This window comes from Rhipicephalus sanguineus, chromosome 1 (assembly GCF_013339695.2).
Source record: "Rhipicephalus sanguineus isolate Rsan-2018 chromosome 1, BIME_Rsan_1.4, whole genome shotgun sequence".
Lineage (NCBI taxonomy): Eukaryota > Metazoa > Arthropoda > Arachnida > Ixodida > Ixodidae > Rhipicephalus > Rhipicephalus sanguineus.
In genome coordinates this window covers 65,880,369-65,952,457 of record NC_051176.1, presented here as the reverse complement: position 1 = coordinate 65,952,457, position 72,089 = coordinate 65,880,369, and the positions used below count along the sequence as shown (strand labels likewise).

Genomic DNA, 72,089 nt, shown 5'->3' with positions numbered 1-72,089 from the left:
TGAAAACCGCAATATCGACCGCAAAGCGCAAGTAGCTGAGATATTCTCCGTTATTCCTTATTCCTATTTATTTCCTAATCTAGCTCTCTAAGTATTCATTGTGAACGTGCTGTGAACAACATTGAAGAGATTGCATCTCTTCGCCGGACCCAATCTCGATCAGGATTTTCCTGCTTTTCTTGAGGAGGAGTAGGGTGGCAGTGCAGTTTTTCAGATGCTGGTTATGGTATCTACGAATCTTTAAATGTTCTTTATGGCCAACTCGCCCAAATGCTCACGTTAATCCTCTCTGGCATAATTCTCCCAGAACTACTGGTGCAAATATCGAGTCGAAAGCCTTTTCGTGGTCTATGGAAGAGATGCAGAAAGGTTTGTTACATTCCCCCGAGTTTTTAAACGTCTGATTGATCCCAGGACGGTGATGAATCACCCTTACAGGACATGTTCAACGTTATATATATATATATATATATATATATATATATATATATATATATATATATATATATATATTATTGTGCGCTCGTTTCACAGAAATTTTGGTGCAGGCATCGGCATCCTTGGTTGTGAGCGAAAAATCAGCATTGTCGGTGAGTGACAAATCGAGGAAGATGCCAATCAAATAAATAATAAAATCTTCGGTTCGAATGACAATCAAACCCAGGCCTGCTGCGCGGCAAGTAGGTGTTCTGCCACATAACCCCGCCATTGCTTGAAGCTGCTTCGAAAAAAACACTACATGAATGTCATGTAGTGGGAGGAGCCTCCTTAACGCATGTAATATTGCGTGGCTGAAGCGCAGAATCGCACCAGGCGTCGAAACATGTGAATTGCGCAAAGAGTGGTCGTTTTAAAGGACCACCCATTGCAAAGCGCTCAGACATATTTAATCATCATCATCAGCAAACGCATCAGCAAAGTGAGCAGCTGCGTAGGTTCGCGTGTTGCCTTACACAGAGGTGTAGCGGGTCCTTCGCTGATTCGCGAAAGGAAGAATTATGGAGTAGTGGGCTCTTCGCAACTGTACTTGCAGTAGGCACTCTAGGATGATCTGAAACGGACAATGTTACGTGCACAGACGTTCATTTCCTTGCGGCACGGTTGATGCGTCCACCGAGAACCGAAGTCAGGCTAACAATAGAGAAGCCGATGCGCGCGGGGCCTGATTTCGCAATCGCGTTCTACTTTTGAAGGCGAAGCTCAAGCGTCCTTAAGTTTTTATCATTGTAAATATGTGTGAATATCCATGTGTGAATAAAGTGTTTATGACCTTGCAATTGCGTTGCTCCTTGATTACCCGCACGCATGCGTAGTTGGTGGAGCCGGATTTTCACGTTTTACAGCGAAAGCTGTTATGAGATCATTTCACCGGCCGTTTTTGGCGCCGTAGTTGTCCGCCGCTGCCGCCGCCGCCGGTGTCCGTAACCAGTATCGCTCGAAATAAGAAAAAAAAACAAAATAAGAAAAAAATTCCAGGATGGAACGAGGTTCGAACCCGGGCCCTCTGCGTGGGAGCCCAGTATTCAACCTCTGAGCCATGCCGGTGCTTGAAACTGCTTCGCAAAAAGGTCCTATACAGGCTTCATGTCGGGAAGGAACCACATTAACATATGCAATATAGCGTGGTAGAAGAGTAAAATAAGCACCAAGCGTCGCACAACGCGAATTCTGTAACCAGGCGTCATACAATGCGAATTGCGCAACGAGTAGGTTGTTGAATGCTTCCAACCCATTAGAAAGGGCTCTGCCATAATTCTTCATCGTCATCAGGCACAGCATCAACAAAGTGCGCATAATGCCTTACATACGTTTAGCAGGTACCAACGCTCTCCGTAGAATGACGAAAAATGGCACAGTGCCTGCTGCCCTACTTCTCAAAAATTACAATGATTTATCGCGTAGTGGGTTCCACTTCCTCGCAAATGCACTTGTATTGGTTGCCAAGGAAGCCCATAAGCGCATGATCCACTTCCTCGGGGTCTCAGTAAAGTTCTTCGCCCCCCCCCCGTCTCTCTCCCACGTCAACGTATGTTATACAGCATGGCGGGAGAGGGAAATAGCGACCGGGCGTCACCCAATGCAAATTACATAACTGGTGGGCCGTTTAAAGATTCCCACCCATTACAAAGGGCTGAGCCATAATTCTTCATCGTCATCAGTCGTCGCGTCAACAAAGTGCGCATAATGCCTTACAGACGTGTAGCTGGTGCCTCGCTTCTTCACAGAATGATGAATAATGGCTGAGTAGGGGCTTCCCAACTTCACAAAAATTGTGATTTATGGCGTAGTGGGTACCTTTCTAGTGTACTTGTATTGTAGTCCCAAGAGAGCTTAACGGGCTCTAGAAACGCCGCTCTTCCAGCTTTCGCTGTGACTGTGCTGCGGTTTCAGCGCAGGCCGGCCGTTTTTTTTTTATTTGCCTTGGAAACAACATTGACTTTTCTTCTCGGCGTCACACTGTTCCACAAAATTCTGGGTTTGAGTGACACACCCAGACTACAGTGTAGCGATCGTTCTCATTACGAAGTATTGTCGGTATACAGCGCCAATGGTTGCGAGTCGGTGAAAGCCGTTGGGCTGCCAATAGGGTCTTTTAGCACTGCTGGGTTATGGTGCAGTGACTACGGCAATGCACGCAGCGGTTTCTACTTCATAACACATGTATCAGCCATTCTAATCAAGTTGCTGTACGCATCGAGCATCTACCGCAGGTCTCGCAATCTAAGCGAGCAACGTGACGACTCCGATGGTACAGTATTACGGTACTTACCACACGGAATACCACCACTGCTAAAACACTATTATAATGGCTGCAGATGGTTACACCGGGGGTTTTTGGACGTCGGTGGGGCCGACACCACGCCAGCATCGGCTAGCTTAGATAGGCCTAATGGCGGCTTGCTAACATCGGCTGAATGACAGCAGGCTCATATCGGACTGATGCTGACAAGCCCACATCGGCCCAACGCCGGCTAGTCGATAACGGGCCGATATATATGGGTGAAAGCAGGGCGAGCGTGATTTGCTGACGTCTGGCCAATGTTACTGCCGACATTTGTCGACGTTAAGCCAAGATTGGTCCAATGTCAGTGTGCTGCCTGGGTACATACACATTACAGAATGATCCGAGGAATGGCTTGAAAACACTATTAATCATCTTTTGGAACCATGCTGCGCTGTTCTTCCATCCGAAAGGCAAACGGTCAAACGGAGTGACAAAGGCCGTGTACTTTTCACATTTCTGTTCGTGCAGAAGCTTCCGAAATATTTTGCAGAGGTCTATACGGCAAAATATTTTGCAGCCTCCGGTTTCTCTAATTATTTCGTCGATCACTGGCATTGAAAAAGTAAATATGCCCGTTTGCCTATTCAAGATCCGGTAATCAGTGCACAGTCGCAGAGATCCGTCTTTCGGAGCCAGAGTAATAGGCGAGGCGAACGGGGACACCGATGGCCATATTATTCCAGCATCTAACATATTTTGGATCTACGTTTTCAAACAACGTTTGTTTTCGCGGGATATACTGTAAAGCTTTTTTTCTGACCGGCGTAACATCTTTTAGATTAAAGGGAACAGTAAACTTTGCTGTAGCTGGTGGATAGTTCCCAAGATGCACTTAACAAGGTGGTCTGCGGCGTTCAAGGACGCGCGCGTATCTTGTGCCACGGTTACGTCTTTCCAATAAACGTTTAACTTTAGTTTATCGCATCCCTTCACGAAAAGGGTGTCGATATTAGTCCTACGGCCTTGATAAAAAATATTTCCTTTTGCGAATGCATCATATAGTTGTCTTGTCCCATCAAAACTCTGTACCTGCAGCGGTCTTCCTCTAATTATTTCGTCACTTTTAACCAGAGCCTCATTTATTACAGATACATATGGACGACAGTCAACCAATGCAGCAACATCATGACCATTGATATGGAGTTTTATATAAAAAAGGTTAAGGGTGGTTAGAAAAAACTCTCAGTTTTCGTCGTCAGGTGGGACTAGACACCCTCTTGTATTAGTATTAACAGCGAATCTGTTCTTAGTCGAGGCTTTCATGTCCGGGGACCGTGGTAACGCTGATCATAAACGAGTATCTGCTGCAGAGATTAGGTAAGTTCCTCTACTCACCACTGCTTCATTAAAAATGAAGAGCTCGTCATCAAATGGTTATGGACCACTGTGCGGCCTATCCGAAAACTATCATCATCATAAACGGGTATGTGCCACAGAAATTGGGTCAATTGCGCTACTCACCACTGGTCCACTAAAAATGAAGGCAACAGTTGAAGCTTTTTTGTAAACCTGTGCATAAGATTGGTACGGTCAACATGTAATAAAGCTATACTACGACCTGAAAGCTTAACAAAGAGCTTTAATAAAGAATAGGGACACAACATACCTGAAAGACTTGCAAAACATAGAAATGCGTTAGCCTGACGAAGGTCACCAGCTTTGCTGTTTCATCAGTGTCCGCGAAGTGGAGCTGGTTGAATCTTTTTTTTTTTGTTGCGCTTTCTCTGAATGTGAAGCAGCTTGTTCTGCGTCGTTGCTGCTAGCAGTGATAAGGTTGACGACTCGACTGCTGCCATGAGGATTTCCGAGCGTCTTTTCAGCGTTCTGGGCGATGAACTCACGAAGCGTGGGAGACGTGGTGCTTTCAGGGAAATCATACTTGACATCTTCATCCACTTTACAAGTTGAAAAATACGACTGATGGTTTGCGTCTCTGGATATGGTCCGCGTTATCAACGTAAAATTCTGCGGATCTCACGCCTTGTTAGAATTGGTTTCATGCAAAGCAGTCAGTGAGTATGTGTCCACACTGCATGTTTTGCCTTCGAGCCAAGCGTTACGAGGTGGATCGACCTGTTTACGTAAATGTAGTAGTTGTGTGCACATCGTGGGCTTACCAGGCACGTTGACTGCCCTGGCGTTCAAATGGCAATTTTTGGTCTGACGGAACGTCAGCACTCATGCTAGAGCACAGACGTCACTATTATCGAAACGAAGCGCACTTTACGGTGCGATGGGAATATCATACGTAAGTTTCTTTAACGTATTCCTCCGTGGTCGAGCAACGCTTGAATATAGTTTGCTGAATCATAGGCATACAAATGTAATGTTTGAGACAATGTTAATGAGAACTAAGAGACAATAATGCTAAGGAAAATATAGGGAATGTTATTTGTAGTAATTATGATATAAATGTGAAGAAAGTAATGTAGACGAACAGATAACCGAACCTGCGACCTTCGAATAACGCGTCCGATGCTCTACCACTGACCTAATAATAATATCTGGGGTTTAACGTCCCAAAACCACGATATGGTTATGACAGACGCCGTAGTGGAGGGCTCCGGAAATTTCGACCACCTGTGGTTTCTTTAACGTGCACCTTAATAAGTACACGGGCCTCAGACATTTTCGCCTACATCGAAAATGCAGCTGCCGCGGCCGGGATTCGATCCCGCGACCTTCGGGTCAGCAGTCGAGCACCATAACGACTAGACCACCGAGGCGGAGCTCCACCACTGAGCTACGGCGGCGGTCATCATCCCGCCCACTTTATGTGGCATATATGTGCATTTAAACCTCATGGGGGCGCTCGGCGGTTGCGAGCGCGTAGAAGACGACAACGATCGCGTGTGCGCTCGTGTCACGCGGCAGCCACTGGCAGCGAGCAGTTGCGGCCGAGGCTTGGACCAGTAAAGATGTGTCTCTTTGGGTCTTGGCCTCATCTCTAAAGGGTTCAGGGCTGGCTGTAGCCGCAAAACCCTACAACCTAGAAGAAGGCAATAGTTAGGCCAACAAACGGGTATGTGCCCCAGGAATTTGTGCGGCCTATCAGAAGACTATCATCGTCATAAACGGATATGTGCCACAGAAATTGGGTAAATTCCGCTACTCACCACTCGCCCACTAAAAAGGAAGAATGCAACAGAGCCCAACACTAGTGTGAGTGTGTGCCACAGTTTCAAGGAACTACACTTCTCTACTCTACGCTACTAGGGAACTGGAAAGGCAACGGCGGCTGCGAGCGAGAAGACCCCAAAGCGATTGAAGAACTACGCCAACGACGACCTGCCCGTAGATATATGAGAGGTGCGAACGCTTGCTTTCAGCGCGAGTTTCTGTCTGTGGAATTTGGACATCCGTGTCGTGTCTGTGACTGTCTGTGGCTTAACTCGAACCTCTCTGCGCTGACAATCAACGTAGAAACAGCCTAGCATCACCTAGATAAAGCTTAGAAACGACCTAGAAACAACCTAGAAAGAACGCTCATCGCCTAGCTAAGGCCTAGATGTAATATAGAAGAACCGTCCAGTTTCACAGTGTCAAGCCTTGCGCCGGCTTAGTGCAAGCTTCGGCAATTTTTAACACGAAAGTGCTTTATGCCGGGGTCCACCAAGACTTTCATGACGGATTTCCGTCACGGAAGTACGTCAGTACAATGAACGCCATCTGATGGCAAAGAAAAGACTATAAGGAAAAGTTCCGTTGACGGGAGTCGAACCCATGACCTCTCTGTCCACGACGATGGCTGGTGGGAGTTTAGCCCTTTGAGCTACCGCCAAAGACATTACGGAGGCTACATGAACGTGCCTTTTATGTTTCACACTTTCCTCTCAGAGAGCTCTTGGATGGATGGATGGATGGATGGATGGATGGATGGATGGATGGATGGATGGATGGATGGATGGATGGATGGATGCTATGAGCGTCCCCTTTCAAACTGGGTGGTGACATCTGTGCCACCAGGTTTGAAAAAAAAAAAAAACATGGCTGATCCCTCCGTCATAGGAATCGGTATAACACGAAAGTGAAACGTGTCTTCGCAGAAGTAGTGCTTATTGTGTAGTAATATATGAGAGCTTGTACAATGTCTATTCGTGCTTGGCAGCTATAGCACCGTTTGACGTGGATGCACCCATGTTGACAGCATGTCTCTATCGCGACGACTAACGCCCATGATCATGATTAAACTGTTGTGGTAGCTGACGGTGTGAACATATATTTGGACACAGCGAATCGTGAATCCCGCGTAAGGATGATATCAACAAGCTCGTAATCAACACTGGTACCCGGTATGCACTTCTTCAAAGCGTCGTCAATTAAGGAGAGAAACGGCACGGTGTGCGCTTTCTAGTAATGGGTAGCCGACGCCTGTGCTCATGCATACATAACACGCACTGCGCTTCAGCAGCACGGGAGGTAGAGGTTCGTAGCCTGAGCCGCAAACGCGTGGGTCCCGCTGGCCTCTGTCTCGCAGGCGCCGCTCTCGCTCCACCAAAGCACGACATTCGCCCGTCGAAATCGCGTCCTTTCTGCAACGCACACTGCAGCAGTTTTGTTAGTCGGTGCTCTCGCAATTGAAGCAGTCGGCGGCGGAGAAATCCCGTTGGTGCACGTGGAAGATGCACTACTCCGATGAGCCGACGCACGCTAACACGAAGCCAAAGGCAAAGAACGTAACTGCGTCAAGGGTGCCTCGGCGACGCCAGCGCGGCCACTCTCTGGTATCGAGACGCTTTAACCATGACCTCAGATATCGCGTGCAATCTCGGAGTAAGCGCTAGTAAGTGTCGAGCGTGAAGTATTACTTCTTTTCACCTCTCACAGACGGCGGCACCGCCCCGCTCCGCCCGCCGCGAAAGAGAATGTGTGAAAGATATAAGGCGCATTCGCGCCGTGCCTAGCATCTCCCGAGATGGCTTAGTGGGTAGCGCGTCGGGCGCTTGCCGTCGCGGCCGCAACGTCGTGGGTTCGATTCCCAGCGGGGTATCTTTTGGTTTTTTTCTTTCTCACCCATTGGTGTCCATTTTATCAACGTAATATCCGTGACGGATGTACTTGGTGGACCCCGGCATAAAACACTTTCGTGTTAAAAAAAAAAAACGCGCCGTTGCTACGACCGTCCCATTCGGCGCGTTTCCAATACAAGTTGAATTCTGTCAACGCTTTAACACACCGTGAGGTGGCGGTTTTAGCCCAAGCCTCGCTCACAGCATCCATCCATATCGAAAAATAGCTCTCCGACGCTCGCTTGGCTGTCGAACCGCGTTCCCAGCTCGCCCTGTGAGAATTAACGGCCAGGCTAGAGGGAACTCACGACGCGCGTAGTGTTTCTCTTTGCATTCCACGACGCTTTAAAGGAGTGCATATAGAGTATCAGTGTTTATTATGTGTTTGTTGATGCCATCTTTGCGCGGGATTCACCACATGAGGTGTCCACGTATATGTTTAGAACTTCAGCTACCGGAACGGTTAAATCATGATCGTGGGCGTTTGTCTTCGGTACGGAGATGTGCCACTAGGCGTCAACGTGAGTGCGATGCGTCCGCATATGTCAAACAACGGTAGACATTGTACTGTAATATATCTTATGTACCAATGCACTATAAACAATAAACTACTTATGTGACGACACGTTTCACTTTCGTGTGATACCAATTCCTATGATTGAGGGATCAGCCATCTTTTTTTGTGTTGTCTGGGTTTTTTATGCTATATGGTATAGAGACAGGGTATGAAACCAAAACTTTTATTTCCAAGAAAGGCTCCCAGGGCGCCCTAAAAATGTATATTTGAAGGTGGCGGTGCGGGTGTCCGGTTATCGCTTACTTCAAAATTTTGCGATTTCCCGGCCGAATTTAACGCGAACAGTAAACGTCGTGTCGAAACATTTATCTGCGCGTATTATTACGCATCACTGGGAATTACGTGAATGATTTCCTTACGCTTTCCACAAAAGGAAGAACTGAAAGAAATGGCAAGCACGGCCAAAATACCAAAAATAAAAAAAAAACTTTGCTAACGTTGATGAGCCTTGGCGCGTTTCCTATTTAACTTAGAAACTTAAAAAAAGTAGCATAGATATATCAAACATATCAAATATTTCTACAAAAGATTTTTTTCCTACATGGCGTGCAAAAGAAGAAAAGATCATTTATTTAACTATCTTTCTCTGCCTTTAAACTGCCTTTAGGAAAACAACCTTTCGCATAAATGTTGCAAAGGCTTTGCCTTATATTTGGCACTTTTTCGAAGCTTCTGTGTGAAATAGGAAACGCGCCAAGGCGCATATAAGTGAGCAAACATGTTTAATTTGGGCCGTCTTTGCTATTTTTTCCCGAATTTTTTTCTTTTCACACCCACATAAATGGGTGTGAAGGGTAGTGTGCTGTGTGACTAGACGGAAAAGGAACCGACAACTCTCCACACTTCGAATCATATTAATTGGTGAGTGCTCGTGCTTTGGCTAGTGTGAGAGAACTTGCTGCTGCTTGTGGAACTCCCATACATGCGCGCACGCTGCGTGCTTGTAGCAAGTGGACTTTGTGTAGAGATGTGTGCGATACTTTATGCGGTACTGGCACTGAGTGGTCAGTCTTGTGTCGGATAAGAGCGCAACGGACGTGTAGCAGGGGCGCCGATGTTTTACTACGCTATGTTCCCGCGATGCGACGAACATTTATGGTGCTGTTGATATGGTTTTTGAAATAAGATATATGTTGGATCCGCCTGATCTGGCGTTCTAGAGTAACATCAAGGAAGCGATGGTTACGGACGATTTCTATACTCTGACCGTTGTTACGTTTGGCCTAAAAATTCATCGAGGCCGACGCCATTGAGCGTACAGCTGTCTACCAGAATGCTGTTTTCTCCCCCCGTATCGGCGCTTAGACGGAGGCAGGAATGCCGATTCTTCCTGTAGGAGCTTTTGCCGGGCGGGCGGACATGTCGCTGTCGACGGATTTCCCAGAAAAAGGACGTCGGAATTCGGAGACCCCTTTTTGGCTTGTTGTTCTCTGCGTGAGAAAGCACCGCGGGAGAGTTTCTCACCCAGCCACATCTGCCTTCTACCCTACCGCAGCAGGGAAAATTAACCTGCGCCAGAGGGAGCGGTCTGCGTGTTTTCCGGAATTCGACACACCCGCTTTGTCGTGCGTTTTGGTCAGCGTGGGACTGCGCCGTTGAAGACGCTCCCATCAACCCAGGTGGGGCCTTCACCCGAGGCAGCCATCATTCAACACTTCTTCCAAGTATTACTGGCAGTGGAAACGGAGGTCATCGGCCCTTTCCCCTTTGGACTGAAACTCCTCGCCGACCTTCTCACCTACGAGTCTTCGGGGCGTGGTGAGTGTATTGTGTGACTCTTTGCCTCCTTTCGGGAGGCCGGACGCCAGGACGACAGGTCACCGGATTGGCGGGAGACGTTGACACCGGTTTGCCAGTGCTTATGCAGTGACAGTCTCGGGGCTATAAAAGCCGAAGACTTTTGCTGTTATTTCTCTTCTTTTCACCTCCTGACTTCATCATGTAAATAAACACGTTCCTTCTTGAAAGAACGCGTCTCTTCCCTGGGAGCCAGCTACCGTAACGAGACCCGCCGAACCCCACTCCTTACAACTGGTTGGCAGCGGTGAGATGGACCTTGCGACATGGTGCTGCGTTGTGGTGAGTGCTTGGTCTTTGCTATGACTTTCCAGGCTTCATTTTGTGTGTACACTTAAGTAGTGTAGAAGCTAGATTGTTTTTTGTGTGGGTTAGGTAGATCACCTCTTTATGAGTATTGAGTAAGTTATAGGGATCACCTAACTATTAGCGAGCAGGACCAAAGCAAAACAGCAGTCATGGAGCTAAAGACAATGCTAAAAGACGAACTTTTGTTTGTATGTGAGGATCTAGGCATTGAGGTTGTGGAAGGAATGGGCAGGTCTCAAATTGTGAAGCTGATTATGGAAAGTGCCAGTGAGGGGGAGATTGAAACCGCGTTAAACGCTTTCAAAAGGTTTGAGGAGCAAGAAAGAAAAAGAGAGGAAAGAGAGAAACAAGAGAAGGAAAGAGAGTTGCGGAGAATCGAACTTGAGAATGAAAGCAGACGTTTGGCTCAAACGAGTGGAGGGGCTCCTGAGAGAGTGAGCGAGATAGATTCATACCGCATGGACAAATATCTAAACCCTTTTCAAGTCGGGAAAGATATAGGAATATTCCTCGGGAGTTTTGAACGGACTTGCGAGAGGATGAACTTTGCTCCAAGTACATGGTCGCAGCGGTTGCTTTCGCTGTTACCGTATGAAGCGGCTGAAGTAATTACCAGACTCAGCGCGCAAGAGGCAGATGATTACGCGAAGGTTAAGGCTGCCTTATTAAAGAAGTACCGCCTTTCAGCCGAGGCATTTCGTCAAAGGTTTCGAAACACAGAAAAGAAGGATAGTGAGGGATATCCGGACTTTGCCTACGGCATGAAGAGAAACCTAATAGAGTGGTTGACGGAATCCTACGAGAGTAGAGACAGGGTCATCGAGACCATCTGTCTAGAGCAATTTTACAGGAGCATTCCACAGAACGTGAGGCTATGGGTGCAAGACAGAGATAACGTAAACACTGTGGAAAGGGCGGCCGAGTTAGCCGAAGATTACGCAATGCGTAGAAAACTGAGCATCGAGGGTGGAGGACCGGACGGGCGAAAGGGATCGCGGAAAGAGTTTTCGTTCAGAAAGGGCTCACAGGCGAAAAAGCTAGACAATCCGAGGGGAGAAACAAGTACGCCAGAGAACAAGGGTGAAAGCGCGAGTGGTGGACATTCCCAAAGAAAAGAGTTCGAGGCTTTCAGACCCATTCGCTGTTATAACTGTCAGAAGACCGGACATATCGCGGCAAACTGCAGAAGTCCTAAGGTGGTTTTTTCCTACGCGGACGAAAGTGACGAGAACATAGAGCTGTTACGCCCGTATCTCCATGACCTGGAGGTTAACGGCAAACCTTGCAAAGTGCTCAGGGACAGCGGCGCCACCATGGACATTGTCCACCCATCGTACATTACTGTAGATGACTTTACGGGAGAAGTGGCGTGGATCAAACAGGTTGTAGAGGAAAACAGCGTCTGCCTTCCTATGGCTAAAGTAACGATCACTGGGCCGTTTGGAGAAATTGTGACTGAGGCAGCGGTCTCGACATCTCTGTCGTTGCAGTACCCGTATATATTTTCAAATCGGTCAGACAGGATACTGCGCGAGCGGGGTCAGAAACTTGGAGAAGGAACTGTTCAAGCGCTGACTCGGTCCAAGGCGCGAGAGCTCGCCTCTGTGGCACCAGAAGAACCAATCGCAGCGTCAACAGAGACGGAGTTAGGTAACCCTACAGGCGCGCAGATAGAGCCAGCTGATAAGCAAAATGAGGCTTTATTGACGGAGTTAGATCATGACCTAGAGGGAGAGTCAACTGATCAGCAAAATGAGACTTTATCAACGGAACTAGATCAGGGAGAACTAGCTGACACTCGCACAAGCAAAATGGGGTCAGTACTGTCGCCGGCCTCGAAAAACTTTGATCGGCTTGTACGAGTAAACAGAGAGTCGCTGGCAGCCCAGCAAGAGAACGATCCTAGCTTAACTAGATTACAGTTTAACGCTAAAGAAGGGATCGCTAGGGGCAACGTGACGTTGCATAAGAAAGGAGGTTTGTTGTATCGGCACTACAGGGATAAAAGAGGCCGGACTCTAGATCAATTGGTCGTTCCTAGAGAATACCGGGAGGATCTTTTGAACCTCTGCCATGGAAACGGGTGGTCCGGCCACCTAGGAATAAAGAAATCCAAAGAGAGATTGCTAATGGAATACTATTGGCCTGGGTGCTTCAAAGATGTGGAGGAATTTGTAAGATCCTGTGACACGTGCCAACGCACGGGTAAGCCTGGGGAAAAGTGGAAAGCTCCGCTAAAATTGGTACCTATAATATCAGAACCATTTCGACGTCTGGTGATAGACATAGTGGGTCCCCTACCAGCAACTAAGTCGGGTTATAGGTATTTGTTCACCATGCTGTGCCCAGCCACGAAGTTTCCAGAGGCAATCCCTCTGAAGGAGCCCACTTCGACAGAAATAGTAGACGCGCTTCTGTCAGTTTTCACACGCGTCGGCTTTCCGGCAGAAATACAGGCTGATCAAGGGTCGGTTTTCACGAGCTCGTTAACTACAACTTTTTTACAGAAGTTTGGGATAAGGTTGATACACAGTTCTGTCTACCATCCTCAATCAAACGGCGTCGAGAGATGGCATTCAGTCTTGAAGCGAGTGTTGCGCGCTCTTTGTTATGAGCATAAGGAAGACTGGGAAAGCTGTCTTCCAGCTACTTTGTTCGCTTTGCGTACGGTCCCACATGAGGCCACGGGGTTCTCACCGGCAGAGTTAGTGTATGGCAGAACGCTGCGTTCCCCACTTAGAATGTTGAGAGAAATGTGGGAAGAAAGAGGGGATAGTCAAACAGTGGTAGAATACGTGCTAAATCTGCTAGAACGACTAAGTACGACACAAGGGCTTGTCGAAAAGAACATGGACAAGGCTCAAAGGAATGCCAAGCTTTATTACGACAGGAATGCCAGACTTCGAACATTTAGCATTGGGGATCAAGTAATGATTCTTAGACCATCGCGAAAGAACAAACTAGAAGTACATTGGGACGGGCCAGTCGAAGTGTTGCATAGGCTTTCTGACACTAACTACGCGTTGAAAGTGCCAGGTCGAAGGAAGGAAGTTAGAATCTACCACTGTAACCTGATGAAGCCTTACGTAGAACGACATGGGGTTGTGAATATCACCCTAAAGGAGCCCGAAGAAATTCAATCCGAGTTCGACGGATTCACCAAAACTTCCGACTCAGAAATTAGCCTTGAAGAGGTTGTAGCTTTCTCGGTAGGCGCGGAAGCGCTTAAGCCTGAACAGGTACAGGAACTAAAGGAGCTACTGAGGCAGTATCTCGATAGGTTCAGTCATCGGCCGGGTAGAACCGAACTGATAACCCACGAAATAGAACTCACATCAGCCGAACCGGTAAGGTCCAAACCTTACCGCGTGTCCCCACGACAGAAGGAGATTATGGAGGCCGAGATACGGCGCATGCTGGAGCTGGGGGTGATCGAGCCTGCTGAGAGTGACTACACGTCACCACTAATACTTGTGGAGGCCCCAAACAAGGACCCTCGTCCATGTGTAGACTACAGGAGGTTGAATGCCATCACTAGGGATCAGTTGTACCCGATCCCAAATATTGAGGAGCGAATCGAAAGGGTCAGCGCTGCTAAATACATTTCAACGCTAGATCTCGTGAGAGGATACTGGCAGGTTCCTCTTTCAGAAAGTGCCAGCCGCTATGCCGCATTCATTTCACCTGTAGGCACTTTTAGACCTTTGGTTCTAAGCTTCGGGCTAAAGAATGCGCCTTTCAGTTTCTCCACGTTGATGGACATCGTACTGAAAGACCTACAGGAGTTCGCACTCCCGTACCTTGACGATGTCGCGATATTTTCAGACAGCTGGGAAGATCACCTAAAGCATCTGAGGGAAGTATTTTCGAGGTTGAGAGGGGCGGGTTTGACAATGAAAGCGGAAAAATGTAGTTTTGGCTGCTCTCAAGTGACCTACCTAGGCCATGTTGTTGGGCAGGGAACGAGACAGCCGGCCGAACTGAAAACAGCTGCGATTGCCGGTTTTTCACAACCACGCACAAAGACCGACATTCGGTCATTCTTGGGACTTGTCGGCTACTACCAGCGTTACATTCCCAATTTTTCGCAACTGGCAAGTCCGCTTACAGACGCACTGAGAAAAGGGGAGCCCACTAACTTGCATTGGGATGGGGGTAAAGAAGCCGCCTTTCAGGGTTTAAAAGCATTGTTAGTTTCACGACCTGTGCTACGCGCACCGGACTATAGTAAAGAGTTTATAGTTCAGTGCGACGCAAGCGACAGAGGCATGGGCGTTGTGCTTACCCAAGTTGGTGATGATCATGAGGAACATCCCATTCTCTATGCCAGCCGCAAACTAACGGTCCGGGAGGAAGCCTATAGTGCTTCCGAAAAGGAATGTGCCTGTTTGGTTTGGGCAGCCCAGAAGTTGTCATGTTATTTGTACGGAGCGAGGTTCATCTTTGAGACAGATCACTGTCCTCTGACATGGCTCAATCAAATGTCACACAAAAATGGTCGCTTACTCCGATGGAGCCTCACCCTCCAGCAGTACAACTTCGAGGTTCGTTATAAAAAAGGGAAATTGCACGGCAATGCGGATGGTCTGAGCAGACTAATCTGAAAAGTCTTGTTGATGAATCAAGGGCCACATTATATTGTATCTTTTGTTGTTATCTTATGTGACCAAAACTGTTCTTTCTTTTTTTTTATTTCTCTTTGGCATGCCTTCTTCCATGAATGCTGTAGCTTTGGCGGCACGAAATTCCGTCAATATTTTAGAGTAGCGGGTTTTTCATTTATTTATGCCTTGAGAAGCCTGGAGAGTTTTTAGCGAGTCCAAGGCGCTTGATCACGGCATGGCATTGTGTTGTATGGTTCACTTTGCTGCTGTCGATCATTGTGAGGTGGTTTGGGAGTTTGTTGCGAGTTCGCAGTTGCGGTTCCAAGACAGGACGTCGGCCTCGTCACCAACCATTCTCTTCGTGCCCAGCGGTTGTGAGCGCTGGCCAGCCGAGATTTTCCGGGCGGCGGAGGAGCTGTTACGTTTGGCCTAAAAATTCATCGAGGCCGACGCCATTGAGCGTACAGCTGTCTACCGGAATGCTGTCTTCTCCCCCCGTATCGGCGCTTAGACGGAGGCAGGAATGCCGATTCTTCCTGTAGGAGCTTTTGCCGGGCGGGCGGACATGTCGCTGTCGACGGATTTCCCAGAAAAAGGACGTCGGAATTCGGAGACCCCTTTTTGGCTTGTTGTTCTCTGCGTGAGAAAGCACCGCGGGAGAGTTTCTCACCCAGCCACATCTTCCTTCTACCCTACCGCAGCAGGGAAAATTAACCTGCGCCGGAGGGAGCGGTCTGCGTGTTTTCCGGAATTCGACACACCCGCTTTGTCGTGCGTTTTGGTCAGCGTGGGACTGCGCCGTTGAAGACGCTCCCATCAACCCAGGTGGGGCCTTCACCCGAGGCAGCCATCATTCAACACTTCTTCCAAGTATTACTGGCAGTGGAAACGGAGGTCATCGGCCCTTTCCCCTTTGGACTGAAACTCCTCGCCGACCTTCTCACCTACGAGTCTTCGGGGCGTGGCGAGTGTATTGTGTGACTCTTTGCCTCCTTTCGGGAGGCCGGACGCCAGGACCACAGGTCACCGGATTGGCGGGAGACGTTGACACCGGTTTGCCAGTGCTTATGCAGTGACAGTCTCGGGGCTATAAAAGCCGAAGACTTTTGCTGTTATTTCTCTTCTTTTCACCTCCTGACTTCATCATGTAAATAAACACGTTCCTTCTTGAAAGAACGCGTCTCTTCCCTGGGAGCCAGCTACCGTAACGAGACCCGCCGAACCCCACTCCTTACACCGTCCACAAAAACATTCAAGTTCATCGCTTTCTTTCTTGTGAACGGCAGAACCACTAACTTGGCGTGAAAAATATCCGTGTCTCGCTGCTTGAGATAATCGCTTACTGTATTTAGTCATTGCTGAAGCCTATGTTTGGCTTCAGTGAGTTGGACATGGCGGAGGCTTTTTGCTAAAAGATAACTACAGCAACGGCGATCGCAACCATACCACGATTGGCACAGAATGTCTCTGCTGCTGTGACAGTAGACACTAATGTGACGGACGAGCCGCTCTCGTTCTAGGAACTGCTCGGCGCCCTGGCTTCAGTAAACAAAACATCATCTCCTGGACCTGACTCCATCAGCTATGCTGAGCTGTCGCACCTGGGTGACAAGGCGAAGATGCACCTTCTTGCTATCTTCAATGCCAGCTGGAAGAGGAGCCGCCTCGAATTTAGTTGGAAACGGGCTCGAATCATCCCTGTCCTCAAACCTGGCAAGACTCCAACAGATATAAACTCCTATCTTCCGATAGCTCTTCTCAGCTGTGTGGGGAAGATCATGGAGAAGATGGTGCTGATGCGTCTGGATTGGGTTCTGGTGAGAGGTAACGCCATCCCCCACAGATGTCGGGATTCAGAAAGGGCCGCAATAACATAGATAACGTCATCAGTGTTGCTAACTGCATTAGGCTTAACAAACTTGCACATAACATTACCATTGCTGTGTTCCTCGACATCAAGGGCGCATTTGATAACGTGACAAACGAGGCGATCTTACACACTCTGAGGTCTGCAGAAGTCAGTGGCTGTATGTACAGATGGATTTCTGACTATCTCACTGACCGGTCGGTGTACATGACTACGAAAGACGGCGACACCACTTTTCATACAGTGCCTCGTGGGGTCCCTCAGGGTGGTGTATTAAGCCCGACTTTATTTAATATTTCGCTCATTGGTCTGGAAAAATGTATCCCTGCATCGGTTGAGATATCCTTATATGCAGATGACATCTGCATATGGAGCAGTGGCCGCAACCGTCGAGTACTACGCGGAAGACTGCAGAAGGCCATTAAATCCATTGAGACTTTTTTACGAACACCTGGACTATCCATGTCACCGGACAAGTGTGCCGCCATTGCCTTTATCAAACGGGATATGTCGCACTACAAGTTAAAGATTGCGGGTTCTCACATCCGATACGTGTCAAGTCACAAATTCTTGGGAGTGATCTTCGATAGATCCATGACGTGGTCTCCTCACATTCGATCACTAAAAGAGAAGCTCGCATCATACGCGAACATCTTCCGCACGATGTCAAGTAAAGCTGAAGGCTGCTCCGTGAGTGCACTACTGCGAATGTATACAGCATTATGTGAAGGTCTCCTGCGGCACAGTCTTCCTGCACTATAGGGCCTCACCAAATCAAATATTCAGGTACTCACGAGCATGCAAGCCAAAGCCTTGAGGGTGTGCCTAGGTTTACCGAAAAATACATCGACAGTAGGGACCTTGACAGAAAGCAAACGTCTTTCGGCTGCCCTGCTAATGAAGCAAGAGTTCCTCCGAGTCTGTCTGCGTTTTGCGGCAAGGGTACAAGATCGCCTACTTGCTTCAGTCAGCATTTCTGAGGTGCGAATGTTACTCCCCCCGACGTATGAAAAGCCGTCGACATTGATGGGGCCTCCATGGCAGCTTCCTTCCTGGACGATAGTCACGACAGTGCCGGGGTTCAAGAGCAAGAGAAACACACCTGGGCCAGCGTTGACATACTTCGCTCTAGAACACATCAACACCAACTATAGAACCCGCCGTCACGTTTATGCAGATGGGTCTGTCACAGATGGATCATCTGCTATAGGCGTGTGGATACCGTCGGCGAATGTCACCATCACAGCCGCTCTCAGCCACCGTACATCCGCCGCTGCCACCGAGCTGGCTGCATTGCGGAGGGCGCTTGCATATATTAAAGATCAGAGACCCGACTCTTGGGTGATATTCTCCGACTCACGAGCCGCACTGCAGTCCCTGAAATCTCCACGTACGCAAGACCAACTAGTCCGAGACATCAGGCGCCTAGGCAATAATGCTCATGAACTACACCACGATGTAGTACTGCAGTGGCTGCCCGCTCACTGCGGCATCGAAGGGAATGTTCGAGCTGACTCCGCTGCCAGAGCTGCGCATGACACGGCGTCTGAGAAAATTGAAATTCCTTTTTCAAGAAAAGACGCAGCGATTCTAGTGCCTGCGTTCACGCGTAATCTGCAGAGAACAATATGGAGCGATGCCAACAACCAGTACGGACCGCTGCACAGAATAGACCCGACGTGTAGCTTTCATATGCCACAGGGATTAACCAGACAAGATGAAACTTGCATTCATCGGCTGAGACTCGACGTTGCCTACACGAAATACTTCAAGCACAAGATCAGGCAGTCGGACTCACCCACGTGCACCACATGTAACACTCGGGAAGACCTAAACCACGTGCTCTGCGACTGTTCCCATTACGACGCAAAACGACAGATTCTGATGGAGGAACTTCATCTGCAACGCGGCTCGAGCTTGGAGCTGCGGCACCTTCTCGGCCCGTGGCAAGACAGCAGTTGTGCGATGCGCAGCACAAAAGCGCTGTTGGCGTTTTTGAGGAACACTCAGCTTAACCAAAGCCTGTGAAGGACTCTTCTTATGTATATATGTGTGTTTGTGACTGTATGTACTATTTGTGTGTATATGGTGTATACGTGATCATTGTATATACCATAATCACCCGACACCTGGAGTAGCAAGCCAGGCGACAAACCAGGCTAACATCTCCGGGCATTTCATTAAAGAATCTTATCTCTCTCTCTCTCTCTATGTTTGGCGACTGCAAGAGATTTACGAGAACAACTTTATATACTGTGGGGTTCGCCGTCCATTCGAATGAAACATGCCGCTCATCGAAGTCGGGGTAATTCAAAAAACCATTTATTAATAAAACTTCAAAATCGTTAGGGCAACAAATTGTCAACAGATGAAAGGAAACTTCCCCGAACACTTCCGCGCCGGTCTCGCTAACCCTGGCCCCGGCGGACAGCACGCCGCGCACACATGCGCACCGCACGACAGTTCGCTGGCAACGCCTCCTTGACCGCTCGCTGTGCCTGGTTATGAAGCTTGTGTGCATCCGGGCGCATGCACAGTGGCCCTCGCTGCTGTGTCTTGTCACCGCCGGTGCTGACATGGGCGACGGTGTGTGTGTGTGTGTGTGTGTGTGTGTGTGTGTGTGTGTGTGTGTGTGTGTGTGTGTGTGTGTGTGTGTGTGCTGAAGGCATCAGACGTCACCTCTGGAAGCCCTGCCATTGCAGCTTTGAAAGCGAAAAATGGACTTAAAACGCTTCTTTGGGGTACATCTCAGCGAAGTTTGTATAAATCGGTTTTGCCATCATTGGTAGAAATGCAGATTTGTCTATCACGCTGGAAGTTGCGATCTATTTTGGAGTAGGACCATCAAAGCCATGTAGTGGAAGCCTATAACAGCACTCATATGTGACTGACGCCTTTCGTGCATATATGAACACTGTAACAGTGATGTTCCTGCAGGTCATCTCATATTCAACAAACATGACCATGTCAAAGATGCATCTGGGGTTTTGTGTCTCAAAACCACGATATGATTATGAGACGCCGTAGTGGAGGGCTCCGGAAACTTCGACCATCTGCTGTTCGTTAACGTGCACTGACATCGCACAGTACACGGGCCTCTAGCATTTTGCCTGCATCAAAATGCGACCGCCGCGGCCGGGATCGAACCCGCGACCTTCGGTCAGCAGCCGGGCACCGTAACCACTGTTCCACCGTGGCGGACAGGTCAGAGATGCAGTCCGATCACTCTTTAATACCGTGGCAGTATTTACTTGTGCAGCGTAGCTAAACATTATTTATTAACGCAATAACGTTAAAGAGTTGAAGGCTGAACTTGTCGGCTTGTTGGTTGAACATTTCGTAGGGGAGCAACACAAACGACACGAACGGAAAAAGCAGACATACAACAACACGTAACGCCGACTGGCAACCGAAGTTCATTGCTGCAAAGAACGTAAATCAATGCATATCTACGCATCAGACCTCGTCAATAACAGCAAAGGAAAACAAGGAAAGACGCCACAGAGCAACGCCACGCATAATGTTGCATGACAGACGCATAAAATCGTACCAGGCGTCACATGATGTGAACTGCGCAATAAGTTGGTGGTTTAAAGGCCCACCCATTACAAAGCGCTCAGGCACAATATATCATTGTCACTAGCAACAGAATCAACAAAAGCTTGCTGGTGCGTAGGTGCGCGTATTTCCTTACGGACGCGTAGTGTGGACTTCGCTAATTCGCAGAATGGCGAATTATGGCGTAGTGGGCACTTCGAAGATTTACATGCGGTAGGCATTTTAGGATCATGGCCTCCGAGACTGCGCACCGGCCGGTTTCTCTCCGGCCGTCCCAATCACCGCGCTCCCCAGCAAAAAAAATGTAAGGCGCCTCGCGCGCCCGGCTACCGCGAGAGGGCGCGTTTAGTGAGGATTCCTGCGGCAGCGGAGACCGCGGCAGAAAGCAGACCGCAAGGCATACCAGCGTGCACGTTGGCACTTCTTGGCGTGCAAGGAAGGATCAGCGGCCGGATCCATTGAAGGCAAGTATCTTTTTTTCTGCTACTGCATTTATTTTAGCCCCATTTACGGAAGAAAGCACTGCAACTGCTCGATTTTCCTCATATAGATCAATGTGGGATGCATCAATTCGTTTCGGGTAGTATTAAGGCGAAAGCCTTTAATGTCACATACTCGCGATGACCGTCCCTCCGTGCCCTGGAACGATGCCAGCTGTGGCCTCTCCGCCTCACACTCTCTCTGCAATCACGTGATGACACAGCGGCCACTAGCAAGGTGCGCGTTGCTCCTACTAACGCGCGTTGCTCAACTGTTGCGCAACGCGGCCGCGCCGTCCAGCGGCGGCGTCCGTCGGCGGCGTAAAAGTGTGGATTCCCCCGATACCATGGCATAGTCAGTCGAATGGCCACAGAGAAATTTGAGTGCACCTGTACATATGTTTTCATTTCGCTATATCTTGAGACAAAGAACGTTACTCCGAAGGGGAAATGCACAAACGAAGCAAGCACCGACACCTGCTTTTTGCGATACTGCTTCGAAACGGGCTCCTTTCGTCGCCGGCCTTAAATTTAGCTTGCAAAATGATGAACGTATATGTTGTGGGCTCAGCGCCAGTAGTTGACCGGAGCCCTCAGAGAGAACACGGAGGCGACAAGAAAACAGCTTTACTTTACGAAGGCCCGGCTGCGACTGATCTGTCCTCAGCGGCAGGTCGAGCGCGAGCCCAGAGCGCAATCGCGCCCAGTCCAATAATCGTTCACTTTTTAAATGCGAAGCATTTCTTAGCGAACTTCTGCGATTTTGAGCGTATCTATCTATCTATCTATCTATCTATCTATCTATCTATCTATCTATCTATCTATCTATCTATCTATCTATCTATCTATCTATCTATCTATCTATCTATCTATCTAGCCGCCTACGACTTTGTGCTCTCCTGGTCGCTTGGTTAATCGAATGCACACCAAACTTGGTATGGCGTAACATGACTGTATGACGAACATAAATGACAAGTCATAACATGAAAATCATGACACGCATGTCATGTACAGCATGATTAACATGCCACGCTCATGGTGCGCTGGCGGCCGTTTCGCTAGCTTGATATACACCAAAATTGGTATCTTGCGACGTGACTGTGTGACGAACATAAATAACACGAGTTAACATGAAAATCATGACACGCATGTCATGTACAGCATGACTTACGTGCCACGCTCATGGTGCGCTGGCGGCCGTTTCGCTAGCTTGATCCACCTCGGAATTGGTATTGCGCGACGTGACTGTGTGACGAACATAAAAACTCGAGTTCACATGAAAATCATGACACGCATGTCATGTACAGCATGACTTACGCGCCACGCTCATGGGTCGCTGACGGCCGTTTCGCTAGCTTGATCTACCCCGAAATTGGTATTGCGTGACGTGACTGTGTGACGAACATAAATAACACACGAGTTAACATGAAAATCATGACACGCATGTCATGTACAGCATGACTTACGTGCCACGCTCACGGTGCGCTGGTGGTCGCTTCGCTAGCTTTCTGTACACCAAAATTGGTATCTTGCGACGCGACTGTGTAACGAACGTAAATAACACGGGTTAACATGAAAATCATGACACGCATGTCATGTACAGCATGACTTACGCGCCACGCTCATGGGGCGCTGACGGCCGTTTCGCTAGCTTGATCTATCCCGAAATTGGTATCTTGTGACGTGACTGTGTGACGAACATAAATAACACGAGTTAACATAAAAATCATGACACGCATGTCATGTACAGCATGACTTACATGCCACGCTCATGGTGCGCTGGCGGCCTTTTCGCTAGCTTGATCTACCCCGAAGTTGGTATTGCGCGGCGTTACTGTGTGACGAACATAAATAATAGGAGTTAACATGAAAACCATGACACGCATTTTCCTTAGTGACCTACAAGACGATGTATGCAGCTCTTTGCTGGCTGCTTCGCATTACATCGATTCCCACAATGCGTGGGATCTGCCGGCTTTTTTTATCTCCTTCGCCAGCACCCCCATACAATGCAGCCCGCAAACTTCGTAGTGCGTTTCCAGCACACGCGGATCCCTTGCAGAGGCATCGCACTTCTACGTGCTTTAATATAGGAGGTGCATATATATCTACATAAAAAAAAAGCCGCATTCGAGAATAAAATGGGCCCCAGTAAGCCATTTGCCTCTCGTACACATTGACCTGACATTTCTAAATCAGCAGGAGGTTATTTAAAAGCGCAAAACTATTTTTTCGTCGCCTCCCACAAGCCGCGCCAACAGCGCGGCAGCCTTTTGCGACCCGCAGTGGCGAGCGCCGCAGTTCGGAGGAGGAGCGGGTGACGCCCACCTCTGAAATTACACTCTCTCCGCGCGATTAGAACGGCCGGAGAGAAACCCGTCGGCGCGCAATCTCGGAGGCCATGGTAGCGTAGTTCGAAACAGCCAATGTTGCGCGTAAAGACGTTGTTTCCTGGCGACATGGTTGAGGTGTACACTCAGAAGCAAAGTCTGTCTAGCGAATGAGAAGGAAATGCGAACGGGACCCAATTACGCCATCGCGTTCTACTCTTGAAGGCGCGGCCCAAACGTCCTCGAGGTTTTTAGTATTTCCTTACCAGTGACATGTGTGCCAGTGTAAATGCTCATATACGGTTATACGGTCAAATGCGACATGCCATTTGACTAGCATACGAATAGCAACAAGCTCGTCAGGGCATAGAAGAGGAAGTGCTGCGACTGTAGTGGCCAACTGCCTGGTGTGCAGCAATTATAGAATATGTGAGAAGATTAATACGATTAAAACTCCAATGATTTTCCTCGCATTGCACGCTAAATCATTTGCAAAAAAAAAGAGAATTTCTCGGCTTGTTTGCGTATACTGCGTTTAGACCGTATAAAACGAAATAATTTGAATTAGAACTCAGGCTGGCTATCTCTGGGTCGTTTATATGATCACCCCCTCTCTAAAAAAAGAGATCTTTGGATCTTGGCCGAAGCACTCGGAGTTGCGTAAGGTACAAAAGTCAACAGCATTTCTTGAAGGCGAATCTATGACAACCGGCGGCTGACAATAAGATGCTTCGCATCTAATAAACATCCTTCGGAGATCTTTCTCCGATCCTTTTGTTTTCCTTGCCTCTTTCTCTCTTTCTCTTCTTTTGCATTTACACGAACAAAAAGGGAAATGCCGACACCCAACATATATTGATGGCTACTCCTTCTCACAAGAGCGGAGGGGGATCCCGTGAGAAAAGGAAAATCTACCCCCCCCCCCCCCCCCCTGAGCGCTTGTTGTCGTCTAGTCTTGCTGGATCTGTCTTGATGCTGGCCGCGGCGGCCTCATTTTCGATGGAGGCAAAAATGCTTGAGGCCCGTGTACTTACGTTTAGCTGCATGAATAAAAAACCCAGGTGGTCGAAATTTCCGGAGCCCTCCACTGCGGCGTCACTCATACTCATATCGTGGTTTCGGGACGTTAAACCCTAACAATTATTATGCTGTCTCTCTATAGAATCAGCACTACGATGTTAACAGTAGAGACACACGTTTGGCCTGTTGGTTTATACGCCTCGTGGCCATAGGTTGGCAAACTTACTCATGAGCCGACTCACTAAAAATCACTCGGACTCATATCGGGCTGTGAATCCTAGTCTGAGTGAGTCTGGGTGACTAGTAATATAAGTGAGTTTGAGTGAGAGTGCGTCTGGTTGAGGAAAATATTGGTGAGTCTGAGTGCGAGTGAGCCCCAAGCGCAAAATATATATTCTGAGCGAGTCGGAGTGAGCTCTACCTTTCTTTGCTGACTTATGGTCCCATCTACTCACCTTCAGCATTACTGTTAGCGTTATATCGGCCTACGTGTATACTCAAGTCTATTCACACATATTTCAGCGCACGAGCGTTCATGCGCCACCTCAGTCTTTATTTATCAGAGGGGTGAGTTAGGGGGGTGGGTGCCATGACCTCTCCCCGCAAAATCTATCACGGGAAGGTCTTGATAAAAGTATCTCGTGTGAGTCGCGTATTTCATAAAATTCGACAGATCCCACGCCTTGTGGGAATCGGTGTTATGCGAAGCAATCAGCGAGTAGTTGTCTATGCTGCATGTTTGGCTTTGAGCGAAGCGCTAGGAGGTAGATCGACATGTTTTTGTAAGCGCAGTAGTTTGGTGCACATCGGGGCCTAACAAGGCACGTCGACTACACTGGCATTTAAAGGGTAACGTCTGGTCTGACGTAACGTCAGCACTCGCTTTAGGGCACAGACGTGAGTATTATCGAAATGCAGTGCACTTTACGATGCGACGATGTGAATATCATACGTAACTTTCGTTAGCGTATTTTCCGCGGTCGAGCAACGCTTGTATACAGCTTGCTGAAGCGTAGGAATGCCCGTGTAATGTTTATTAGACTTCTATGAAAGCGCAGCCAAGACAGGAACCACAACTGACCTTAACCCGGCATGAAGCATTTATCATAGGAGTAGATATGTAATTTTTACTGCTTTGGTATAAAATTAGGTAGCCAGCACTGCAAGAACGATTGACGCTACACCGATATTACGCCTGCATAGGGTCTTTTTGAAAAGCAGTCTGAAGACCTGGTGTGGCTCTGTGGTAGAATACCTGACTGCCACACAAAATGCTTGGGTTCCATTCCTGTTGGGACCCTGATCTTTATTCTTTCCATTCGTCGGGTCAACGCTGCCGATGTCAGTTTTTTCTTTTCCGTTGTCGCATGTAAATTACCAATGTCTGTTCTCGCCGTTCCTGGGAAGATATAAACTGCCAGTCTCTTGCGGCGCATACCCGCTTACCATATACGGGTATATGCCACACGCGTCTGGAGGAAAGGGTTTGACGACGTACGCGGCAGGATTTTCACATTATTGATGCGTCCAACCCTCTTACCCTCCAATTCCAATTTTGGTCAACATAATGCTAAGGAGGCGATCATGAGAGCACCCAGACGTAGGCAGCTAGATAGATAGATAGATAGATAGATAGATAGATAGATAGATAGATAGATAGATAGATAGATAGATAGATAGATAGATAGATAGATAGATAGATAGATAGATAGATAGATAGATAGATAGATAGATAGATAGATAGATAGATAGATAGATAGATAGATAGATAGATAGATAGATAGATAGATAGATAGATAGATAGATAGATAGATAGATAGATAGATAGATAGATAGATAGATAGATAGATAGATAGATAGAAACGCTCAAAGTGCCAAAGGTTCGCTAAGAAATGCTTCGCATTTAAAAATGTCCTTACTGGTTTGAAAACACTGATAACTCGTATTTGGAGGTACAAGATCAAAAGGTGTATCGTAGATCAACGATTATGTGAGATATTGGCTTTAAAGAGCATTGACACCATGATCGAAAACGCCAATTTTTTGCTACCCGACTCATGAGTCGACTCACTCAGGCTCACTCAGACCCAGGTCAAGCCGTGAGTCTTAGTCTCAGTGAGTCTGGCTGAGTAAAATGTTGGTGAGGTTGAGTCCGAATGAGTCCGGTCGAGGAATATTTTGCTAAGTCTGAGTCCGAGTGAGCCCTCAGAGCAAAATATATTTATTGAGTGAGTCTGAGTGAGCTCCAATTGTTTTGCCGACCTATGCTCGTGGCTCAAATTTAGTGCGCCTCTTCCCTTGAACGTTTCGAGACAGATCGGCGTTCTAATTGTAGAGTCGCCCGTGAAGCGCAAGAATGTAGCATTTCCTAAGCGCCTCCTTTCGTTTCCTTACGCAGCCCAACCACATGGACCTTCTTTTAAATCAAGATCGTCTCGCCTGCTCTTGCACGTATCCTATGACGAAATACCCCTTAAACGAAATTGCACGCATGTTTCGAAACAGGGTCCCCTCCTTCCCCGTGTCGCGTCCGTGTTTTGTGAGAATGCAACGTGAAAGTGTTGGAAACGGTGTTCGTCCACTAAAGCAGCCTCCTATAAAAAAATAAATAGCACGAAGCACTCACGTGCGAAGCACGAGGTGCGCCCACCGACGCTCACGCTCAAACCGCATTTCGCAAAACTTCTTGGCATAGATATGGCTCGTGCAGCCACAAAGGGAACATGTGAAGGCGCAATTGAAGTGAATTGAATTGAACTTTATTAAATGATATATGGCCAAACGAAAACATGTTACAGGCATCTGGATCCTTAGCAGAATGCTAGTACGGATACATACAACTACCACATACATAAATGTACAGGCGGGAGACAAGAGTTATAGAATAATTTAACAACATGTTAGCTTAGCATACAGAACATAATGATGGATCTAGGACTGATTAACCTCTTTAAAGGGTGATGAGCGACTTCATGGCACGCCTTCGCACGAGCCAGTCAACCTCTCCTACACCGCTCGAAACAAGCCACTTTTACTACCGTATATTGCTACAGCTTTCTGTACTTCATGGTCAGACTGTATTAAATTTCGTGGAGCTGTCATGTCAGCGCGCAGCAGATGTCGAATGTCCCCTTACCCCTTTCCCACCTCATCCCCAACAGCGGCGAAGAGTCGTCCTTTTCTTTCAATAAAGGTTTCATTCATTCATTCATTCATTCATTCATTCATTCATTCATTCATTCATTCATTCATTCATTCATTCATTATCTCTTTCTTTTGTTTGATTTTATCGATAACGCTAATATCGCGGAGGACAATATACACGACAAGAGGCAATGAGCGGAGGGATGGTCGGAATAGCCTTCACTAACTCCAGGCTCCACGCTCGCTCTTGACCCAAACAGCTGGCGGCTGCAGTGACGAGAATAGGCGCAGACAGCGAGAAGGAAGCCACCCCTTCGCAACCATGCCCTCCCTTGACGAACAGGAAGGGGAGGAAAAAACCAACAAAGCGGTGAGAGAGCGCACAAAGAGTGCGCGGCTTGGCTTGTGTCATACCGAAAGAGAGCGAACAAACGTGCGCTGGGCCTTTGGTGCGGCTTCTCGTGTTCCCCGCAAGTCTTCTGCGGGGGCCCGTTAAAGTACAACAGTAGTCGGTAGAGCCGGGATCAGTAAATCAACAAATAAAGGTCGGGCGGAAAATAAAAATATTCGCTTAGCAAGCCGAAGTCATGTACAAAAATTACGAGAGAAAGAAAAAAAATACCGCGCCTACTATTTTCCAAACAGCATACTCAGTGTTTCTGTCTCTCTGAGCGTACTTTTTGTTATTATAGTATATACGCAACTTTCGCTCGAGTAATGCGCTAGGAGAAATTTTTAACGACTGCAACGTTTTTTTCGCAAAGGGGAACGTTTCACAAAGGCGCTTTCAACGACTCGGTTCTCACGGGCGGCGGCCAGCGAGTGAGCGCGGATGGTCGGAGGAGAGGTGCCCGTACACGAAAAAGCGTCGCGGCCGCAACGTGCGCGCCTCTTCCGCGGGCAGCGTATCCGCCAGACGCGGGGTGCCACGCATTTATAGAAGCCCCCTATGGCCCAATGCCCGAAATAGTGGCCCCTCCTGCCAGCAGCAGCAGAAGCTCGCGACGCACCGGCGACTGTGGCACCGGCGCCTTGGCCGCTGCAGCACAGCTTCTGATACCGACCTTGCTGCTCCCTGGCTCGCCGTGCAGTCGCCCGACGCGCTCACTGCGTTCTGCCATTCGGCCGCGTGGAAGTTCCCGGAACTTCCCTTCTTGTATTTCATTCTTATCCGAGCGGACATAGCTTCGCTTAATGAATCTAGGAGGTCGCGTCGAGCTGTATTACCGCCGCATCGACTACATCGCAAGCGCGTTCTTCTCAAATCCGCGCTAACCTGAGCGAAGGGCAAGGACAGTGTTTCCGTTGTATACTCCGCTGGAAGGATGCTCTTGTTTGCTGTCGCTGCTGATACGCAGTCGCATTGGATGAACCCCCTGTCTTATGTGCGTTGCGTTAAACCGAAAGTCCGTCAGTATTCCCTATAATTTCGATAAAATCCAAGTTTCGATGACCACTTGTCAATACTGAAGTGCTCGTTGCGTGTCAGCATCTGTAGCGACGCAGATAGCAATCCAAATAAATATTTACGGGTAGGCTCTAAAAATACATCGGCGCCCATTTGGAGATCATATGGCATATACTTGTCCGCAAAGTTTTTAGTTGGACTCTAGTGCGCGTTTATATGACTATTTATTTTGATGTCGATGTTTTTCTTTATTAATCAATGGCGGTGCACGAGATGTGAGAGAAACTCTACTTAAGGGAATATCTTAAGATGCTTATCATCGCTGCTGCTAAAATGTTTGAGACCCGTATACTTAGATTTAGGCGCACGTTAAAGAACCCCAGGTGGTCGAAATTTCCGGAGCCCTCCACTACGGCGTCTCTCATAATCATATCGTGGTTTTGGGACGTTAAACCCCAGATATTATTATTATTATCATCACTGCTGTTTTTGTTTGCTTGTTTTTTGTCAGAAAGTGTCCTCGAGAAAGTGACCTTTCGTTCTGTGGCATACCTGTAAGTTTTGTTTGTCACTTTCTCGGCCACAATAATTGAGAATTCGATAGAAGCAACAAATACCCGAACCTCGAGTCGATCTGCATGCTGACACCATATACTTCCACGTCGATTAAGCTGGTTCTGTGGCTACAGCTGCGTTCGGTCTGATCCAGCAGTCACAATAGGCACGCTAGGTCGGGTACATGCCACGCCTGGCGTCACCTTTATTGTGAGCGTCCGGCGCAAATAACTCGCGGAAAGTCAGGGTAAATTAGCTGAGTGCATTGACGCAGGCAGTTTTGTTGCGGAAAGTCACTTTTACGCAGTCAGTCACGTCGCTGAGAAAGTTGATAAACAGACTGATGTACGACTCGTTCATCATGTTCCAATCGCGCTTGGACAACCGCTACGCATAATTGCATGCAAATATTACTGCCATGTTTATTTTTCAATGTTTGGTCTCTATGCTGCGGCCTACCCGTCAATGTTAGGCCAGAGTCGTTTCGTTTGCGTCAGGCTATCCTCTTCCTCCACACACACACACACACACACACACACACACACACACACACACACACACACACACACACACACACACACACACACACACACACACACACACACACACACACACACACACACACACACACACACACACACACACGCGCGCACACACACACACACACACACACGCACGCACACGCACACACAACCACGCGCGCGCGCGCACTTAGTGAGACATACACCATCGTCAGCTTCCTACGAACTTCTTAATTTCATCGCCCCACTTACCTATCGACCGGCATCTACCGGCTTCGGTTATGAAGAGCGCAGAGTGGATCAGAGAACAAACAGGGGCAGCTGATATTCTGGTTGACATTAAGTGAAAAAAAAAATTCGGCAGATCCCACGCACTGTGGGAATCGATGTAATGCGAAGCAGCCAGCAAAGAGCTGCATACATCGCCTTGTTTGTCTTTGAGCCAAATGAAATCATTCATGCCATGGCTTCTAGTCCACCATATATCGCATGTTTGCCATGCACGCATGCATGCACAATCTAGTATACACCATGCCAATGAAACGCATATTCTGGTATATACAATGCATTACCTGTTGTTTATGTTCATCACGCACTCGTGTCGTGCCATACCAATTTTGGTATATATCCAGCTAACAAAACGGCCGGGAGCGCACCATGACAGGGTCATGTAAATCACACCGTACATGACATGCATAACATGATTCGCATGTTAAGACCTCTCATTTATGTTCGTCACACACTCACATCGCGCAATACCAATTTTGGTGTATATCAAACGAGCGAAATGGCCGCGAGTGCACCATGAGTATAGCATGTAAATCATGCCATACATCTCATGCATGTCATGATTTTCATGTTAACACGTCTCATTTACGTTCGTCATACAGTCGCTGCGCGCAATACCAATTTTGGTGTCCATCAAGCTAGCGAAGCGGCCGCGAATGCATCATGAGCGTGGCATGTAAATCATGACATACATGACATGCATGTCACGGTTTTCATCTTACCAACTGTTATTCATGTTCTTCATACAGTCACTTCGCGCAATACCAATTTTGGTGTATATCAATCTACTGAAACGGCCGCTAGCGTACCATGAGCGTGGCATGTAAATCAGGTTGTACATGACTTGCATGTCATGATTTTCATGTTACCACCTCTCACTTACGTTCGTCATACGGTCGTGTCGCGCAATACCAATTTTGGTGTATATCATGCAAGCGAAACGGCCGCAAATGCACCATGAGCGTGGCATGTAAATCATGACATACATGTCATGGATGTCACAGTTTTCATGCTACCACCTGTTATTCATGTTCTTCATACAGTCACATAGCACAATACCAATTTTGGTGTATATCAATCTAGCGAAACGACTGCGAGTGCGCCATGAGCGTGGCATGTAAATCATGTCATACATGACATGCACGTCATGATTTTCATGTTACCGCGTGTCAGTTATGTTCGTCATACAGAAATGTCTCGTCATACCAGTTTTCGTACATATCCCTTCATTTAAACGGCCGCGAGCTCCCAGAGACCATGACATGTAAATCATGCTGCACATGGCATGCGCGTCATGATTTGCATGTTAGGACCTGTCATTATATTCGTCATGAATTCTTGTCACGCCGTACCAATTTTGGTGTATATGAAATTAACGGAACGGCCGCAAGAGCCTAAGGTCATGGAATGTAAATCATGCTGTTCATGACAAGGGTGTCGTGATTTTCATGATATGACCTGTCATTTATGTTCGTAATCAGGCCATGTTATGACACACCAATTTTGGTATACATCCGATTAACGAAACGGCCAGGAGAGCACAAAGTCGTAGGCGGCTAAGATAGATAGATAGATAGATAGATAGATAGATAGATAGATAGATAGATAGATAGATAGATAGATAGATAGATAGATAGATAGATAGATAGATAGATAGATAGATAGATAGATAGATACGCCCAAAGTCGCAGAACGCTAAGAAATGCTTCGCATTTAAAAGTAGACTTGGACGGCCCACGCTACGCGCAGGACAGATAACCGATGGTCAGTGACGCAGACGTCTGTGCCCAAGAGAGCGTGGTAAAACGTGCAAAGTCGCGGTCATCCCGTTCAAACACCACCTGTCACATAGAGTGGATGAGATCGGTCACGTGGGTGTTCATGTTGTTTTTGGCTGCCCAGTAGCGAGGCGAGAAGTTGAATGTAGGGTTAAGAACCGTAACTGGTTCGTGGATTATGTGTGCGCGACTGTTCGCAGAATTCGTCTGTCGTGCGGTGCCTGCTACAACGGTCAGACTGGCAGGTGCCTCAACGACCGGCTTCGTGAGCATGCTAATAACGTTCGAAACAAAAAAGGTGTCGTATTCATCAGTGTGGCTGTCGTCCTGAGTTCGATAACACATCAGTTGTGTACGGGCACAAAGATGACCGCACCTGCATAATTGTAGAAGCGCCTCAGATGAGGCGGGAGGGATGCTTCTGCGCGAGCAAGCTGTCCATTCACTGTCTGATAAAAAGTTCGCGTTCTTGTATGCACATTCGCGCATGCGGTCACCACTCTAGTTTTTTGCACTTGCCATGTTTCAACACGTGCTTGTTTATTCTGTTTTCGCTCGATTGGAGACGTGCCTGCTTTTAAAGAGCCCCAGGTGGTCGAAATTTCCGAAGTCCTCCACAACGGCGTCTCTCAGAATCATATCGTGGTTTTGGGACGTTAAAGCCCAGATATTATTATTATTATTATTATTATTATTATTATTATTATTATTATTATTATTATTATTATTATTATTATTATTATTATTATTATTATTATTATTATTATTATTATTGTTGTTGTTGTTGTTGTTGTTGTCCTTTGATCTGTTTCCGCGCTATTACGCAATAAATCATACAGTACCAACTAGCCCGATCTGCCACCCTTCTACGATGTCGTCATCACATGATATCGTCGCTTGGTGAAAGGTGGGCCGATCACGGAGGCACTGCAGGACCAGGTGACGTGCAGAAATCTTGCAATGCCCCCAATCCAGAAGGCAGTGCAAAGCCACGTTAGGTGCAAAAAGCTTTCGGAAGGTGGTTGGGAGGATCAGTATATCGACTGAGAAGAAATAGAACATCGCTTTCCCCTTCGAGTCGTCTTAGGCGAAAGCATTATGGACCCTGTGAGTTTTTCAGTGCAGACTTGGATTCAAGCTGTAGAAACGAGTGTTAATATCAAATTCTGGTGTTTTACACGCCAAAATACCAATATGGTTGCCGTAGTGCCGCAGTGGGGAGCTATAGATTCATTTCGACCAGCTAGGTTTATTTAAGAGTGCCTAAGTCCGCGCTCACAGGTATTCTTACATTTTGTACCCATCGAAATGCGACCGTCGTGGCCAAGAATTGAACACGCCTCGCGAACTTAGCAGCGCTGGAATCCGGTGCAATCACTGGAAGTGCTGGAATCCGCTGGAATAGCGCATTAACGGCTAAGCTGCCACGGTGGGTTGAAACGTATTTCTGTCATTTTGTTTACTTTCCATTGTGTTAGTGTGAGAGCGTGCGATAATCAAAGCCTTGAACGAATTAACGAACCATTTTGGAGGGCATATCATCTCTGTCTTTAATTGATTGGGAATGCTAATGATGTAACGACGTTGGTTACGAGAAAGCTCGCCATCGATGCCCGACGACGCATCCTACTCAGCACACTCAGCACGAGCTGCGGTGGTCCTTCTTTGCTGGATATTTTATCGCATAAAAACAGAAACATTATGGCAGCCGTCTTAGTTGCTGTGTACGTTGGAGAACGCTGTAAAAGAATGCCTGTGCAGAAAGTACAGAAGTTGGCTGTTCCGATAAAATGTATTTGATGCATACTTCACCAAAGACACACACACAAACACACACACACGCACGCACGCACACACATACACATGCACGCACGCACACACACACATGCACACACACACACACACACACGCACACATGCACACGCACACACACACGCACGCATGCACGCACCAAACGCACGGTCTGCGGTCTCATACCATCTGTTCTAAAAATGTTTCCGTAAAATATTCCACGCTCTGCGATGCAAGTATATTTACAATTATTGTTCGTTAATATATCGGCCAGTTTCGCCGATGTTTGACCGCAACTCTGGGTTCTTATAGAAACCTCTCGGCACGAAATTGACAAAAAATCGCTCCATGTCGAACGCCCTTAATCCGCGTTAGTTAGTGCCCTTGTCATGATTGTTCATTTGGGGTCACGGCACTCGAAGACTGCGCACTCCGCAGACTGTCACTTGTATGCACGACACGGAGCATAAACTGTACGATAAGTCGAAGCTCTAGACCGCATTCAACGTCTGTTATATGACTTGGGAGCTATGGTGGCGTGGCTCCGAACACGAGTATTTATGACCTTGTCGTAAGAAAGTACCATACGCTTTCAATCTAAAGAGGCTACATGAACTGTTTCCAAAGGTACTTCGTTTAAGCTTCATTTATTTATTTATTTGTGTGTTCGTCAATGACACGGACATATGAAGTTTAAAGGTTCTCTTCTGACGTCGCTCCCCACAAAAAGAAAGGGGGAAAAAGATATACAGAAGAACCCGCTGCAGCGCCTATGTAGCTAATGTGCTGTGTTGATAAAAAGGAGGTTACAGATTAAATTTCCAGATACTGAGACGGCATTCTGACCAAAATGGTGTGTAACATGGCTCCTGTACAGAATATCAGGCGCTACTCAGTAAAAGTTCATCCAAAGGCTCAAGCCAAAGTGACTTAGTGGCATCTTTTACAGCCACTGAGCCACCTGTCTTTCTCTCTGCCATTCTCTCTCTTTCTCTCTACCTCAAACTTTCAGACTGCCCTATCCCTTTTCCCAGTGGAGGGTAGCATTACAGCATGACGGGAGAGGGAAATAGCGACCGGGCGTCACCCAATGCAAATTACATAACTGGTGGGCCGTTTAAAGATTCCAACCCATTACAAATGGCTGAGCCATAATTCTTCATCGTCATCAGTCGTCGCGTCAACAAAGTGCACATAATGCCTTACAGACGTGTAGCTGGTGCCTCGCTTCTCCGCAGAATGACGAATATTGGCTCAGTAGGTGCATCCCAACTTCACAAAAATTGTGATTTATGGCGTAGTGGGTACCTTTCTAGTGTACTTGTATTGTAGCCCCAAGAGAGCTTAACGGGCTCTAGAAACGCTGCTCTTCCAGCTTTCGCTGTGACTGTGCTGCGGTTTCAGCGCAGGCCTGGCGTTTTTCCAGACTGGTTAACATCCCTGCCTTCCTTTGAACATGTCCAACATGTTAACCAAAATGTACACGCCTATATGCTTTGAGAACTGAAGTTGACGAACGCCAGAAACTGAAGTGCGATAAGCATGCTCGAGAAGCCGCGATGAAACTTCGGACTGCTAATTCTCCAAGCGATGAGAAAGAGTTGAACAGGGAAATGATGCTGGCGAATACGACTCCACTTGTCAAAACGTGTCCTCTAGCGACATTCCCTCTTAAATGATTTCTCATCACTTCAAGCTTCCATCTTGTCCGGAACTACGGTCCAGTTATCCAAATGTGTGTGTGCTTTGGTCGAATCTACATTACAGACCTTGTATATGGATAAATGTTTTATGAGCATTTCTGCGATAAAATTAGCAGCCAACACTGTATAATATGAAACAGTTAAAAAGTGATGTTGCGAACAAGGCGACTTAACTCACAAAGCAAAGGTGCGCCTTTCGCACTTGTCCAATTTCGCGTCAAAACAGCTGTTTAGCAGGTTTTACTGTATGAAATTTGTGATGTAGGGTACATTGAAGATATTTAACGGGAAGTTGATTGGAATCCCACGCAAAAAAAAAAACAAGAAAGAAACAACAACAAAACATTTCTGCGCCACACTATGGATTTAGCAGAACTGACTGCTCGGCTATTTGGCTATCCATGAACACCAAACGAGTAATCCCGGCCGCGGCAGCTGCATTTTCAATGGAGGCAAAAATGTTTGAGGCACGTGTACTTAGATTTAGGTGCACGTTAAAGAAACCCAGATGGTTGAAATTTCCGGAGCCCTCCACTACGGCGTCCCTCATAATAATATCGGGGTTTTGGAACGTTAAACCCCAGATATTATTAAAACACCAAAAGGGTACAGCTCAAAAGAACGACGAAAACAGAAGAGGGAAGCAGCGGACATGCGCTACTAAGAACTGTTTATTTCAGTCACACTCACAGAGTTTAAATACACACTGGGATGGCGTTGCGCATGCGCAACGTCGCGTTGGAAACAAGAAAATAATAAACATAATAAAGATATAAATATGCGATAGTGCCTGCAGTATATCAGATGAAACAGATGGCTGCGCATGTCAAAAGGAGCTCCGCAGGAATTGATATTCGGAAGCATGCTTGGAGATCGAAACCTAATAATAATAGTAATAATATCTGTGGTTTAACGTCCCAAAACCACGATATGGTTATGGGAGACACCGTAGTGGAGGGCTCCGGAAATTTCGACCACCTGGGGTTCTTAAACGTGCACCTAAATCTAAGTATACGGGCCTAAAACATTTTCACCTCTATTTAAAATGCAGCCGCTGCGTCCGGGATTCGATCACGCGCCCTTCGGGTCAGCACTCGAGCGCCATAACCACTAGACCACTTAAACAGCGATTCCGAATAAAGCCGAGATGAACAGCTCTTGCTTTTGCCCAGTAACTTGGTACCACGGAAAATCGCCTCACGCCCACATGCAGAGATGTTGGTTGGTTGGACGGCGATGTGGGCAACTAAGTGCACATACATGCCGTCTTTCTATTGACGCGATAGCGTTAAAGAGCTCGTTTCGCAGAAATTCTGGTATCGGCGTCGTTGGTTGTCAGCGAAAAATCAGCGTTGTCCGTTAGTGAAAGTTCGAGATATGTGCAGAAAGAAATTATAAAGAAATTGTAAAAAAAAAATTTTCGGCTCGAGTGGGAATCGAATCCAGGAGTTCTGCGGGGCCATCAGGTGTTCTACCACAGAGCCACGCTCACGCTCGAAATTGCTTATGAAAAAAAAAAAAAAAAACACTGTACGAACGTTGTGCAATGCGAAAAGTGCCAATAACACATGTAACATTGCGTTGCAAAAGCGTCAAATCACACCACGATTCAAGACATGTGATTTGCGCAATGAGTGGTTGGCTAAATGGTCCATCAATTACGAAGCGCACAGGAATAATCAATTATCGTGATCAGCAACAGCATCAACAACGTGTGCAGCTGCGCAGGTGCGCGTGTTGCCTTACGGACCTGTAGTGGGCACTTCGTAACTGCACTTGCAGTGGGCATTCCAGCATAGTTTGAAAGGGCCGATTTACAGGCGCACATGTCGTTCCTTTCTTCACGGCACGGTTCAGGTGTCCACCCAGAAGCGACGCCAGGCTAGCGATTGAGAAGGCGGTGCTAACAGGGTCCAATTACGCTATCGCGTTCTACTCTTCAAGGCGAAGCTCGAGCGTCCTCTAATTTTTCTTGCATTTAGTGCGTGCTCCTTAAGTCGGCCACTGATGCATCTTTCTGACTGGCCGATGTAAACTTCTCACACGACATGGGAATGCAGTAAACAACTCCAACAGAGCATTCAACGAAAGGGTTTGCATGCCTGATGCCGCATCCTCGTTTGCTTTGAACGCAAATTCGAGGGCAAAGTTTTTGCAGCTTATTAGGGGCAAAAAAAAAAAATCCAGTGGCACTTCATGTCTGCTTGCCACCTCCTTGAGACCATGCGAGAAAGTGTGCTCGTATGGGATGACCACTGGCCTCCCCTTCAAACCCAGAGCCCCCACCCTTTCTGCTCAATGTTTGACTCTTTGCAAGAGCGACTCGGTGACTGCTGCAATGACCTTCGAAGGGAAGCCTGCCGCCAAATGGCGGGTCGCTTGCCAATCAAAGCTCTCCTGCATGCGATGAGGGCACGACGTTCCGAGAGCTGATTTCATGCACTGCGCAATAATTCCCCTTTTTATGAGCTTACAGTGGGCTGAGTCGAAAGGCAACAGCTCATTCTTGGCACGGGGAGAATGCGCCCAGCATACATGATGTGCGTGGAATAACAGGTTTAAATCCAAAAATTGCAACTCATTAGAGTTCGGGATCTCGTGCGTAACAACAAGCCCTCTTCCGAAACGACTAAAACATCTAAAATGTCTGACACAGTGTTCGCCGAAGACAAATCACAGTGCTTGGTTAAAAGTACTAAAATCCATCGACATATCTAAACACTTTTCAACCACGCCTCCCCATTAAAATTAGCGTGCAAGGAAAAATCAGTACCTGATAGAAAAGTTTCGCATAAAACGGGAGCTCAACATGCTCCACTTCACACGCCTTGCCGTTGCAAATAAGATTGCCCGCCAAAAACAGTAAAAGCGACACTGAGATAACATTCGAGCAAAGTTATGTAATTGTCGGTGGAAAGTCCGGTGTAATTTCGGAAATCACACTCGCCATTTGTTTCAATGCAGGACTTGACTGCCCCTGCAAGTTTGTCTTGAGGGACAGAATAATCAAGGTCTTCGATATCCACCGAAAAGGCGATTCCTATACCTCTGCTGGATTGAATATACTCGGCAACCTCATTCAAATTCTTGACGCGAAAACGATCATCAACATTAAGCTTCCTCAATTTCTGCAGCAGAAACTGGCTCACACTGCCTTGTCAAGCCCCTCCCTTACTCATAACGGTTCTAAAAGGTGATCGAGGGCAGAGCGTGGTCAGTGGTCATGCTATACGTGCACACTTTGTCGCATGGTCTCAAGAAGGTGGCAAACAGACATGAAGGGCCTCTGGTTATTTCTGCCCCTAATAGGCTGCAAAAACCTTGCCTTCGGATATGCGTTCAAGGCACACGAGCATGCAGCATCAGACATGCAATACCTTTGCGTTAAATGCTCTGTTGGTGTACTTACTCCATTCCCATGTCGTGTGGTAAATTGTACATCGGCCACTCGAAAAGATACCTCAATGACCGACTGAGGGAGCATGCCCTAATTGCAAAAAAAAAAAGAAAAATTCAAGGCAGCTTTGCACTAGTAGTGCCAAGCCTGAAGGAAGTGCGTGGCTGGGCGGCCTCTTTGTTTCTCTTTTTTATATTTCTTGTTTATTTATATTTCTTTATTTCTCTCTCTATATATATATTTCTTTTTTATTTCTCGCTCCTTCCAGCTTTCTTCCCTTTCTTTTTCTCGCTTGCTCTTGCTTTCTATCTCTTTCTGTATCTGTCTGTATATTTCTCTCTTTCTGTCTTTCTTTCTGTTTCTGTTTTTCTTCCCTTTCTTTCTCTCTTTCTTTTTATATGCTATGCTTTACTCTCTCCCCACCTCCTTTCCCTCCTCCTCACACTCACATCTCTCATTGTGACCTTCACTTCCCTTTTTCGCCCTCTTGCTATACTGTACTATACAAGGCTATGTTATGCTCTGCTAGCGTGCCTGGATAGCCGAGTGGTTATGATGCTCGCCTTCGGGTCGTGGGTACGGGTATTCGAATCCCGCATCGTCAAGAAATTTTGTTCCGTAAGAATATCTCTCGTTCTTTTTTTTTTTTTGTCTCTATTTCTTTCTCTCTCTGTACTCGTTCTCTCACCCATCAGAATTATTGCAGGCCACGCCAGACAAATCGGCGCACTTGTTCTGGGAGCGAATCAGAAGATGAAGAGGACGAAGAGGAAGAAGAGGATGAAGGGAGCGCGTGCCGGTTTATGATGATGATAATTTCTGTTCACCCGTCATGGACCCATTCTCGGCTTAAACAGTTCCTTTGCTAAAAAGCAAAATGACAAGTATGCGCATTTAGTCGCGCACATCTCTGCATGTGAATGTGAGCCGATTTTCCGTGGTAACAAGTTACTGGGCAAAAGCACGAGCTGTTCATCACGGCTTGCTCTGGAATCGTTCTTTAACAGGAAGGAGGATGGTGTGTGCATAAGTGAGGCTTCGATCTCCTTGCGTGCTTCCGAATATCAATTTCTGCATGGCTTCTTTTGACATGCGCAGTTGTTATACTGCGGGTACTATTACATATTTATATTTTTATTATATTTTTTTTGTTTTCAACGCGATGTTGCGTATGCGCAACGCCATGCCAATGTGTATTAAACTCGGTGAGTGTGACTCAAATAAACAGTTGTTAGTAGCGCCTGTTCGCTGCCTACCTTTCCTGTGTTCCTCGTTTTTTTGTCGTTTTTTTTTAGCTATACCCTTTAGTGTCTATGGATTTAAGAAAGTTGGTATTGATTCGAGCAGCTATTGTAACTTGAAAGGAAAATTAATACCGGCTATTGTAATTTGAGAGCGAGACTAGCAGGCCTCATCAGATCCAATGTTTTTATAATATGAAAGTTGGCTTAAGCTGCTGAAAACATAATTCATTCGAAGACTATGCAAGCCTTATGCAAGAGAAGTTCTGGTTCAATGTAGTTAACACAGTGCATCCGCAGACTAGCAATCTAGACACATTGAGGCACACACAGAGAGAGCGGGGCGGCGCATCGCACGAGTGTCACAACGACCACTCTGGTTCTACCTTGCAACCCAGTCTCAGCAGGGGCATAGCCGGAAATTTTTCCGGGGGGGGGGGGGGGGGGGGGGTTCAACCATACTTAATGTATGTTCGTGCCTACGTTTGTATGTGTGCGTGTATATATACGCAAGCCAAATTGACAAATCTCGGGGGGGGGGGGGGTTGAACCCTCCAACCATCCCCTTCGCTACGCCCCTGAGTCTCATATACCATAGCCGCTCACACAATCATGCATGATACAATGCGCGCTCGTGGCTATTGCGTTAAAAGAAATACAAATAGATTAATTGTAAATATTAGGGTGCAACTGCTGATTAAATGCAATTTCTTGCAAGAAAGGTCACAAGAAGAGCTTTGATTACACCATCCGCTATGCTTTTTGTTCTGTGATTGTATACTACAGCTTGCCGGTGAGTCACCCTCCCAGCACGCCACCAGCGTAACTGCACCCGTCTCATTCCACACCCCTCATAGCACTTGTAGTCTCAAATATTCTTCCATTAAACCGATACGTCGACCCAAGCAAGTAATGACAGCGTCACCCCTCGACATCAATGATCGCCGCGCTTTATTGAAACTAAGCGCAGCGACTTCTTTTGCCGAGATGCGGCGCTGTGTTTAAGCGGGTGAAGTGGAGAAAGAGCTTTGCTGGAGTCAACGACCCTCTTAACAGTGAAGTCGCACAGTGAATAGCTGCGCTAGTTCGTTTTCGTTCATCTTTAGGCTGCGCCAACGAAGCTCGGCACTTGCACGATTTCTGAAAAATTGACTCAGGAAAAATTTCGACGTAGCAACACATCTGAGACAAAGAGAAAATGAAAGAGTGCCCATGAACGTGAATACAACAGTTTTATTTTCTTCTGTAAACATTTATACTTTTGTACAAAAACGGGGATGTGGGAGAAGAAATGAAAAATAACAGTCTTAGGTGATGCTTATTGTACAGCAGGGAGAGCCGAAACATTCGTCTCTTATAAAGCAAACAATGCAACTTTTGGCTTATAGTACACAAATCAAGGTAACCAAAAATACGGATGCGTTCGCGCTATTCGGAGTTCAGAGTGAGTTGCTTTGGTAGACAAAAGAAAAACTGCAAAAAATAACAGTCAGATACCAGAACTGCCAGCCCTAATATAAACACAGAAACGCTACATGCGCTAGGTGAAAAGTCTACCAGAAGATCAGGTGTCCACATGCACTTCACCTATCAATGTGTCGTCCATTTTTGTCTTCTAATTCTGCAGCTAAATATAAATACATTCAGCCTCATACGCACCTAGAAATATTATTTCTGTCCCTGAATTAGAAATGACTCACATGACACTAACGAACAACAAGCGCATTCATATGACGCAGTCACAATGCGAACTTAACTAGAGGTCAACGTCTCCTATTTAACATTGTAGAAACTCAAAGCAAAAAAGTGTCACTAAGTAAAAAGAAAGGTCAACAAGTAAACAAACAAATACTCGAGGAATGCCAGTAACGACTGAGTTTTTGCTGCAGGAAGTGTAACAGATTTGAGATGTTGTTACAGAGGAACTTTTCGTTATCTACATCTCATCTGCGATTCGCTGGTGTATTCGTTATCGTTGGCATTCGTTAGAGCGTGCAACGCGATAATGAACCTCTACAGCACTGTAGGCAACATCACGAAACACGTCGACAGCGTGTCTTGTTGAATGGGACAACGCCGACGCTGCTATGAATGAAGTTCGGTTCTCAAACCCAGACTTCATGGTTACGTCGCGAACTTTTAGGCATGTGGAAACGTTGTGCTGTGGGTGGCACTTTGTAGAGTTGGCGAACGGTGAAAGAACACACTCATGTGGGAGATATACGCGTGAGCTAACTTATGCTTTCTTTTCTTTTGTCCATTGATAGACAAAGCGTTTGGAAAAACGACAGAAATTTTTTTGTGCGAATGCCAAAAAGCCAGACACACAAGCTTACCGCTCTTCTGTATGCTTGTTTAAAAGGCGTCCTTGTGTGCCATTGCCAGAAAATCTCCAGCACAACCATAAGTATCATCACAGGAATATCGAGGTTATGTTCTGGTCATGATTATAAAAAAAGATAAGGGCGAAATGACGCTCACCCCCATTTAAACAATATTAGAAATCACTATAAGCTAAAGTGAAGGGCTTCGGCATACGTGGCGAAAATGCTAACGCAGATGTGGCATTCTGATGTCAATTCACCACAAAGTGCAAATGATAACGTACATAGGATCTTACGCTAAATGCGTCCCGGCACTATGGTATGGGACCTTCTATATCGTAACCGAATCTGAGGCACGGTATCGTTCTCCATGCCCTTTGTGTACATTGGTGAGCTCGTGGACAGACTACAACCTCTAGAGTACGGTATTTGGGGGATGAGCCTCTTTCAAGATCAAAAATAGCAGTTAATTTAGAACTGCCATAAACAGAGAGTAAAGAAGCCCGTTTAACATATGCTGGAATAATTTTCCATAGGGCTGCCGTTCGCCGTGAAGAACACAATTGTAAGAGCACAAGAATTGACAAATACTTGAAAGAGGCTCGGTGCGTCCCGCTGCACTGGAAAGACGAAATGCCCAAGGCCTACTCCGACAGAACGGCACAGTAAATGTGCTCTGCGCTAGGCTCGGATTTCAGTTCGAGGCCTCCTCGAAGTGAAATCCGATCCCAGTTTCCCCCGTCTCGGCACTCGCTCAGTAGTCGTTGACGTACAGGTATGCCTCGGCCTTCTGGTCTCCCTCTGGCTCTGCCGTGGCGTGTTGGACTGGCTGCGCTTGCGACCCGTACGCACCCGGCAGGAGTGCGCAGATCTTCAGCCTGCCGTCCGCCGTGAGATTAGACGTGATGCTTTCGACATCGACGCCGTCGGGCAGCGAGATTTCGCGGTGGGTCTCCTTGGTGCAGCCGGCACGCTGGCGCTTGCAGTGCACAAGGAGGCGGCCGTCGATGGCCTTGACCGTAATCTCCTCGGGCTCGTACTCGTGCACGTCGACTTCCATGAGGAGCTTGTTGTGTTCGTCCACAGTGGTCTTGACTTCGCGGAAGGCCTTCTCGAAGGACGGGAACGTCGGAGCCGGCACGATGTCGCGGAAAAAGTCGTCGAAGTCGTCGAAGCCGTATAGTAGGCGCGACCTCATGGGAAACCGGTTGAACATCGTGCTCAGCTCGCGGCGCAGGTCGTGTTCTGGCCGCGCTGCGGCTCGCTCCAAGACTTGCTGAACGTGGCGGCGTACTTCGGTCCTGTATGACTCTTGCGGCACGCTCTGCAGTGAGTGGATCGGAATGACGATTTCGCTGCGCGCCATCGGAGACTCGGGCGCTTCTCGTCGGGACCAAGGCGATCTGTCCATGGCGAAGCGGCACCCCTCTTGGGGTATTTATGGACGAGTGAGGCTCTCTCGCGTCGCTGTGCGTGCTCGCGGGCAACCCCCCGGCGAGATCTGGCGTGCCGCAACGGCGTCCAGAACTTTCGCTCTACTGCGAAACGAAGGGTAAAGTGAAGACGGAGCCCCCTCTAAATTCCTTCTCGCCTTCCACCAGCTACGTCACGGCTACCAGAGCACGCGGTCTAAGTATAGAAAGCGCAACGTCTAGATGTGAGCCGCGGCCTGACGAGTGGCATCTGGCAAGATCTAGAACCGTCCACGAGGACACCGGTGGCGCCCTCCGTTGCGTCTTCAGCTAAATTCACTGGAAACTGCAGGGTGCGTCAGGAGGGCGTTACGGCGCCTGACGTCACAAGAAGAAATTGCACGTTCGCGGAACGGCTAACAGCTGTCGCGAGGAGCGTTTACGAACGGCACGAATGGGCCCAGCCAGGTGGTGCGGTGGGTCTGCAAGCAGTTAACCGATACGCCCGACCAACATTTATTTCTTGATTATAACGTGATCTTACGATCAGCGTATGTTTACTATTGCAACGGTACGGCAGCGGGGAAAGAACGTAACGTAATTTCCAGAATTATCGTTGTTGGCTAATATCAGGAACTTGGCACCAGACTTACGTATTCAATCTACGTGCGTCCGCGCTAAGGTTTGTAAAGCAGTGCGCAATCAAATTATTGCAACGGGCACTGATTCACACGGTGCGTCAGCAGAGAGCTGATGACGTATTGCAGGAATGCGTACGTCAACGATTTTTTTTAGCTCGTTTGTCATACAATGGCAACTACTGAAAATTCACAAACGTGATTTTATTCATTTCGGACTAGCAATATTTGAATCATTAGATTGGTCAGTCTTGTTTTACGTATATAGAGAACTATATTTCGCACTATGTAAAATGTTGCTGCACACAGTTGCACTTGTTGTCGTCACATCGATCATGAAAGCAATAAGGTTTTGGAATTATAAGGCTCGTTCATTTTTTATCAGCCACACCCATTGAATGCAATCGCACTTAGCTAAGGACAAGTGAAACACTACGCTACTGCTGATGTTTTGATGCGACAGCTTTTCACTTGCAGTGTAATAACGGATGTGTATGTAGAGTTTTTGACTAGTCCACATCGTCATCCGCCTGTCATATCAATGATATATGCATGAATCAAATAGTAGTTCACATTTTTTAAAGGCTTTGCAACACTGCACACCGGCTTCCGAATTAACACTTGAAGGCTTCAAGCCGGTACTTCCACTTTTTTTGATCCGTGCGATTTATACTCATCATTGGAATCCAAACGGTGTTTTGAATACCTGTTTATTTGTTTTTCGCAACCAAAAATACCTGTTCTGAGCGCCATAATATCATATAGACCTCGCAGTGTACACATTTTCATGAAGCGCCCCGTAAAATCCATGACATTTACAATTATATATGATAGCCGTGGACACGGTAGGTTCATCGGTTCCTGAGGTAATTTGATTTCAATTAGAAAAAATATGTGGCGATAATTTGTTGATTGAAACGCTTACTTTTATTGTTCATAAATCACGCATTTTTGCGGTGTGAATGTCATGAAATACGTGAACGTAACCGAACAAATTTTATGCTGAGTTATATTTACAAGTAAAAAAAAAACGTACGTTCGAGGAACCTGAGCGCAATATGAAAGATCCTGTTAGAGGAACCACGCACTCACTCGAAACATGCATTGAGTAAAAAAAAAAAAAAAAAGCTACACACGTATGCGCGTTTTATGTGCCAACCAGTTTTTTTTTTTTTTTACAGGAGAGCTGTTATGGTCGATGTTTACCGAATGTCGTAGATAGAAAATTATCATCATCATTAACTGGCACGTGCTCAATGACCACCCAAGTATTCTGTACAGATGGTTAGCTAGAGAAGCTGAAACGTGCCCACAAGCTCTGCTGCGTCCCAGCCTTGCGCTACTTGGTGCAAGATGCGCAATTTTTTTCCTGTAGCGTATCTGTTGCTTCGCTCATCGTTCTGGTTATCACCATCCTTAACAGCCGTAGATACCACTTCACAAGAATTTAATTCCACGTGGTGCAAGGGATGAGAGTCTCATCACCAAAGTTTTCCCAGCTGGAATATTTGCGCACATCTGTACAAAAGTAATTTATGTGTTTATCGCTCAAGTTACAGAAGGTTTCGTGGTCAAGACTACTCATTGCCAAGTTTTTTTACTACACATTTCAATGATAGTATGCGTGTAAACCAGGGCGTGCGGTCGATCTATCTAGCCGATAATGCTCGAAGTAAGACGGCGTGTCTTCGGTGGCGGAACATCATTTGACGTAATTTCATTATGCCACATGGGCTCCTCGCTATATTCGTCCTGCTGGCGGCGACAGCTGCTGGCCGCTACAGGTCACACGATTCGCTCGGCGGCGACATAAGTTTATCCTTGCTCATTCTTATTTCCTTCATGTCACATGGTGTCCCGTCGCCTTCTATTCTGGACCTACCCCGTCGTCACAGCCGGCGTCACGTCACCCTGACGCACTGTCCACTAGAGCTGCCTGCCGAGTGGCACGGAGGGTTTCAGATTCCAGCCGGGCGCGCGCCAAAATTAGGGGAGCCGAGTTTTTTGGCAGTAGTGGTCTTTTGGAGAGAAGCAAATACGACTATTTCGCTCGTTCTGAGGATTGACGTGATTTTTGCGCTTTTCACGGGCTCGAGCGCGCGTGTAGGACATGGCCTAATTAGGCGAACGTCGTGTGTACACAGGCAGTGAATTTATTTCTGTGGCAGCTCACAGCCAGATGGCCCCGACCATACACGTCCGTTTTGCTGCTGTCACCGTGAGCGATACCTCGGGGCGAATGGTTGCGATGAAAGCAATGCGAATTACTCGTTGTGAAGATTCCACACACCAAAGGTACGGAAATCCAGAAGAGTTGACGTTGATTAATGGTTCTACTAGCATCACTTAGTGTCTGAAAGCTTAGGCAAATTTCGCCGGTATTAACAAAAACTATTTGTGCTGGAATAGCCTGTTCCATGAAATTCCAGAAAATGCCGGTGTTAGAGGTATTATCAGCGTAAGTGGTCACCAAAGGCAAAGAGAACTGGCGAACGAGAAATTTTGGGAATTCTGTCTTTTTTTAAATATGTTATACCATGTCACTTTCCAAATCGTGATGCCACAGTAACTGCAAATCTACTTTAGTGTCCGTGGAGATCGTAATCCGTTGCCCTGCCGCGAAAACGCAAACTGATAGCGCTACATTATTATTGGTATTACTTTCGCCGCTGACGTCACGCAGGGCCAAAAGTGTTACTTGTAGCAAAGTGCGGCTGTCCACGATTTTTAACCAGCGTAATTACATAAATTACCACCATCTACATCCACATCGTAAGCTCTGTTGTTAAAACGGCGTTGAATTACAACGATGCCGAAATAGTGTTGTCGTTGCAACTTCGTTAGAACTTACCTGAACTTAGGTTTCCCAGGCGAAAGTCCGAATTATTGCTGTATTAGAAAAAAAAAGACGCATTCTGGACTTGGTGTTCAGCGTATACAATAAATGCAATGCATTACAGAGCTTAAAATGTTTTCGCAAGGAGCGAAGGAGACCAGCTCTGTGCAGCTGGCGACATGGAAGACAACTTGTACACGCATGAAAGCAGGTAGCAATTCTTGGCATGGGTAATAAAAGGTTGTATTCTAATGCTATCCGATTTTTTTCTTCGTCAGCGACTTGAGAGGCGCTGAGCCTACGTCGTCAGCTCGATCAGTTCGTCATAAGCATTGAATGATAAAAAGGAAATTAGAACAAAGAAATTAAATTCTTACATTTTACGAGCCCTAGGTTAGACTGAAGAAATGAAATCACCAACGTGACAGATGGTAAGAGACATCGCAACACCAAACAGCATGATTTGCACTTTTTTGTACATTTTTTTTTTACAGATGACAATCGTGAATATTTTAAGTACGCCTCAATCTTATGCGCTTTTCGCTCAATGGAATTAGCTAGACGAACTCTTGAACCACAGTGGCCAAAGCAACCGTTAAAATATCGAGATTTCCTTCGTAAAGTGACAGTGCGGTTTGCAATTAACTCGCGGGATAGCAGTCAGCATTGAACTCAGCGCAACACCCGACACCGTTGCCGGTTGCCCTAGACAGAGGAACAGACACACACTGTCGAGCAGTAAATAAACAACTTCATTGCTCGCAGACTGGGCGCGAGTGTACATTGACGTACAAAAGAAACAACGATTAATGGCAGCCACAATAATGAACGCAATACGCCAGAGAACAACAACAAAAAAAAACCAGATGATTTAGCGCAATGGCGACGACGGAAGCAGAAGCTTCTGTTGCCGCTATTGAGCTTCTACCCTCCACCTTTTGGTGGCGAGCTTAATACAAAGTCGATCCCGGTTGTCTAGAGCGTACACAGAACTCATTTGTAGAGACTAGAAAGACTCGTGACAAAGGTAACCGGAAAGATTAGGCGCGAAGTTTTTTTTGAGCGTCCCTTTTCTCCAATTATGGGCGAAATTTTTGCATCACTGTCGTTTCGATGGTCCACGGCCACGGAGACCGAGGCAGATCAAAGCAATGTTCTCTGGGCGATCGACGTCTCCCTCCTCGTTGTTCATCGGTCGACGGCCTTGGCTCCCGCGCCGAAGTTGTCGCGGCTCACGCTGCGCTCGATATCGCAGCGCACGGGGATTAGGTACTCGATGCCCTGGCTCTTCTCTACAGGCAGTGGGATCTGCACGATGAGCTTGTTCTCGGGCGTCAGCTTGCAGGCGATTTTCTCGACATCAACGCCCTCGGGCAGCACCACGTTCCTCTTGAGCTCGCGCCTGACGGTCGTGTCGCCCTCGGTCTTCTCGTTGAAGGCGCGGATGGTCATGTTGCGGCCAACGGCCTTCAGCGAGATGTCGTCTGCCTTGAAGCCCTCGACGTCGAGCTCGACGGAGATCTTGTCCTTGTCGTCACTGGGCAGCACCTTGACCTCCTTGACGATACTCTCCTGGCGCTCAGGCCTCGGTGGTCCGCCGCTAGAAGGGAGCAGCTTGTGCTCGGGGAACATGTCGTCCAAGTAGCGCATGCAGTCCGGGAACTCCTTGGCGAACTCGTCCATCTGGCGCCGCACGTCGGCGGCGGTGGAGCCCTCGAACACCCGGTGGACCTTCTTCACCTCGGTGCGGGTCTGGGTCGTGGCGCTCGACATGTTGGCGGCGACGAAGGAGCTTCACGTAAGTGCTTGCACGGCACCGATATATAGCGCGGGGAACGGACGTCTGGAGTCGACTGCGCGCAGGTCTCGAGTAGTGGCGGTAGGCTGCACGTTCTGAGGTCGGTCGCGAGGAGATATATGTCTTGGCTCGTTGGCCGTTCCTCTCTTCCTTTTTTTCCTTTCCCTCTCTTTTTCTTTTTTTTGCTTTCTCTCGAGGACTTGCTCACCCACCGAAAGCTTTGGCAGGCCAGAGTGTGCAGCTTGCCCCTAGGCGCGCGGTGGTTTCAGTTTTATATATAGCATTACCGGCGCCGAAAGGAGGTGGGAGGGCGGCCCGCGGCGGGTCGCTTCCAAAAAAGCCGGCACACCCTCGCAACTTTGCACGCTTTTCCTTGCTTTCCTTGTATTTTGACGACCGAGAACCTCGGCCGTTACTTCATCTCCGCGCCTGCAGCAGCCATCTTGAACACCGGCGGAAGGTGGCGAACAACACAATAATAAGCTCTTCTCGCTGCCCCAGGCGTAACAGCCGTGTCATCGCTGTGACGTCATGAGCCGCTCGCTAGCTCGCATAGCCGCGACGGGAGTGGAAAGCGGGTCGTTCGGCGCACATGAGTCATGGGCGTCGCTTCGAACCATGGCGGCGAGAGACGTATGGGCCCAGTTATGAGAGCGCCCTCGCTAGACATGTCCCGCTTTTGTTGTCTCCTTGTCAACGCCTTGATTTACGCCACAGTGCCGAATTTTTTTCTCGGTGTCGTCTCGTCGTTCATGAGGTGTAGCATGCGAGCCAGTCAGCCGAAACGCGTGTGCAATAAAGCTGGCTTCTCTATTTTATTTTTTCTGCAGCGATTGAGTGGCGAACAGTTCATCGCGTATTTTAAGAAAGTCAGTGAAAGATGACCTCGGGCGCAGGTGTCGCTGTCCATAGAGTCGGAAGATGGACAGCGGCGAAAACATGAGCTCGCGTTCACACGGCTGTGGGACACACGCGACACGAGGTAAGAATGGTGTTGCTATGTCTTTTCGCGCGTGAACGTAGCGGAGGCTGTGGGAGAATGCCGTTTTGTCGGAATGATGCAAATGCATTCCTGAAATCTCTAGAAAAGGAGGATTCTACGCCATCAGGTTATCAGGTTTATGTTTTAACCGCAGAGCTGTTTCAGGTCGAGGTCAGTGGAAAATTCCTACGGAGCATCCGCAGCTCCTAACGGGTATGTGTCACCGACATGGGGCAATCTCTGCTACTCACCACCGGTCCGCTAAAAATGAAGAAGCTGTCTATAAAAATAATATCTGGGGTTTACCGTCCCAAAACCACGGTATGATTATGAGGGATGCCGTAGTGGAGGGCTCCGGTAATTTCGACCACCTCGGGTTCTTTAACGCGCACCTAAATCTAAGTACACGGGCCTCGAATTTTCGCCTCCATCGAAAATGCAGCCGCCGTGGGCGGGAGTCGATCGCGCGGCCTTCGGGTCAGCAGTCCAGCGCCATAATAGGGATGGTCGATTAAAATTTTTAATCGATTAATCGTTAATCGTTAATCGATTTAGCCTTTAATCGATTAATTGTTTTCGGTGGAATCTTTTGATCGATTAATCGATTAATCGACGTTTTAAATGGGTGCTTTAAAACCGATATCTCTTTGTTTGAGAGGCATCGTTCGTGTTTGATATTGGCCCAAATCTTTTTATTAGACGCGCTGACGATCCAAAATTCCCACTTTCGAAAGTGTCGACGACGAGCCCCTTGTGTCCAGTGTGCGAAAATTCATACTTTCGCACACTGGACGCAAGGGGCCCGTAGTCGTTGGTTGATGTCGCAGATTCAAGCAGCATCTGTGGCCATCATCCCTGGACTATTCGGCAGCAGGTCGTATTTTCTCGAAGCCTCCCTACTCGAGCTCATCGAAACCGGAGGCGCGTTCAGGGACCACACCGGTTGGAAAGTCGCAGTTGAAACATGCAGTGTGGCGGATGGTGAGGAAATCCCGAGAAAGGTAAAAGAGGAGACGAGGCAAAATTTAATAAGACGCTCGCTCTAGTAAGCAAGACATCTTTTCTCGGTTTGTCGGTTAGATAGTGTGGAAGCCCTACATAATACTATAATTACGGACTGACGCGGTCTTTTTCTAGGGTTAACCTATGCAGAGATTACAGAGAAATATACTGCCCTCAAATAGACCATCAGTACAGGCAACTGCGGGAAATAGAAGGAAAGAAGATGACATTTAGGGGCTCGTTTTTCTTTGTTAGACAAATTATTACTTAGAACTAACAGACAATATTGCCAAGGAAAAGTATAGGGGGTGTTATTTGTAATAATTGAGATATAAATCTGAAGAAAGTAAAGTGGACGGAAAGATAACTTGTCGCCGGAAGGGACCAAACCTGCGACCTTCGAATAACGCGTCCAATGATCTACCACTGAGCTACGGCAGCGGTCATCCCCCCGTCCACTTCTTAGGGTATACGTGTGCATTTAAATCTAGGAGTGTTAGTCAGCGCCGATTGCAGCCATGGCGGCGAGTGTGGAACACTCTTTTTCTGCCTTTTGGAGTCACGTAGCAAGTTATCTTTTTACGAGCTGGCAGCTGACCAATAATCCCTCGCATACTACCTGAAGGCACCAAGTCTGCCGGAATGAAGGAAAGAAGATTACTTTTAGGGGCTCGTTTTCCTTTGTTAAACACAATAATAATTAGAATTAACAGACAATAATGCCAAGTAAAGTATAGGGGATGTTAAGGGTGTATGACAAAGAAAAACGAGCCCTTCAAATTTTCACTTCTTTCCTTCATTCATAGCGAGGGTCTCGTTCTGGCAGACTTGGTGCCTTCAGGTAGTATGCGAGGGACTTTTGGTCAGCTGCCAGCTCGTAAAAAAGGTCACTTGCTACGTGACGTAAAAAAACAGAAAAAGAGTGTTCCACACTCGCCGCCATGGCTGTGATCGGCGCTCACTAACACTCCTAGGTTTAAATGCACATGTGTACCCTATGAAGTGGACGGGGGGATGACCGCCGCCGTAGCTCAGTGGCAGAGCATCGGGTGCGTTATTCGAAGGTCGCAAGTTCGGTCCCTGCAGGCGGCAAGTCATCTTTTCGTCCACTTTACTTTCGTCACATTGATATCCCAATTATTGCAAATAACATCCCCTATACTTTCCTTGGCATTATTTTCTGTTAGTTATAATTAATATTGCGGGAAATAGAGTGACATGAGTTTCTGCCTCCCGGCTAGAAAAAACAGCAGCTGGGCCAGTATACTCCGCAGGTTTCATCTCATCGTAGCCGTAACACGGCGCCACTCGCACCTTTTCAATCGTGCGAACAGCCTGAACTGTGAGCGCTATTTAGTGTATCAGACATTACAACATAAATTTCGCGACTGTCCTTCTTTCTTCTCACAGCAGAAGACGGGGGCCTCTAGCTGAAAGCTGTATTTCTCCCTAAATATGCGACCATACAGTATTGCTAAATGCTGCAAGGTCACTTCTTCAATAGTAATGCACTGGATGCTAGACGTTCGGTAAACCGACGCGTAAAGTTGCGGATTACATAAAGGGTCTATAAGACCCCTTTCACAATTCGCGAGTGCGCATTCCTGCGCTACATTTTCTCTCAACTAATGGCAGCAACTTTCGTGCTTCAAGAGGAGACGAGGTCGTAGTTGCGCATGCTGGCGTTTGTCTATTATGCGTGTTCGTGTCAAGAGAGCGGAGTCTACACTTTCCGCATTCCAGCGCAAGCAAACCGCGCTTGAACACTCTGTTTGAAGAAGTGACTAGCTGCCATTAATTGGGCTAAGAGCATCATAGGAAAGTTAGCTCAACAATTATGAAAATGGTATATACCCTATAAGACGGACAGTTGGCCTAGTTGGTATACAGCATAATAAAAGATAGTTATTAGCGACCTTTTCCTCTTTACGCTAGCAAACGTGTATTTTATGTATATAAGGATTACCTAATCATCTCCCCATCATCGTACTTCATCACTCTTTTTGCCCCGTTGCGTTTTCCCCGGTGCAGAGTAGCAGGCAGGGGCGTACTAGCTCAGGCCTCCCTTTCTGCCTTATAATATATTTTCTCTGTCTCTTTCATTTTTAAACAATATTTTATTTGCTAAAGAGTAAAACAGAACGGCACTAAGAACCAGTCAGGAAATAAGCAGCGCATATTACAATGCGGCACTTACACAAGAATCGAGTAAAATCTGAGGGTTGAATAAAATACAAAGAAAGTTGCGATTGACACTACAGGCGACGAAAACTATACTCGTTTATCAAATGTAAGGAGAGATGCGTTTATGCGGCAACACGATGAAACAGCGCGGCGAAAAACGAACACGAACAAAATAAGCAACAAGACGATGCGCTGGCACGTATGAAATTTACAGAACAGAAAAGAACAAACTTCTCTTTTGAAAGTTGGCGAATCGCCGTGCTGCTTACTTTCTCAACAGTCCCCTTTTGTTTTGTTTCATGGGGTTGCTGCTCCGAACCACATGCTTTTTTCTACTGAGCGAAGAAATGTCAGTTGCCCGAGATGCTCGGGCGACAACCGACACCTCCTTTGGGTCGCCACACATCCAGCACGCGAAGAAAGGCGCTCGGATGCTACTGACGTTGCAGGAATTGGCAAATACTCCATTGCAACGTCAAACACATGATCTAGGCCAGTTCGCATGCTGGGCCAAGTCTCAAGTGGGTTCGGATTGGTGCGGCGATCGACTACAGGGTTACTATAGTATGTCTTGAACTGAGAAGGCATTTAGTTCATCGGATGTTACTCCAGTGCAACGTAATTTCGTAGAAGTGCGCGATCGACGGCATCCCAAATAGAACCAGAAAAAGTAGTTGTATTCGGCTTTGCAACTTCCTGCGTCTAAGGATAGCGTTCAGGATCTGCGTCTCAGGATAGCGCGCCTCGCAGTCATGCGCTCCAGCCAAGGGGCGAGGTTGGGGGCGGGAGTGGGGGATGCCGTAATCGATTAATCGAATAGCTTTAACCGATTAATTTAATTAATCGAAGGCACAAATCGATTATGATTAATCGATTAATTGTGGACCTTTAATCGATTAATCGATTAATCGTTCATCGATTTTACCATCCCTACGCCATAACCACAAGACCACCGTGGCGGGGTAAGAAGCTGTCTATAACTACAATGTTCGGCGATGGCTAAAGTCGTGCGCTCTCCCGAAGACAGACAGACAGACAGACAGACAGACAGACAGACAGACAGACAGACAGACAGACAGACAGACAGACAGACAGACAGACAGATAGATAGATAGATAGATAGATAGATAGATAGATAGATAGATAGATAGATAGATAGATAGATAGATAGATAGATAGATAGATAGATAGATAGATAGATAGATAGATAGATAGATAGATAGATAGATAGATAGATAGATAGATAGATAGATAGTGTCCAAAGCAAAGGACAGGCAGAGAAAAGAAGTGCGAACACTCGGTGTTCCATTCAGAGAGAGAGAGAGAGAAGGAATGTTGAAAGGCAGTGAGGTTAACAACACTATGCGTCCAGTTTGCTACCTTACACATGGGGAGGGGGAATAAGGGAGTAAAGGAGAGCGAGCGAGAAGGATACTCACAGTGCTTCCCAGGATACCACTTACGCAATATGTGCAAACGGCGACACTGTCGGCAAAAGTTCATGGACAAGCAAGCCTCTTCCTGAATTGTGCGCGCCTCAGTCACAATATAGAGCAGCTGTACTTACATGTGTTGCAAGAATTGTTCTGTGACATTGGATAGGAAGACCGGGCGGCTTTCGTGCAGGCAAAACTACTATAGAGCGAAGTCAATCAATCAAATAGCGATATGATGCCACCAGGTCCGCTGTTTAACAAGTATCCGCGACATTAGGTCAGTGAAGCTGCTTGAATTTTTCTTACGTAAAGAAAGCTTGCCGCATCACACGCAGTCCCCGCGTTGTTGAAAGTTTAGGGCCGATCAACACTTTTCTATGAGCGTCGTTGTACGTGCACATGACCAACATAAATTGAAACGCCAACGGGAAATGTCCGATGAGACGTCGCTTACGGGCGACTTCATGAAAACTAAACGCGTAGTTGCTCTGTAGCTTGTTTCTACCTAAGCACCGAGCGCAGTCCCGTATGTACGTTGTAGAGTATGAATTAAGTCACGTTTACAAATAAATTTCAATCTAGAAACTATATAAATTACAGAAATGATATTGTTGTCATTTAGATTTGTAATGATAGTATACGACGCTCCTTAATACGCTATGTCATTTCTGTCGCTCATCTATGCGCGCAGCGAAAGTTCTTCGATGGCCACTTATGTTCGTGTTCATAAACGAAAAGCATGACAAAAGCGAATGCTACGGTCTGGGCCTGTGCGCGTGTGTGTTTTATATTTGGTAATACAAAACATGGTCGGGCTTGCTATATATACGTCGTCCATAGGCCTATGCCATAAATGTTTCTCTTGTATTTCATGAATAGGTCGGCAAAAAAATGGAGCTCACTCAGACTCACGAAAATTTTCCCCAACCGGACTCACTCTGACTCAGCCTCACTAAACTTTTTCTCAACTGTACTCACTCGGACTCAAACTCAGCCAGACTCACCCAGGCTCAAACTCACGCTTGACCTCAGTCTGAGTGAGCCTGAGTGAGTCGACTCATGAGTCCATTAGCGAAAAATTAGCTTTCTCGATGATGGTGTCAATGTTCTTTAAAGCCAATATCTCACATAATCGGTGCTCTACGATACGCCTTTTGATCTTGCACCTTCAAGTACGAGTTATCAGTGGTTTCAATCCAGTAAGGACATTTTTATGAAATACGCTACTCACACGAGATAATGTTACGAAGTGCTTTTAGTGATATAGTTTGTGCGGGGAGGCCATAGAAACCCCTCCCCCTCCCCCCTCTAACCCACGTCTGTGATCAAGATATATTGAGATGGGTTAATGAACGCTATTGAGTGAGGTATGTGTGAATTGACTTGAGTATAAACTTAAGCCGATATAAGGCTGATAGTAACCACGAAGATGAGTAGGTAGGGCCATAGATCGGCAATAAAAGGTGGAACTCACTCAGACTCACTCAAGAAATACATTTTGTGCTTAGGGCTCACTCGGACTCAGACTCACCCCTATTTTCCTCAACCGGACTCACTCGGACTCAGCGACACTAAAGTTTTCCTCAACTGGGCTCACTCGGACTCAAACTCACCAAGAGATTATTCACCTGGACTCACTCAGACTCAGACTCATGGCCGGATCTGAGTCTGAGTGAGTGAGTTGACTCATGAGTGAGTTTGCCGACCTATGATCTCATGACGTTACGCAAACTTTTTGTTCAAACATGGCCTGTCAGCGGCTTTTTTCTCCGCACTTTCCTTAGCCGGCAAGTTGCGTTTGCTTCGATAAGGGCAGAAAGAAAGCTTTGATTACATATGCAGGTGTCTATAAAACACAGCTAGGTGTCTCAGAAGTGACTTCCTTACTCTTCCCCACTCCTTATTTGCTCTCCTTTCAATATTGATTATGATATGGGGTAAGTGGCAGCCTTTTCGCGAATATGATCTGAAGCCATAGTGCTGCGGCTGGTGACGACGCAGATCATTTTTGCTTCCGAATACCTTCGCCACTGTTCTCTCGAGCTGCTGTAAAGTGCACTCCTAACCACTTTCCACCCTTATAGCGATTTGAAGCAAGCAAAACACTCTGCTGCCTAGCCAGAATTCACAAAAATGCGGGTGTAAGCATAGGCGTGCGCACGGGGGGGGGGGGGGGCAGGGGGCGGCCGCCCCTCCCCCCTAGTCACATAAGAAGGGAGGGGGGGCGCAAGGTCTGCCCCATACATTGACTTTATAGGGAGGCGGGGGGCAATGAACTTTCGCCTCCCCTGAAGTGGCCCCGTTGCTGGCGACAGCTGGCATTGTTCCGATAATTTTGTTTAGGTCTTTCTCTTACAGGATTAATTCAGGCTGTGGTTCGGCTAAGGCTGAGATGATAATTTGTCGGAGACGGAAGGTGCCTACGTCGCCTTGAGAGGCTGCCAGTTTGTTGCCATTGTGGCCAAGCCTTCGGAAATGCGTGCGTTTTGCTTTGATTACTGCAGGGTACACTGCTTGTTTGAAATAATTCCCGCCAACCAGAAAAATGGATGGATGTGTTACGAAAATACAACCAACTGAGTATACTTCACTCTGCTTTACAGTAAAGTGATAGCACTTTTGCTATAAGCAATGATTATTTAACCAGATTAATTGTTTTACCTCAATTGGAATATCTTCAAGGCAACCTTATGGAGCGTGTTTAGAATTATCCAAATGATTACTTTCCGAGTTGATAGCTGCTGTGGCTTTTATTTTTTCTCGGGAAAGGAAAGAACAGATAATCTGAACAAAAAAAGCATTATGTGACTACGCGCTTGTGCGCTGCCACTTCCCGGCCCTCAAACATGCTACCAACTAAAAGATCGATGTTTCACGGCACATGATAATCGCGCAGATAATGAATGTAGCCTTAAAATATTCAATGAATAGCGCATGTCACTTACCTCTATTTCACGCATGCTACTTCAATCCCTCTACAGCGTAGAGAGATTGACGGCGCATAATCATTTCATCAATCCATGCTCACATAGTAAGTAAGAGTAAAATATTGCTTTCTTCGTTCTTTCTTACTGATGTGGCTGTTTTTTGTATGAAATTGTATAAATTTTTTTGATATATTTGTATTCTGAATATGTGTTCTATATGAATTTCTTTTCTTTTTGTGAATGTGTGCTATCGCTGCCTGCATTGTAGAGGTGTAGAGGTGGCTGCGGGCCTCTGTCAAGTTGCTTGCGTTTCAAGCAACTTTTACACGCAGTCTCCTCCATCGAAGATGGAAATAAAGAAGTTATTATTATCATTATTTTGTACAAGGATCGCCGACAAGGCAAATTCCTGAGGAACAGGAACGCCCGACCACCCAATTATCTCACGTGATCGCCGCATGGAGCGTCTCTGTTCCATGGATGAACTGGAAGTTCGCTTAGTGCAGTCGTTCTTCAGTGCCAGGACATGGCGGTGTCGCTTACCGCGCTTTGTGTAATCTTGGAGGGGAAGCTCGGAAAGCCCGCTTGCCTCCGCACGACTCCTGGCAGACTGTAACATTAATTAGAACTAATAGACAAGAAAGCCAACGAAAATATAGGAGACGTCATTTGTAGTAATTATGATGTACATGTGGAGAAAGTAAAGTGGACGAAAAGACAACTTGCCGCAGGCAGGGACCGAACCTGCGACCCTCTAATAACGCGTCCGAAGCTCTACCACTTAGTTATGGCGGTGGTCATCCTCCCGTCCAGTTTATGGGGTATATATCTGCATGTTAAACCTAGAAGTGTTGGTCAGCGCCGCTAGTAGCCATGACGGCGAGTGTGGAACACTCTTTTAACAGCGAAGCTGTTTAGGCTGCCACAAATGTGGGCCGTACCACGATTCATAAACGGGTATGTGCCACAGAAATTGGGTAAGTCCCACTACTCCCACAGTTACCCCAACACTAGGAAACGGGAAAGGCAACGGCGGCTGCGAGAAAATCCCGAAACGCTGGAAGGCCTACGCCAACGACGACGTGCCCGTAGATCTATGAGAAGTACGAACGCTTGGTTTCAGCGCGAGTTTGTCTCTGCAGTTTGGACATCCGTGTCGTGTCTCTGGCTGTGTGTGGTTTAACTCGAACCTCTCTGTGCTGAGAATCAATGTAGAAACAACCTGGAATCACCTAGCCAAAGCCTAGCAACGACCTAGAAGCAGCATAGAACCAACCCTCATCACCTAGCTAAAGCCTAGATACAAACTAGAAGCAACCAGATTACTCTTCAGAGGCGTCCAGTTTCGCTGCTTCAAGCCTTGCACGGCTTAGTGCAAGCTTAGCCATTTTTTTTGCCTGCTGGCACCACGAAGCACGTGATTGTTTTACGAGCTGGCAGCTGACCAATAATCCCTCGCTTACTACCTGAACGCATCCAGTCTGCAAGAACGAGACCCTCGCTATGAATGAGCGAAAGAAGGGGAATTTTAAGGGCTAGTTTTTCTTTTCTGCACACAACATTAATTAGAACTAAGAGACAAGAAAGCCAAGGAAAGTATAGGGGATGTCATTTGTAGAAAACTGGTGTTGTACGAAATGTATGGTATGTAGCAGACTGGTATGATATGGAAGTCAAGTTACCTGATTCCGCTTCTCAAAGCTGGCAAGTTGCCTTTGGAGTTTTCCCTTTGCTATTGGGCGCGAGGCCCACCTCTGGAAAAGCTGACGCCCCCGTCGGCGGGATGTGCTAGGCAGAATCACGTGATTACAGTGTCTGCGTCGTCTGCTTTGAAAGCGCTGAAGCGAGCTGAAAACAAAATGTTATCCCATTTGTACTGTAATTCTTATTAAGAGGGCAGGTTTTCTCTCTTCCTGTGTGCGCCTGACAGCACTTGAAAGCACTACAATATGCAGTCGCTGTCCTTGAAGGCGTCTGACATGGTAGCCCAGTGCTCAGGGCCGCAGTGTAGAACGTGCGCATGCACAGGGCCCGTTGTCAGCCTCCACACGTGTCTGCATGCAGGGTAAGAAGTTGCATGAATCTTAGATTGCGATACTTAGAACGGTAAACACACGCGTGTGCAGCCACCATTTCCGCGACGACGATTTCTCCTTTGGCGTGCGGCAGCGATGTTCGGTGAGCAACAGAAAGCGCTTACTGAAACGCTCTCCCGTGCACGTCGGTCGGCTAGTGACGCTTTTCTCCCGCAAGCTGGCCCATAAGTTGCCCATGCCCATATAACCACAAAATTAGGTAGATTAAGGCGTTATGTGCGATGTGTCCATTCTTCGTACGTATCTTAACCTTTCCTCTACCTTGCGGTATTCCGCAGAATGGCTTTTAAATGCGAATGCATTTCTTAGTGGGTCTATGTAAGGCATCCGGCATTGTCCGCGCGCCGGCAGGTGTTATCTCTCCGCTCTCACTCCCTCTCCCATAGCAACAGCTGCGGGCGCGCGCGCTTATCCTCGCCCCTAGCAACCGGAGCATGTGTTGCGAGAGAGTGTAGGAGAGGGTAGGTGTAGTGCTTCGCCGCTCCATCTCTCGCCGTTCGCTCTCTCTCCTCCCTGCGCGCCACTCTCCCGTCCGCTCGCGCCTCACTCTCGACCGTTCGCTGGCTGGGCGCCTCTCAAGAACATCCGGAAATGTGTGCTCGAGACGCCGCTGTGAAACGCCAACGGCGACCACAAGGCTGAGATTATGGCCGTCAGGTACAATGACAACACGAACAGGTGCTGATGAATGTGTAAATAAATGGTTACGGTACAAAACCTTGTCTCGTCATTAATTTACGCCATTAAAATTACTACGCCGTGTACTCTTGGCGCAAGAAATGCATTCGCATTTCCTCACGATTCCCTTCGGGGAGGTGGGGGCATTTTTTTCCATATATGCTCCTCTTCAAAACGAAAGAAGGGGATCAAGGGCTCTTTTTTCTTTGTTATGCACAACCTAATGAAAGCAACAGAGAATGAAGCCAGGGAAGGCATAGGGTACTTTATTTATATCCTTTTAACTGTAATGCAGTAATTACGGTATAAATATAAAGAAATTAAAGTGGACGAAAAGGCAACATACAGCCGGTAGGGACCGAATCTGCAACGTTCGGATAACGCGTCCGATGCTCTGCCACTTGAGCTACAAAGATTAACATTTGCAATCCTGCGAAAGAAATGCCAAAAAAGCTTTTCGAGCATTCGCCTGTCGGTTCTCCATTAGCAGGTGACGCGCTATGTATATAAGCTTGTGCGAAAATGTAGGTTGGGTCGACTGTTTTTTGCCCTACCTTTTCGCACAGACGCATATACCTCTTTGCGACACGGCGTCCTCGTTTGGGGACACGAACTTCAGAGGCGCGTCCCACGCCGCGTGTTTCTTCAAATGACCTGAAACTCAGTGTGCACATTCGTGCACGCTTCCTGATCGGATAACTAGCGGTCATTCAACTTCATTATGCTGCGTATTGCTGCAGAGGATCACTTTGCTGGAGACACTACTATGTTAGACGATCGTTCGACGTGCCGCGTTCCAGGACCAACGTCAAAAGTATTTTTTTTTTCTCCGATCGAAACGAATACAACAAAAAAGCAAGTGTGCATGCTTTTCGGGCCTAAGAGTTTATTCTTTTTATGCAAGTATTGAAGCTGACTGATGGCAGAATAATTAGATAATTACTTACACGCTAAATAACATTAATTACTGAAACTCACACAACACAACACATTCCTTCGTTTTCTTTCTTGGAATGAAATAGTGAGCGTCTTGAAATCATGCCATGCGAATTTGACGCATTTGCAGACAGTGCATCATAATTCGTGTTACACGAATTATGATGGATACACGTCGCCTTACCTGCTAAGACAAAATCGACAGGCGAATGTGGGCCGATCCCGATGGCACTCTAACCTAGCGCTACCTCACTCGAAGAGCTGGTAGCCCTGGCACAATAGACACATGTGTATTCATCTTTTGATTACGGCATATCCCTCCTTCTATGGGCTGTAAACTTTTAGACGAATGAGATTTTCTACGAAATGAAATAATGGAGGCGTACGACACGACCTCATTATGCATACGTAGGCTTACACGATGGTAAGGCATGTAAACGCCAGCCCACACGTCCTGTGTCGCGTACTACGCTCTTGTTATTATGTGACGAGCGAGGAAGTATAAGACAGTATTCGCCCACTAATGATTTTGTTTACTACTTTGGTCTTAATTTTTCAAGTTCCCTTCGACTGTCAGTAACACATTTATGTTTTATGAAAGGGTCCTAAATGAGGCGAGACACGGAATCTAGCTGCACAGCTGCCGCGAAGCGCCTTGAAAAAAGCAAATAATGATGCAAGCTAAGATAGCTCGGCAATAAAAAAGCCACTCTTACTGAGCGTGTGCATGTACGACGCCAATTTTTCGACGGAAGCTGAGAATGAATAGAAAAGGGACGCCGACCACGTAAGAGAATAAAAGAAAGACGCTTTGGCTCCCCTGCAGCACTACTGACAATTTTAGGGAACAATGCTTCCGTTATAGAAGCCGGAACGTATTTCTTTCATTTTTTTCTACATTCTAGGGGGGTGCAAGAGGGGAGAGAATCATTTGACTCTTTTTTGGGAGTCCTAACTTGCCACGTATACGACTCTCTTTAGAGAGACACGTGAACTCTCTTAGGAGATCATTACACTCTCGTCGGAAAGTTGTTGGATTCACAAGAGGTTTACCGTGCCTCTTCAAAGAGAGTGATGTGCGTGGCCAGTCAGGAGTCATCGAAAAGAGTAACGCACACTTTATTTCTTAGAGTGCATGGTCGGCGTCCTTCCTTTTTTACGTATTGTCACAGGTACGTTAACGCCCGATGAAGATAAGTACGTGACAATGCACTAGTAAATTTTGTCTCTCTCAGCACTAATATTGATTAAATGTGTCATTGCCTCTACGTCACGAGGTAATATGAGTACAAGATAATATAATAATAATATGTGGGGGTCAACGTCCCAAAATCACGATATGATTATGAGAGACGCCGTAGTGGAGGGCTCCGGAAATTCCGACCACCTGGGCTTCTTTACGTGCACCTAAATCTAAGTACACGGGCCTCAAACATTTTCGCCTCCATCGAAAATGCAGCCGCCGGGATTCGATCCCGCGACCTTCCGGTCACCAGTCGAGCGCCATAACCACTAGATATGAGCACAAGAATCAATAAATCAGTGCCCATTTAGGCACTTGTGAATGAAAATTTTATTTTAAGCGTAAATATAAGAACCGTTTCCTGGAATAATTCAAATAATAGACAGCATGAAGTAAAAACCGCTAAACAAAAAAAAAATGTGGGGCAACTACGCACTAGTAGTGCGGAGACTAAGCAAGCGGCTGAGCTGGTGGCGTTGCCCACCTCTTTTTCCTCCTCCTCAACCTCACTTCCCTTTCTCACCCATGGCTGTACTAAACTTTACAAGAGAGCTCCACTAACGTGAAACCTAGGGGGGTTTCACGTTAGTGGAACCTCGCCAGGTTTCACGTGTTACCGCGACGCGCTTTACCGTGACGAGCTACGACGACAGGAGACGTCGACAGCTCGAGCGCATAAGGTGCTTCGCACCTAAAATATGTGTGTACAGTGGTCGCGATGCCTGTTCAATAACATGCGAGCAGAGCTATTCCCGTCAGAGATACTCGTTGGACAACACAGTGTTACACCGTGCTCCAGGAGCCGCGGTACTTCCAGGCGTTGCGTTGAAATTATGAGTAATTTACTTAAATTAAGGCCAATTTTTGAACTGGGAATTTGAAGTAGAAGTTGCAGCAAAGATATTTTCGACCAGCGCAAAATCGTAAGCCCGGAATCATTTTCTAGATACTCGATTCTACACATATCTCGATACGTGTACCGGTTTACTCTTACCCATTCATGTTTAGGCTACTTGGAGACCTTACCATCCTGTGATCCCTACATCGCACCTTGGCGAGCACCTCTACACATGTACCGTGCCAGGGTTTTGCGCATAGTAGGAAGTATACCACATTTTTAGTCTCGCCATTGCGGCTCCTCCATGTCCACTTCCGGTTATCCTATTTTGGGAATATAGTCATCTTGGTCTGTGAAATATCGCGTTCTGCAAATTCCACTATTAACTGCCCTCTCCTATTCCTAGAACTCATGTCGTATTCCCGCAACGCCCGGTTTCCACGCTGCTTCTCGCCTACATTGGCACAGGAGTCTCCCATCGGCACGGTATGCTGTCTTTACATATTGCCGATTTGATTTCGTCTATTTTACCATCAACTGCGCAAAGCTTTGCAGGTGTGAGTGGGGTATATAACACGACAAACAAAAGCGAACAAAATAATATCATATTAATAACAACTACAATATATCTGAAAATACGATGTTACGCTGAAACTACTGAATTTAAATGCAGGTATCATGAGAAATACAGAAAAAACAAAAAATAAAAATATACAATATACACTTTAGGCGTCATGAAGTAAGTAATTGTGTAAGGTGGAACAAAACAAGTCATGATCTGAAATGGAAACGATGTAGGAGGGATCCTACACCTTCATAAAAGCTTTCACAAAGCTCGTCGTTATAGCTGGATGAAGCGCGTAGGGCTTTACAACCTTTAGTTTCTACATCTCACCGAGTTTAATTACGAGGCTTGCCACACTCTCGTTAATGGTACCGTACTCATCTATGTTACCAGTTATTGTTATTGATCAGGAATCCCGCTCCTAGTTCTCTTCTGTCCACTAATCTAGTGTTGGGATTCGCAGAGTGAAATGTGTTCTTGTTTGCCTGCACGCGCAGACACCATGCTCGTTAGCTTAATAACTGCGCGGATATCTATTGCACTGTAAAGGTTCGAAAAAGCACTACGAACGTTTTCATGGTTGGTTGGTGCATTGGTATTGCCCTCAGCGCTTCGCCTTTCGGGCCGTACTGTGGCTTTTTGTTAATACAGATGGGCACGTGGGCGTGCGCGCGCGGATTACTTAAATCATACAGCCTATTTGTGGGTTTTATTGTACATGCCCTATTTTGATTGGAAAAGAGAAGTAAATGAATAAGTGCTGGCAAGGGGATCCAATGTTATAAATGAGGGAATCCAAAAGCGATAGCCATGCTCATGACGAGTAGAGAGCCGCTCAGCATCCGGTAGCCAAGATTCTGTCGTTTCTAAATGTCGGTGGCAGGTGCAGCCGGGGCGCAACTCTACCACCGAGCCCAGTGTCGGGTTACTTCCGCAATGACGCCTTACGTCAATGCCGCGTCGCCATCGCAAATGGTGCTCCTCCACATAAGTTTCGCATGTCATATCCTTCAACGCAACAAAAATAACACTGCTTCCGCTTAGTGCTCACCTGAGCTATCCCGGAGTCGCGGAGACCCACGCGGAGACGGAGTCGCGGAGACCCACGCTAAAAATACGATTTATTAGTTCGAACCTCCAAAGAGTAAAACTAAATTAGAACGTTAAAGAAATACACACAGGCGCACGCTATCCCAAGGGTCCTACGTAAGCTCCGCCGCCAGCTTGGTGCTGGCAGCTTCAGCTGACCTAACCTTTATAAAATCAAAAGTGCTAAAGCGGAAGCAAAAAAAGTTAGCGCGTAAATGATAAACGTCTGACTACGCGCACACGGTGCCACTTTTCTGCGAGGAAGCCCTGCTCTATTCTCACTAGCGCCAGCTGTAGCCATAGGTCGACAAACACACTTAATCTGCCGATTCTCTCAGACTCAGAACGACCAATGATATTAATTAAGTCTGAGGGAGTCCTGTTGAAATAAGTTTCAGGTGTATTGTGTGTAAGTGGACCCGGTTAAGCAGGAGTTTGGCGAGTCTGAGTCCGAGTGAGCGTGCCTGAGTAAAATTTTGGTGGGTCAGAGCCTTAGTCTGCCCCGAGGAAAATATATACTTTTGAGTATGTCTGAGTGAGTCCCTCTGTTTAATATTCCGACGCCTGGCTATGGCACTGTTGCATTATCCGTGAAAGGAAGCTCAACGTGGAAAAGATACGGAAGGGCGACCTCCATTATCATTACCAATACAGTGGCGTGGTAAGAAGATTTCCTTACGGTAAAGTTTCAGGACATGCTTTTTGCAGATGTCAGCGACACGATCACAAACATACTTTCTTAAAGGGAAGCTCAAAGTGATACCATTTGGGAAAGTCTCCAGTATTATGAAATGACGTGAAAGCCAACACGACGAAGCAACCAGACTGTGCTTTTATTTCGTAACTTCTTTTCTTCGAGCTCCCCGTTGGCGTTCTTTCATCAGGTTACAACACCAAGCTCAACGTGGAAAAGATACGGAAGGGCGACCTCCATTATCATTACCAATACAGTGGCGTGGTAAGAAGATTTCCTTACGGTAAAGTTTCAGGACATGCTTTTTGCAGATGTCAGCGACACGATCACAAACATACTTTCTTAAAGGGAAGCTCAAAGTGATACCATTTGGGAAAGTCTCCAGTATTATGAAATGACGTGAAAGCCAACACGACGAAGCAACCAGACTGTGCTTTTATTTCGTAACTTCTTTTCTTCGAGCTCCCCGTTGGCGTTCTTTCATCAGGTTACAACACCAACTCGCCCAGCTCTCCACGCTTTTGCAAAACGGTGGTGCTTTTGAATTCTGTCGCCCCCGAATTTACGCAGTTTTTGCCCCCTTTACATGTCGTACAATGTCATGTTCCGAGCGAGGCTAAATTGCAACTCTAATTATGAAAAAGACCAGGGTGAACGGGAAGACGGGGCGATATACGTTGACAATGAGGTGATTTTTTCTTGTACTGTGTATTTTTATGCTGAGTTTCCTACTGTTTTATAATGAATGATTCGAAAAAAAAAACACGTATTTATAGCGTAATGTCTCGTCTGTTCACCCATCTTGTTGTCGGCACTATTTCGACAAAGTGAACGTAAGCAACTAGTGAATTATTATTATATAACTGAAATAACCATAATTTCGAAGAGGGAATGTTCGTTACTAGTTGTAGAAAAATGAAGGTAAAAAATACATTATTTAAAAATACTACGCCGATCAACAAAGCCGGTCTGCGACACTGTAATGTTTCCCGCCACGGTAGTCTATTGGTTATGGTGTTGACTCGAAGGTCGCAGGATCGAATCCCGGCCACGGCTGCTGCATTTTCGATGTAGGCGAAGATCCTTGAGACCCGTGTATTTAGATTTATGTGCACGTTAAGGTGCCCCAGGTGGTCGAAAATTCCGGATACCTCCACTACTGCGGTGTCCCTCATAATCACATTGTGGTTTTGGGACGCTCAACCCCAACAATTATTACACTGTAGAGGAGAGAGAGAAAGAGCAGAGGAAGGCAGGGAGGTTAACCAGAAGTTTGTATCCGGTATGCTACCCTGCACTGTAACGTCACGCATTTCTAAGTATACTGGCCACCTCAAGCCCCGCCCCCACCAAGAACAAAAAAAAGGAACCTACGTTTCAGAAGTTCAGACTCACATTTACGCGCATTTATTCCTCGTCGATCAATGATTACCTCAAAGAACTATAAAACGTTTGTCGTCACAAAAGTGTACCGCAGGAACTGCGAAAACGTGTCGTCGCCTATCTTTAGTTTTTCAGTATCATCTGGTTTGCCCAGCCTTCGCTTGCTACTGTGATGATTGTTTTTTCTTTATTCTAGACGTTTGATTTTGTCGTACAGCTTAGCACGATGTTTCCTCCTTTTAACGCGTTGTTATAATTCCGCACAATGGGCCCCTGCGGGGAGTAAAGCGGCAAGTTATTTTTTTGTCCAGTTGCATTTCTTTTCAGCTTATAGTTTGGATACTTCAACTAAAGACAAGTAACTGACCCTTTGCTTTCCTCGGGTTCATCATATGTTGGCCTCACATGGCTCTCGGCTCATATCTGATGCAAGCGTATAATAATAATTAATAATAATAATAATAATAATAATAATAATAATAATAATAATAATAATAATAATAATAATAATAATAATAATAATAATAATAGTCACCGGGTTCTTAAGTGCCAAACAACGATATGATTATAAGGCATTACGTAGGGAAGGAGTCGAGATTAATTTGGACCACCTGAGCTTGTTTAACCTGGCCCTAAATGTAAGCGCACGGGTGTATCCATTTCTCACCCATAAAAATGCGGCTGCCATGGCGGGGAATCGAAACTATACCCTCGAGCATAGTGATACAAGCGTTCGATCCGACCCAGATAATGTGTAGCGACAAATAAGACTTGTCACTTGGCTTGCGGGAGCCATTACTTCAATCGCAAGAAAAAACTTATTTACGCTTAGCTGTGACAACGTTGGCTTCTACGAACACGTGGCATTAACTATACATCTCATTTTAAGGCATCTACGTAGACTGCCTGCTTGATGACCAGTGAAATCACTAGTAAAATTCGCTACGCGATACAAGGTTCACGCTGAAGTTGGTCCAGGCATTAGCGGTGCAACTACTGTACTTGGCATATGAAGGTAGGAAACTAAGTTGAGTATCATGCATGTGCATACTTATGAAATGTCACTAAAACTGCTGCTATCGAGATGGCTAAACGCTCGAACGCAATACGTACTCGTCAGTGAGTTCACCAAAAAGAAGATAGCCAGGTCGCACAAACTGCAGTCCTTGTACGGGTCAGACCAAAATGAGGATTGCGCGATGGGCCGCAAAAAGGCATAAAGAAATGTTGTTCTGTAATGTGCACACTTCAAAAAGAATCGCTAAGATGCAAAGGCGTTCCTGCCTGAAAATGTACCGGCATAATTTCAACTACTCAGGCTAACACATTGCAAGCGTTTTTGACGCAGCAAGCCAAGACGATCGAGGCATACCTGTTTAGTGTAAGGCCACGTATACACGATCTTACTTTCGACACATGGGCGCCGCCATTTTTAGCAGACCCTAGCGCCGTCTACCGTAAGCGCCATCTTGGACTGAGAAATCTGCGTGCGGAGCTGTGTGTGGTTTGTCGTATTGCTTTCTGCTGCTGCTGTGCACTGGCATGGGGAAATTAACATCGTGGTGCGCTCTGCGTGCGTGTACATGTGTGCAGTGAAATTAAAGGCCACAAGCGGGCGGGCAATTAACCGGGCAGAGGCGAGCAGCAGGCATCGACGGATCAACATCGGTCAGTGATTTCCTAAAAGACAGCTGCTACGAGCTCTTCGTTGACGAGCAAAAACGACGATCGTTCTTCTAGGTTAGCTTTTGTCTTTGGTTAAACTTCCCTGTCATTTCTGGCTATCGTTTTTTTTTCTGTAGTTCTCGCTATCCTCTACCTGCCCCTATTATTTCCGCCGGCCGAAGCTCGGGTGCTTAAGATCTGCGATAGCAGTTGCCGCGGCCGGCAACATCTTTTCCTTCATTAAAAAAAAAGTTATTTTAGTAAACCATCGCTACTTCTATACATCAGAGTCAGAAAAGCCCGGTTTCTCGCGAAGACTCGCGGCCTGGCAATTTGAAAGACGTTTTTGATCGTGTAGTACCTCAGTTCACAAACGGACATTCGAGCCACAATGGTGAACGTGGTTCAGGGATAATTTAAAGCGTTCCCTCGCATTCGTAGCGTTCCCTCCAATGGTCGAGTTGAAAGTGGTTGCCTGGGCACGATCGTCCTGCTGCGCTCGTCCGGCTGCTCTGAGGAGGGGCGAATACGTGCCAATTTATGCACAACAGTTTGCCTTCTAATCTACTGCGCCGTCGCTAGCACCAGTCGTTTCGTACGGGCAGAACTTTTTGTAAAATATTGCACTAAGGGGTGGATTCCTCAAAAGGAACGTTATTCCGCTTATGGTAGAAAAGCGATGCGTCTCTGCCGCGTGTTCACCTCTCCTGGGCAGAGACGCACGAGTCGTGTTTGCCGTGTGTTATCTGACTTATCGGTGTTTTGGCATTGCATCTGATCGGCTTTGAGCCGAAAGAACACTGGTTACAATTTACGGCGTAATTTCTATTTCGTCCATGTAATTTCCTTTGGTACTGTTGTTTTAATTTTACTATATATTTCATTTGGGTGAAAAGTTCGCGGCGTGGCTTCCATTCATGCTGTGCTCTGCTGTGCTGTTTGCCCCTTCTTACATTCTGTGCACGCTCTTTTTGTTTCAGATGGCAACACCTGCACGCAACGACACCAAATTGTGGCCAAATCTCACAAGTGACCAGATTGTATGCTATTTGATAAAAACGAAAGCTTGTGACCTAAGACAAGCCTGGACTCCTACAATTATGTGCAGAGGGGATAGATGGGGCATGTACTCTGCCACAAGATGAGCCAGTAATTTGTGTGCCTTAAGGAAGAAGTGCGGCCGTCTCAGGCCATTAACAAAAAGTCTTGGGTAGCTTGGGCCTGTGTCAAAAACAATATGGCTGCACAGGTGCGCAGTCATATTGGTGCACTTTTACGGAAGATGAACACCGCGGTGCAATGTGGCCTCACAGGGTACACATGCACATATATACCAACTGCATGGAAGAGGGGGACAATAAGAAATGTGGAGCCAGCTCTCGTTAACGATATAGGCTTCAAACTGGAGTACACTTCTTAGCAACCTGACAGCACCAAAAAGCTAAGGCAGACCAGAAAGATAAAACACTTCGGCAGTAGAGAAGCCCTTCTGGACCACATCACGAAGTCTCTTTTCCAGGACCTATTTAATATAAGTGGTGGGTGCCCTCAGTGGTGGATTCTACTGAGCTGCCTTATGTGTATCATAAATTTACGATTCGCTTGGGTTGGCCGAGAGCATTGTAAGTCGATGCCTGTGCACTTGGTAATAAATTATTTTGCTGCGGTATGAAAAAACAATCATGTTCAGGAATTACAGATACAGAATAAGATGCAGGTACCCTTTCAGAAACAACAATACGTGCTACCAGGACAAAGATGGAAGAGGAGGCCGATCCAAAAGATGTTGACACCCCATCCCTGCAGTCTGCGCATTCACCAGAAAAAGTAGAACACAAGAACATGGTGCACGCGTGAACAGTGATGCGAGCGATATTTTAGTTGACCATGTGTTGTCAAAAAAGCTGTGATCTAGAAATACTAAAGGTAAAGTTGCATCAAATGCCAACAGTGTAGTTGTAGAACCAATGCACATGTCAGTTTTTTTCGCTCTGTTACCGTTGGGTACGCCTTTTGTATTTGCTGTGTCATACTAAGAGACTGGCCGCACAGCAATTCCTAACGTTTCAGTGGGTAGAAAAAACTTGAGAATGTCACATTGCTGTGGACATTAACTACATTTCCGGATGAAAACCTTGAAAATGCTGGGCTGCAAGCAGTCACAATCTTTATGTACCTTTGTCACTTCCTGCACACTTAAACATGAGCTCATTTGTTCATAGTAAATTTCAGGACTGGGCAAAGATACTTTTAAATTGTATCGCGATACGATACAAGATACTCAGGCAAGAAGTATTTGAGATACAGATACAAGATACTACTACAGTGATTGTATCGGACACGATACATTCCACTTCTATCTTAAGATACTTCGATACATTCTCAAGCTTGTTATATTTCTATATAATGTAGCACTAAACGCCTGTGCACAAAAATGTTCGCTTGAAAATTTATAAACTGCGAGCAGTTTTGTTTCATTTGAATAAAAGAATCTGCTAGTAACTCATAAGTTTTGTACTTTTTGCTCAACGTATATTAGCTTCATTCTAAAACAACTTAACGGCGTTGCTTTAGCTGCTTAACATTGCAGTACTTTATACACTTCGCTGAGAGCGGCTTTTGCTTGTCACTTTTGTAATTGATGGGAATCGCTGCTCTACTTGCCTACCAGCAAGCGGATTACCATTTAATTATAAGAGCTTCAATAAGAAGCCTCCGCACGATGGCGCAAATACCGTTGTAAAGTTCTACCTTGCCCGTAAACGTATTACGGTTTAGGTGTACGCCACCAACAACATGTACAGCCCAGAAACTTTTCAGACGTATTGCAGTTGCACAAAGAACCGCAGGGCAGCGCCGCTATTCACACTATTGCCACTTATAGGTCCGATTACCAGGTGATAGGAACAGTAAAAGAAATTAGGAAAGCCTAAACAAGAAAAACAAGTATATATATATATATATATATATATATATATATATATATATATATATATATATATATATATATATAACCAAAATAGAAAAGCGGTTCCTCATCAGCAAAAACACTTCATCATGAGAAATAATGCTCCGTTTTCCTCATAAGGAAAACGGAGCATTTGGTATAACAATGTTTCTGGAATACGTTTACTAACATATTTAAGATGACTCCTGATAATTTACGTTATTATAATGCAGACTCAATTTCGCTATGTTGCTT

The 72,089-nt window shown here is 46.7% G+C and overlaps 2 protein-coding genes across 2 annotated transcripts; both read right to left on the bottom strand.

Annotated features, from left to right (window-relative positions):
• Window positions 1–41,382: 41,382 nt before the first annotated feature.
• Window positions 41,383–44,020, bottom strand: LOC119392469 (heat shock protein hsp-16.2). The gene has a single exon (XM_037659690.2). It carries the CDS (start codon window positions 43,894–43,896, stop codon window positions 43,240–43,242), a length of 657 nt encoding a protein of 218 aa, XP_037515618.1. The 5' UTR covers window positions 43,897–44,020; the 3' UTR covers window positions 41,383–43,239.
• A 4,082-nt stretch (window positions 44,021–48,102) lies between these two features.
• LOC119392485 (major egg antigen) lies at window positions 48,103–49,342 on the bottom strand. Its single transcript, XM_049414590.1, has one exon. The coding sequence runs from the start codon at window positions 49,142–49,144 to the stop codon at window positions 48,560–48,562; it is 585 nt and encodes a 194-aa protein (XP_049270547.1). The 5' UTR covers window positions 49,145–49,342; the 3' UTR covers window positions 48,103–48,559.
• Between the last annotated feature and the right edge of the window lie 22,747 nt (window positions 49,343–72,089).

What these genes read in the sequence shown, in the direction of transcription:
- LOC119392469 (XM_037659690.2), bottom strand. Translation starts at nt 43,896, where the DNA reads ATGGACAGATCGCCTTGGTCCCGACGAGAAGCGCCCGAGTCTCCGATG.
- LOC119392485 (XM_049414590.1), bottom strand. Translation starts at nt 49,144, where the DNA reads ATGTCGAGCGCCACGACCCAGACCCGCACCGAGGTGAAGAAGGTCCAC.